Source organism: Lissotriton helveticus, chromosome 4_1 (genome assembly GCF_964261635.1).
Source record: "Lissotriton helveticus chromosome 4_1, aLisHel1.1, whole genome shotgun sequence".
NCBI classification, from domain to species: domain Eukaryota; kingdom Metazoa; phylum Chordata; class Amphibia; order Caudata; family Salamandridae; genus Lissotriton; species Lissotriton helveticus.
In genome coordinates, this window is record NC_136063.1 from 764,938,847 (window position 1) to 765,010,935 (window position 72,089).

Consider the following 72,089-nt stretch of genomic DNA (forward strand, 5'->3'; position numbering starts at 1 on the left):
AGGGACAAGATTATCATGATCAATGCTGTGGACATGACATGTTTTTGGTAACAACATTACAAATCAATTACCTCTCTCACACACCTCTCGCACTCCCCCCCACCCACCGCCACCCTCCCTGTGGACATGGGGGCCTGTCGGGAGTTGTAGTGCTGGTCTCTCACACACCCCACCCACCGCCATCCCTCCCTGTGGACATGGGGGCCTGTTGGGAGTTGTAGTGCTGGTCTCTCACACACCCCACATACCGCCATCCCTCCCTGTGGACATGGGGGCCTGTTGGGAGTTGTAGTGCTGGTCTCTCACACACCCCATCCACCGCCATCCCTCCCTGTGGACATGGGGGCCTGTTGGGAGTTGTAGTGCTGGTCTCTCACACACCCCACTCACCGCCATCGCTCCCTGTGGACATGGGGGCCTGTTGGGAGTTGTAGTGCTGGTCTCTCACACACCCCACACACCTCTCACACTCCCCCACCCACCCACTGCCACCCTCCCTGTGGACATGGGGGCCTGTTGGGAGTTGTAGTGCTGGTCTCTCACACACCCCACCCACTGCCATCCCTCCCTGTGGACATGGGGGCCTGTTGGGAGTTGTAGTGCTGGTCTCTCACACCCCCCACACACCGCCATCCCTCCCTGTGGACATGGGGGCCTGTTGGGAGTTGTAGTGCTGGTTTCTCACACACCCCACACACCTCTCGCACTCCCCCCCACCCACCACCTCCCTCCCTGTGGACATGGGGGCCTGTTGGGAGTTGTAGTGCTGGTCTCTCACACACCCCACCCACCGCCATCCCTCCCTGTGGACATGGGGGCCTGTTGGGAGTTGTGGTACTGGCTGCTTTGACAACATGCATGCCTGGGAACGTAGGAGGCAACATTTGTGTTTGGTTATGGTGGGTGCATTTGTGGCAAGGACTTCACATTTGGGTGACTGTGTGGTCCACATGCATGGATTGGGGCCAGGGAGATGTGAGTTGGCAGTTGTGCATGGCACACCATGGCAGTGTGATCGCAGTCATGGTCCGTTTTCGGAGGTATTGTTTCCGCAGCAGTGGAGGACGGCGGTGAGTTCCGTTGGAATGGCGGCATTATCCTAATCGCGCGGACGGACCCTCCGCAGGTTTGGCGGCGGTTGGGCCTGTTCCCGCGGTCATGTTCGTCCGCGGCGGTAGGTGTTCTTTTGGTTCCGTCCGCCGCAGGCGGTGTTTGATGTGTTCCGTCCACCGCGGATGGTGTTTGATGTGATCCGTCCGCCGCGGTCGGAGTTTTTTGACATAAATATCCTAATCGTAACCGCGGATTCTCCGCGGTGCGGGCGGGAGTGATTTTGCCGCGACCATGGCGGACGGTACCCGTTTCCGTCCGCCATCCTAATGAGCCCCTATATCAGGACCACCTGGACGCCACAACGAACTAAACCCACACAACATGAACTAGTACACCTGTTATATTACATGGGACCGGGAGGCCATCTGGTCCGTTGGTTATATACGGGGATAAGGACACATGCAGCGCTCCCGCTTATGACCCTTAGAACACGCTGGGCTGAGGACACAAACCCTGAAATTACGGATAGAGCATGGCAGACCATGCTGGAACACCCCAAAAGAGTATCATGCAATGCCAGATTTAAATTCATTCAAACGATGGTACTCCATAGAGCATATCTCACCCCAAGAGACTACATCTTATGCTTCCGGACTCCTCTCATAGCTGCCCTCGCTGCGGGGGGGGGACGAAGCATACTTTATCCATATGATATGGTTCAGCCCACGATTACGTGGATACTGGAATGAAGTCTGCTGAATCCTCAACACTCTGACACAACTGCCGATGCCTACCGAGGCCTTATCCTGTCTAACGGGACTATGGCACCAATCTGGAAAGCAAAAAGTCAAGTTATAATTCTTAGACCTGGCACTCGTTTTGGCCATTAGGGCCATAACGATGAAATGGAAGTCTCTCAGACCCCCACAGTGTCTGTGTGGCAGGCGGACTTGGTGCAGTGGGGTCGGGCGGAAGGGGCGGCCCTCCGGAGAGAGGAGGAGAGAGGGCTACGAAAACACCCTATAGCACTAGAGTGGGAAGCCATATTGATTGAATTTAAGACACTCGACCTCATCCCAACACTAACGGCTGGGTCCCAGTAAGGTACATTTGCCCCCATACAACTTGGAGTTTACGACCCTTTATGCTGATACTGATGATCTCTTTCTGTCCTATGTACCCTATAGTTTGTGTGAAGCACGAGGTACCCACGGGCAGTGTAAGGCCGGGAATGGGCTGACCAGGAATATAGTTGGATTGTACTGAGAATGCTCCTGAATTGATCAGCTGGGGTATGTCTACGATACACTGGTTATTTTGATAAGGGGTATACTGAATTGTACATGCAAAAATGATATGATTTTATGTACCCGATTGACCAGAGACATGACATAACATGAAAATGGCTGTTTGATTCTTTCATAACTATGTGTTTTAGCATGCCAACATTGCAGTCAACAATAAGAGAGCAGTTGGCCTAACGGCTAGGGCGCTTGACCTCGGACCTGAGGATCTGGGTTCGAGTCTCGGTAACGACACCAAAACCTCCTGTGATTCTGGGCAAATCACTTACTCTCCCCGTGCCTAAAATGAAAGTGTGTCCTCATGTAACGTAACTGGATAATATGTAAAGCGCTCTGATACCTGATTTGGTTTGGGTCTAGTTCGCGCTATACAAAACTCTGCAAAAAATAAATAAATAAAGTGTGTTGAAAAAAAAAATCAAGTCAAATAAACCTTTTCCATGTAAAGACAACGCCAACGTTTACGATAAACTACCTGTAAAAAGAATAATATTTGATAAAGGAGTATGTAGGTTAAAAATAACTGAGTCGTGTTTCCAAACATTTTTCCAAAAGGATGAGACTGCAGGACAAGAAAATAGTAAGTGCATCACATCAGCTATTGGGGAGAGACAGGACCAACAATCCTTATTGCTAGTATGTGTAAACGTAGCTATAGATGAGGGTATATAGTGTAATCTATGGTAGAGGAAGAACAGGGATTGAGTAGAGGAAGCAGATCTAGAGATCTTTAGAGACGTAGCCCATAGTTTGTTCCAAAAGTCTATGCTCCAGTCACAATTCAGGTCCGCCTCCCAGGCAATCTCTATCTTGGATTTAGCTTGTGTAACATCAGGAGTAAGAAGATGTTTATAGATCAAGGAGGCATTAGGAATCACAGTTAAGACTCTGAGGAGTGGAGCTACTGTGGGAATAGATTTAATAGAGGGAAGAGAGTAAAACACATCCAGGATGATTTCCATAAGAGTTGAACATTTGTGCCAGAACGAGCGTGGACAGTCAAAGGTGTTCCGAAATTGGCGAAAAGAACATGGGGACAAATCATCAAACATATTCCTAACCCAGATGATACCTTTAGGTCGCCAGGATTTCAAAAAAAGATGTCTATTACTAATAGTAATAAGACGATTGTACCAAAGGGGGATTGAAGAAAAGCTTCCCTAGAAGAAATTTCCAACTGACAATGAGGTTTTAACGAAGAACAAGTATGTTTAAGCAGAGGAAGAGATGTGGTATTGACCTTTGTTGTGAAGGCGAGGACTTCTTTAATGGAAAAAGGTGCAAGTAAGGAATGTTTAATTGTGACCCACAGAGGAGTAAAAGGGGAGACTTCACTAAGAAGCCATTTAGAAGCTAGCCAGAGAGAGAAGGCCTTTTGGTATAATTGAAAGTCAGGAAAATTTTTATCGCTTAGGAACCTTGCTATTATCAAGGTTTATCTCCTAAGCGATAAAAATCGGCCAAAATGCATGAATATCGCTGAAAAGTCAGCGATATTCATGCATTACCGAGCTATTGCTCTTAGCCATGTTATCCACCTACCATTGAATAACATGGCTAAGAACTGCTCAGGGGCAGGTGTTAGCTTTTGGAGATATTCACGCTTAGTGCGAATATCTCCAAAAGTTGGTAATAGGAGATAGCGATGTTAGCGACTGTTTCCAGTCGCTAACATCTTGGCACGCCCACTTTGCATGTCATTAGTGATAACTTTCACTGACATGCAAAGCGGGGCCCAAGATGGTCGCTATCTCCTACTAGCTGTTGCTAACTGGTGTTAGCGACAGCTAGGTAATAGGGAGATAATTTTATCTCCGCTTTCTTCGCTTTTAAAGCCAAAAAAGCGGAGATAAACCCCCTTGATAATATGCCCCCAAGTCTTTATAAGTAAATGTTTGGGATGTGATGGGAATAGGAATCATAGAGAGAATACATAGTAAAATAGGAGAAATCATCATTTTAATGGAATCAAGATTCCCCCACCAAGAAAGAAAAAGAGGATTCCAAGAGGAGATAAGTTTAGAGATACGATCAAACACTTTTTTTATATTGATTTGAACAGAATCCAATATAGAGTTATTGAACCAAAAGCCTAAGTATTCAATTTCAGAGTTGTTCCAACGGAACCCAGTAGCATCAAAATCTTGTTTAAAACAGAATTTGGTAATGGGGAGAATTTCTGTCTTGTCAGAGTTAATTTTATTTCCGGAAACAAGGGAGAAGTCTGAATTTTTTTGCATAAGAGGAGGGATAGATGTTTTGGGATGGGAAATAAAGAGGAAGATGTCATCTGCATAAACAGATAATTGCAACTGTTGATCACCAGAAACAAAACCATAAATAGAAGTATTCTGACGGATACTAGACAGAAATGGTTCAAGAGCTAAAATAAAAAGAAGGGGCGAAAGAGGGCAGCCTTGAAGCACACCACGCTGTAAATTAAAGAATTGAGAGACAAGACCATTAACTAAAACCGAAGCTTTAGGAGCTGTGTATAATAGAGAAACCAACAAAATGAAGTTAGGACCAAAATCATGCCATTAAGGAGCTTTAAATAAAAAGGGCCAGTTAACTCTATCAAAATGCCTTCTCTGCATCGATGGAAACTGCGGCTAGAGGATATGAAAGAGATGAGGCCTTATTCAACACATTAAATAATAAACAGGAGTTGTCTGATGGTAACCTGCCTTCACCAAAACCACACTGCTCTAAGCCAATTAGTTTCGGTAGAAGAGATTCGAGGCAGAGTGCAAGCAACTTGGCGAAAATGTTGTAGTCCACATTCACTAAGGAAATAGGACAATAGTTTTTACACTGTTTGGGGTCTCGACCATCTTTATGGATTAAGCAGATTGGGGCTTCTAAAAAAGTACCCTGTACCTTCCCGGAAGTGTGAAAGTATTGAAATAGCTGTAAGAGTTTTGGAAAAAGAAGATTTGAAAAATGTAAATACAATTCTACAGTAAAACCATCTGGGCCTGGAGTTTTATTTTTCTTAAGAAGACTTAAAGAATGAGAGATTTCCATGATAGATAGATCAGATTCTAAAGGAGCAAAGTTCAGGCTTACATGAGATGGAGGTGGAACATGGTTAAGATATGTATCGATAGAAGAGGGAAGAGAAGAGGTCTCTGGGGTATATAGATTTTTATAGAATTCCATGAATTCATTTAAGATCTCTTGGTCTTTAAGGAGGAGTTTCCCATCTGACGATTGAATAGAATCTATCAAAAAGCATATTTTCTGAGATGTAAGATAGTTGGCTAAGAGCTTGCTAGCCTTATTCCGCCCGCCATAATATTGCACGCTTGTGCGGAGGAGAATGGACAAAGCATTTTCAGTTCATATTTTGTCAAGTTTGGCTCAGACAAGTTCCTGTAAAGCCAATTCCGATGAGGATGTATAAAATTGATGCTCTAAACATTTGATATTAGCTATCAAAACTTTCTGCTGGTGAAGAAATTGTTTCTTTTTCCTGGAAACAAAGTCTGTAATGAAACCCTGTGCTGTAGCTTTAAAAGAGTCCCAGAGAAGCGAAGGAGAGGTATCAGGAGACGTATTTAAAGCAAAGAATGCCTCCGTAAAAGAAATAAAAGAGGAGGAAAAAAGTGGATCTTGCAAAAGAGAGTTATTGAATCGCCATCTAGAAGATCTAGGTTGTTAGTGGAGCAAATCAAAATCAGGAACGATTGGTGCATGGTCAGCGATGACAGTGGGTTCTATAGAGGAGGAAATAAGGTTTTGTGTTAAAGCAGGAGAAAGAAAGATGTAATCTAATCGAGATAGAGTACCATGCGGCGGGGAGAAAAAAGAGAATTATGTGTTATCAGGATTGCAAAGCCTCCAAGCATCCACAAGTTTTGTCTGGGAAATTGTACTTTGAAACTGTTTGTGAGATTTATCGGGGATGATATGGACCTGGGATTGTCAATCAACGAAAGGGTCAATCACTTGGTTGCAGTCACCTCCTAAAATATAAAATGAATCTTTATGTTGAATACATTTTTTGCGGTGGAAAAATTTAATAAAGATATTTAAAAAAGAATACATTTTTAGTGATAGGAGGCCAAAAAGAGTAATCTGGTTGAGTTGGACCATAGTTATTGAAAACTGTAAGAAATATTGTAAATGAGCAGCTTAACTAATATCCATCTACCATCCTAAATCAATTTCTTTAGAAATAACAGAACAATTCAAACATTTATGAACCAAAAACACTATCCCATTCTTCTTATTAGTCATAGGAGATACCAAGACTAAACCCACCCACTGCCTTTTAAGCTTCAAAGCCTCTGTCTATGATAAATGAGTCTCTTGCAGTAGAACTATGTCCGGGTTATATGAGGCTAGATGAGACAATATTCTCTACCTCTTTATAGGATTAACAAAACCTTTAACATTCCATGAGACAACCTTGAATGGAAGAAAATTAGTTAATTATAAGAAATATACAATCAACATCAAAATGGAGAAAGAAGAGGAGATGTGAAAAAAGAGAATTATAGAGTAACATATCAAATGTGGTTTCAAAGAGAAAGAAAGGAAAAAAAGGGAAGAAAAGAAGGAGAAGGAATAAGTAAGATAGAAAGAGCAGACAGTGCATGTTGTACAAAAAATGTCAACTGAAAAACATACCTAAAGGAAAACAAAGACTTACTGGGACCGGCGCAACCACAAAGATGGTGTACCTAAACAGGGGAGATGAACCACGATGGGATATCAACAAGGAAGGCGAGGTTATGGGATTGAATATGAAGGGGGTCCAAATGATCTGTAATAAGGATGAGAATAAAAGACACAATATGAACAATATAACAGATATAAATGCAAAAAACATAACTTGCTAAATAAGCGATTAATGAGGGTTAAAATTAGTTGTATTGTGTCATAAAATCAGCAACATTTCCAAATAAAAGTCACATTATGGAGGAAGGACCAGCTGTGTCCATGGTAGTTGAGGAATGCGAATGAAGAAATTTCTGTAGGTCTGCAGGGTGTTCGAAAGTGGAAGTGTTATTTTGAAAAGTTACTTTGAATAAGCATGGATGGAGCAAACCATAACGATCTTCAATGGAACGTAAAACTGGTCTAAGATCTAGAAATTACTTCCGTTGTTTAGCTGTTACTTTTGAGACATCTTGGGATATAAACACCTTAGCTCCAGACCATATTAATTGATTCTTAAGTTTTGCCGTATTTAGAACTAGTAAAAGGTCAGTGAATTGCAAAAAGAGAAGGATCATGCCACAAGGTCTTAAAGGAGCAGATGTGGAAGAAAGGCGAGGGCGCAACTTGTAAGCACACTGGATATTTAGAGAAGATGAAGCTGGAAGGTCCAGATGCTTCGGAAGAAAGGAGGTGAAAAAGGTCACCTGGTTATCTCCCTCGATACCCTCAGAAGACCATACAGGCGTAGGTTATTGCGCCTATTTCTGTTTTCAAGGACTTCAGCAGATTTCCTCAAGAGATCCACCTCCCTTTCTAAAGAAGACATTTTTGCAGAAGTATCTTGAAGATCACTCACATGCTGTTCAACCGTGGAAAGTCTGGAATCCAACGTAGACCATTTAGTGTCCAAAACCTGGAGGCATGACTTGGTTTACTCTATAAATGGGCGTAACGCACACATTTCCTCAAGATCAGTGTCTAACGACGCAGGGGAAATAGGTTTCGGCGGAGAGGTAGGGTCTTGTTTAAGTCTTTTGTTAGTAGAAGAGGGTGGGATCAGTTTTGAAGGCACAATGGATGACGAAGCTGCTCTAGAGGAATTAGCGTGAGCCACATTGGGAGGGTTACGCAATTCATCCATAGAGGGTGCCAGGGGAGCAGAGTGCTTCGCAGGGGAACCAGTATTAGACTTTTTGCTCGAATGTAATAGCTGTTTAGACCTGCCCATGAAATCCAGAAATATAGTAGAAGCAACGTTGAGGGGATAAATATATAATATATAGGGCCATATGTATCATCAACCTGATTTGCAATTCTCAAATAGCGATTTTTTTGAAATCGCTATTTGAGAATCGAAAATAGGGATGTACGTACAAAATCGCAATTTTTTAGCGATTTCTTAGTATTACTTAATTGCAATTAGCAAATTGTGAATCGCAATTAAGGAATGCTTCCCCATTCATTTCTATGGGCCAGGAGGCCCATAGGAATGAATGGGAAGTTATTCTCAATTTGCGATTCGCAATTTGAGAATCACAAATTGAGAATAAATTCAAGGGTGCAGGAGTGTCCAAAGGACACCCTGTTGCACGCCTGAAATCAGCATGGGTGCACATGTGGTGCACATACATGCCCTAAGGGCATGTATGTGCCTCACATTGTACTTTGAAAAATGCAAAAAAGTGCATTTTTCAAGGAATTCGCAAATTACCACCAACTTGAAGTTGGTGGTAATTTGTGATTCCTTAAGGCCAATTTGCATTTTTTTTATGCTTCATACATTGCATTTAAGGAATCACAAAATTTGCGATTCCTTAAATGCAATCGCAAGATAAGGAATCGCAAATTTTGCGATTCCTTATTTTGCACGCAGATTTCTTTGATACATACCATTTTGCACTAATGTGTTCGCAAACGCCGAAATTCTGCAAATTTCAGCGTTTGCGAACACATTAGTGCTTGATACATATGGCCCATACTCCTTTTGATTAAAGAAATAAAAAAGGGAAAATAAAATGACCCGTGGTGTAAAAAACATAATCTTTTGATAGTAGCTGAAACAAGATTTCAAAAATTAGGAAACATAGGACCAATACATCCATGCACAAACACAGTACCTTGTAGTTGAAGCAAAGCTAAGAGGAAAATCCTGTCAGAGGTGAAAACAAAATGGCGGCCGGAGGCAGGAGAAGGTATTACAGGTCTTTTTATATGGCCAAACGAAGGAACATGGGTCCAATAGACATCCACATGGTCTGTGGATGTTCTACAGCATGAGCCTCCCACTGAAAGACAGAAAGCGGTGCTGGAACCACTGGCAACCCCCGAAGGTCTCCCAACGTAGCGTGAAGCTCTGGGCTCAGGGGCCATCTTAGAAGGTGCAGCATGTGTGTCCCCAACCTTTCTGTTATCTAAATGACAGTACAATTGTTCATATATATGTACCTGAAACATTTAATTAATATTCTTGCATTTTTTCTAACATCACATTTTTATCCCCGATGCAGAGTGGTTACATTAGTTGAAAATAATTTGTATACCCCAGAGATGACATGCATACCTCCTAATAATGTTTTTATATTCCACGATCATCAGTAGCTTCCTGGTATGTTTCTATGTATTTTGTATTTAATCTCCTAAGAAGTACTGCTGCTCATGATCAGTGTTAAGAACCTGTTCAACTTATTTTAAATGCAGTGTCCATGTGGTTACTTTGTGCTGCATGGCAAGTTCTCTGATACTCCCTCTGAGATCTTGGCCTATCCCATAGAAGCAAAAGCTTTAGAGTGGCCCCTGTGCCTTACATCCTGCAGCATGTACTGCCATGTGATATATCTGTGGTCCACGTGTTTGAAACCTGAAGAGCGCTTTATTTCTCTTTCTACCGAGCGCTGTAGTTTTCCCTTGCAGCGCGGAGCTGCAAACTTTTTAGAGGGAATCCCCAGTGTAGGGATTGCCGCGTATTGTAGCCTGTTGCGGTGCCCACCCCGCTTCTTTCTTTATTTAAATTGCGGGTACCCTCCCGTATCTGGATTTTTATATGCCTTTATTAATTTGAATGTGGGTGCCCACCCGGTTATGTTAATAATTGATGCGGGTTATCACCCCGCGTTTCACCGCTGCGGCCCGATCCACTAGAGAATTTCTCCCCGGGTCGCTCTCGCGGAAGTCAGGCAAGCCTTGCCTGGGATGTGGGTGGGGCCTGTTGCATGCTGGAGAGGAGGAAGTCCAGTGACGGGGACCCCCGTGTGGAAGGGAGAGCCCCGCATGTAGGAGAAAACCAGGGGGAGCCCACCCTGCACTGGCCAACCGGAGGAGAAGTGCTGCAGCTGGCCGGTGGGGCTCCCAAGTCCTGAGGGAGAGCCCTGCATGGTGTGCTGAATGTTGCAGGCCTCCAGGAGCCTTGCGGGCTCCATCATGAGGTCCCGGTCCCAGAAGGGGGACCGGGCAAAGCGAAGGTTAGAGGAGTCCTGCCCCCGAGCCGGTGAGTGCGGCATCGAAGGGGGAGGCAAGATTGAGGCACAAGCACCAGTGCGCTCCATTGGGGGCATGATGTGTTGAAAGCTCCTGTGCGCTCCAAGAGTAACTATGTGGTTTAAGGGCCCCAGTGGGGGTCCCGAGGGTCAGACGGGCCCGTGCTTCAACATGCTGCCTATTTCTACAGTGGGCCGCTCCAAAGGGGGACATATTAGTTTAAAGTCTCCAGTGAGGGTCCCGAGGGCCAGTTTTGCCCGTGCTTTTGTCTAGTTGTGGCCATTGTTGTCTAAGAGCCCCAGAGAGGAGCTCACAGGGACACAGGGTTGTTAAGAGCCCGGAGGGATCCGTGCCCTCCAGATCTGGCTATTCTCACAGCTACCCCGCCTGGCAGAGGGTAGCTGCATCGGTTTGCATATTTCTTCAAAGGGCACTGTGAGAGCCCAGGTATGCAGTTTATCTTCACAGCTGCCCAGCAAGTAGTGGGCAGCTGCAACGTTTAGGCCAGTTATTGTTTGGGGGGCATGGTTGCTGAGTTAGGAGTGAAATATATTCCTCTGCCCCCGTACTTTCCCAGCTGCGCAGCACTTGGTGCCAGCTGCAACGTTAAGTCTGCACAATGGCGCACCCTTGATATGCTGCGTTTGGCAGTGCACCCTGACTTTGGACCATAGGGCATTAGAGCCCCTTTGAGATGGCCAGGGGGAATGGGAGGTTTGTAGGGCGCCAGGTCCTAATCCAATTTATGTCTACCATGGTCTTTTTAGGAGACTGTGCAAAATATGATTTATGGGGTGCTAGGAAATGTGATTCATGTAGGATGATTTACGCACCCTGTTTTGATACCTCTAAATGTAGGTTTATGTATGAGGTTGTTTTGCCAAGTATGGTTTATGCTAGTGAGATTATGTTCCACTGAGATTATTTCCTATTGTGAGTTATGCTTAGAAGGTTAGGGTCTAATGCGTTTAGACTTATGAGAAGATTGCATAATGTGTTTATGCTGGTGAGGTTGGCACAGAATATAATTTGCCCCTAATGTGATACTGTGCATAACGTAGTTTATGTTATAGACTGATGCTGAGTACAGTGATTACCAGTGATTACTGATTGTACGTTTATGATCTGTTTTACTTTTACTAAGTTCACTTTGTGATGGTTCTGACAGTGGTCCAGTGGGCCCTGTCAGATGTAAATATTCCCTTGTAGATATGACCCAGTGCCAGGTGGCATCATGTATATGGTGTGTTTACTATTCTAATGTGTTATGAGAACACACAGGCTGTTTTTTGATATAACCTTGTGTGAAGTTCCTTTTGTAGTGTGCCTGGAAGGTTGTTGCAGTGTGTGCGTGTGCAAATGCTTTACACATGGCCTCCGGGCTAAGCCTGACTGCTCGTGCTAATCTACGAAGGGGGTGAGCAGGGGTTATCTTTGGCGTGTAACTCCCTTGGCCTGACTAGAGTGGTGGTTTCTGCCTGCCTTTGGCGCAAGCCTTAGCCAACCAGAAATCCCATTTCTAATACATATGTACAATATATTTTATGGTGACAAAAACATGCTACATGTGGTCAGACACACCCATTCGGGCAATCCCACCAGCTCCAAGTGGGACATGAGCTCTACCTCCATCTAAATGGTGTGCTCCAGGTCATTGCCGGGCAGAGAATTCACAGGCATGGACGGACTCACAGCTACCCTCAAGGAACCTGAAGCCCCCCTCCACTCAAAGGGAACCAGAGCTAATGGATCATCACTCTCATGGTTGTCAGCTGCAACAACTTGGTGGAATGCATTAGGGACCACCTGGTCTGAGGTCACCAGATGACATCTGATGCAGTGGAGGCTGGTGAACTTAGAAAGTGGTGGGGCGTAAAATAAATACCTGCCTCATATCGGTCTAAGCAGAGCACAACCAGTGATCCAACTCCATTCCTGGTCGTTCGGCCCATGGTCAGCAATTGTTCTTCATCTTAGCACCCAGGAAACTTTGTAAAAGCAGGCCCCATTGGTTCATTTTACAGTAGACTTTTCATGTTAATTAACTACAAATATTGAAGTTATGAAGGCACAGTAGACAAAATGTTATTGTAGTTTTGAGTTATTCCAGGCAGGACGTACCCTCCATCTGAGAACTGTACCCTCTGTAAGTAATCTTTGAAAAGATCTTTATCAAAATGTCCATAAAAATATTCTTAAAAGTTATATGTGTTACAGGCAATTAAGAAATGTAATTATGTAACGTTGCACGGCCTATCAGTTTGCAAACTATATGTCATGTTTTACTCTGCTAATGTTATCTGTTCTGTATCACGCCGAAAATAAATACGCATTTTGAGCCAGATTAATGCATTTAGATTTCATGTAATAAGTTATGAGCAAGAAAGACGCACATAATCTAATAAACGGTTAAATGTGGCTTGTGTTGATAAAACACACATCTTAGAATTGACCCCTTCATATTTATTTTCTGCCTTCTAAACACACTGGAAGCTTGTGATTCACAACCATCTCTTCGCACTCACTTTGCCAGGGGTGTGTGTTGCAGTTTTGACACAGAGTCTTCACATCTAACATGGGCTTCGATTGGAATTCATAGAGCATATTATCAAGCACATTATCGCCGCTTTATCGGCAGTTTCCTGCCGATAAAAGCGGCGATAATGTAACGCCCGTTCTTGATAATATGCCCCTCAGTTTTCAGAGCATTGAGTTTGAGGTGATTATCGGCCAGCCACGATTGGGTGTTTCTGAGCGTTGAATTCAGAAGTTTGATGTCTTCAGGGGATTGTAATTTGAGATAGAGTTGGGTGTCGTCGGCGTACATGTGAAAGTGTACATTAGATGCTTGTAACAAGGTGGTGAGTGGCTCCATGTCTAGGTTAAACAATGTTGGGGATAGGGAAGATCCTTGTGGGACGCCTAATGTTACAGGCACAAGTGGGGACATCACGTTGTTGCTCTTGAACTTCTGAGACCGGTTATGCAGAAAGTAAGTGAACCACTTGAGAACAGTCCCAGATAGACCCATTCTGGTGTTTAACAGCTCAAGTAGGTTCTCGTTTTTGATGGTGTCGAATGCTGAGGAGAGATCAAGTAGGATGAGGAGGCAGGTATCGTTTTGAACTAGGATTTGGAGGGTGTCATCAATTATGTGTGTCATAGCAGTTTCCGTACTGTGTCCTGCTCGGAAGCCTGATTGATGAGGGTTGAGGAGGTTAAACTGATCAAAGTGTTTTGTCAATTGGAGTTGTACACATTTTTACAACAGTTTGGCCAGGGTGGGGATATTGGTAATAGGACGGTAATTGTTTAGGTCAGTAGGGTCAGCTGTTGGTTTCTTGAGTATAGGCATGACTTGTCCCACCTTGAGGGAGTCGGGGATGAGTCCTTGTTGAAGTGAACTGTTTATGATTTTGGTCCAAAGTGTGAGGAGCAGTGGGATGAAGTATTTTACAGCGTTGGCAGGAAGGGGGTCTGTGAGGTGTTTAGAGGGTTTCAAGGTGCCGAGCAGTTTGTCAATTGTTTCTTCTGAGTAGGTGTCAAAGGACGACCATGCAGCATTGTTTTTTGGTTCAGTGGGTGTTATGCTGTGGGGGCTGGAGTAAAGGCTTACGTCATTGAGGAGATCGCTTCTTATGTTATCAGTATTTAGATTAAAGAAAGCAGAGAAGTCTTCACAGGATGGTATATTGCCTATTATGCTATGTGATTGTTGGGGTTGTTCCTTGGATTGTGTTTTGATTAGTTCAAACAGTTTTCTTGGTTGGTTTTTTGCTTGGTCGAGCGGGAGGCTGAAGAAATCTCTCTTTGACCGCTTGATTTTCCTAAAGTAGGCGTTTCTCTTTTTCTTAAGAGTTTTAAGGTGCAGTGCCGAAGGGGCTGATCTCCAGGTGCGTTCTGCCATTCGCATGTCACGTCTTTCTTCGTTGAGTCTACCATCGTACCATGGGTTAGAGTTCTTAGAGGAGACTCTCTTCAGTTGCAGGGGGGCGGCCTCATTGATTATTGAGGTACTTCCATACTTCCACATGTCCCCTGTTATAAACTGCACTTTTTTTTCTGTGTCACAATTTTGCACTAATGGATCAAAAACACCGGCGGAACAACTGCAACTCATATTTTTTTTTAAGTCGTTGCTGTTTAGAGATGTTGAGTTCCCGTATAATGCGCCCACAGAAACCAGCCATGCTACTTTCTAGAAGCTGGGCACCCTGTCCGAACAGAAGTCTGTGGAGAGAGGAGTGACGCAGCAGAGGCACAAGGCTTTCCTTTAAGTGTGCATCTTTCATCTGTTGCTGTTGGTGACACAGAGAGGGGAAAGTAGAGTGTACCACATAGAAAATAAACCAAACGTAGACAGAGTTTACCTTTTATTTTACTCTGTGGCCCGCCGATTCTGTGGCTTGGAGCATGCTTGCTTGTAATTTCAGCCAGCCTGGGACATTTCGAGTGGCAAGGGGATGCAGAAGGTGATGGAAGGAGGGGTCCTGTCTTGCCTGCAGCAATCGTTGCCAACCACTGCACTGTGCTGCTGTTGTTGGCCAGCCCCAACCCCTCCCCTTAAAGTCAATGAGGCTCTGCTGCCCGCGCCCCCGGGCGACGTCAGACTCGCCCCATTTGAAACCCATTCACTGTTGCTTGGTGCAGCCACTCCCATCAGGATGCTGTCACTTGCCTCGCTTGTGCCTCGAGGGCAAGGAATTATCATCGCCCAGTTCAGCACATGCATACTAGCAGGGAACTCTGGTCCGAGGGTCCGACCTAAAAAAAAAACGACAATTACTTACATATTAAAATGTTTTGAATGGGTAGAAGTGGTCAAGTGGAGCACCAAGCAGCAGTGAGCATGCCGACCCCTACGCCTGTTAATACCAGCCGCCCCTGATCTGATGGCAGTTACTGGCTCCAATGTCTCTCAGAGCCTTTACCTTTTGCCTATTAATGGTGACCCACTGCCTGTATTTCCTTGTATTACTAGGCATGTGAGTTCTCGGCACAATCTCTCTGTCACCCAGGGACACTAAGATGACCTATACACTGTCCCCCCCTGACTGGGACAGTCTCCTCCCCAAGTGTAAAACAATTCAACACCAGTAACTGCCCTCCGGTGGGGTGCTGTGCCTACTTGTGACACTTGGCATCTCCCTTGAGGTGCCTTTCCTGTTAGCATTCAAAGCACTCTGGGTGTTTTCCATACCACGAGTGTATTTTGATCTAGGCTATTGCAAGGAGTTTGACTGCCTAATTATATTGACATTTTGCTGCCTCTTTCATGACAACAAGGCTTGTATGGATAATTTGTTGGCCCTGTTGTTGGCATCTAGGATTTGCCTTATAAGCAGTGGCCATCTTTGAATGGGGTTTCTTAAAATATGACTAAATACATTCAAAGACTGGTGACGCAGAAGTATGCATATCCACAGTAGCCATTTTTGAATGATTTTCTAATACTGTAGAAACTCCATACAACGAGGGCGTCAAGGACTTGCGAGCATTGGCAATTGTTAATGGATTTTCTTAAAGCATAAGAAACTCCTTTCAAATACGGGTGCCTGTAGTTTTTGCTTGCATTAGGGTAATTAATCTCCCTCTAAGCTTGCTATGCCACGTGAATGGCTGAAAAGAGACATTACATGCAAAGCCATTGTTTATTTTTATCTGACTGGATTATAAACAGGTTCAATGAGCAAGGTTATATGTTTTATTGCTTATTTACACTCTTCTTGTTGTCTGGCAGCATATCTATTCACCTGTAATGCATGTGTGACAACAGGGCGGCCCAATCACAGTCAACACTTCCTGAACGTTTTGATTCTCAAAATAAACCCAAAAGGGCAAACTCATAGTTTTTTTTATATTAGGCAGGTACAAACAGAAGCTGTTGGTATTGGGTATTAGAGAAATGCAGTAAGGCAAGAAATTCAACTAAATACTATTTTAAGATAGTTATCCTAAAAATAAAGATACTTGTAGAGTGCATTAACATGAACACCGTGGGGCTATTTACAATAATTTTACAATGCTTGAAACCTACAGTAGAGGGAACTCTGTTTGTTGCCAGTACATTTTTGTAGCATACCAGAGTCTGCCTTAATGCCGTTTCTGTAATAACAAATGCTGTGGCTCATTTACTGCACCAACGCACTTGTGGGCTCCGTAATTGCAAAATTGACCCCCTACATTTCCTATTACATTTAAATTAACCATGTGTTAAGAAGTTAATGTTTCTTCTCTCTGTCTCTGTTCTGCTTTTTGCTCTTATAAAGATTCCTCTGCACGCCTCGGAGCTCTTACTAAATATTTTACCAAGGAAGACGCACAGACATTATATATATTTTTTGTTTAGATGATTCTTGGCACTTGGACCTGTGGCCAGGTGTTTAGTACGTGAAGTCTGATATTTGACAAAGAGGAATAGAATTGAAAAACAAGATGCATCATCATAACTAGTATACCTATAAAACCGTACCAGGTCGACCTTTTTTTTAACCTTAAGTATCCATTCGCAGATGATTCATTCTGTGGAATGTGTGTTTTTTCACGTTTTTACTGCCTACTGATATATTCAGAAACCTAGCCAATGCTTTAAATGGGTAGGTACCTGCTCTTCTTCAGTTTAAAGGGTAGAGAGAGTTCCTGCACTTCTCAACCTGCTTCAATACATTTAAAGGGAAAGTAATGACACTTCTCGGGAGCGAACAGGTACTCTGGATAGTGAGCACCAGCACGTCTATATTTACATTAAAACACTGAATTGTATAGCTCTTCACAATTTTTCGAACTTCACTTATGAAAACATCCTTGAAAAACAATGCCAATCTTAATCACGGATAATTGCAGTGCATTTTACTATCAATTGAACGTGGGGATTTTTTGGATTGCAGGCAAAAGGACATCTTTGAATTTTTATCTAGCACTTCAATTAATTGCATATTTCATGTAATTCCTTTAGGAATGTTCACTGTAGAATTTTTTTAAACATACATGTTTCCAAATGAATGAATAGGCTAAGAAAATGGAAAAAGCGAACTTTAGCAGCTTTAAACTGACCTTGAAATAGAAAAGCTTAGAAATAGCGGTTCCATCTTTGCCACGATTATCTTAAGGCATGTGTGGAGAACGCTTTCGTTTGAAAATGTAAATAAACACACGTTAACGACCTTCATCAAAGGCAGTGTGCCCCCCTGAGGTTCCCTGGAGAGGATCACAGTGCAGGGATTTCTCTCATCATTCCTGGTGGGGAAGAAATGGCCTAATGTTCCCTGTCCCATTGCGTGAACCGGAACGTCTCACGAGGAAACCTACGATTCAATTATAGGAAACCTTGGGCGCCATGTCAGAACAGAACCCAGGTAGCGATGAGCCGGCATTAGGTGGACGGACGGCAATCACGTCGTTCTGGAATCCTCTTGCTTGATGATGCTTTTAAAGCCTGTAATCACAGAGATCCATTTGCAGTGGTTTATTGCATGAAATTGGCTCTTTGTTGTAAACAGGGTTCAGATTTAATTTAGCCTGACCCTTCAACCACACTTTTAAGTGTACTCCAGCATCTATACATAGCATCCCTTTTAATGGTTTACTGGCAAGTGAGGCGGCTTGCTTAGAATTCTTGAATACAAAGTGTACGCTTTAATTGATCTGGCTTGTCTTTATTACACTTGTTCAGATATTGCGTCTCACAAAACTTTCACCCAATGCAACTCCCTTTGCTTCTACCAGTAAGTACTCCCCATTGTGCGAAGGAGATTGGGCATTTGGTATGGCGAAGCTTGAGACAGAGCACAGAGGTCAGAACCTCGCTCCCACACCCCATAATAGCAAAGCATAACCTGTCGTCTGCAAACATCGCAAACTCACACAAGCCCTCGAACGGCACCCTTCTTCCACTTTCATCTCCAAGTAGCCCTACTATCTACACTATTCTGACCATCTCCTCTCATCCACCTAAACCCTCCTGAGCACCCTCGTATATGCACAACATCCCTATCACCCCTCATAGCCCAAGTGCCCCCGTTACCAAAACAGTCTCGACAGAGCTGCGCTGTCTGCTCCACAACTGCAGATCTGCAATAAAATACAAACTGGAAATCTCCGACACCATCATATTTCACAATATTGACATGCTCTTCCTCACGGCGACCTGGTTCAACGATACCTCTCACTCTATGTTTGATCTCCTAGTACCCACAGGCTATTCGATATTTCGAAATGACATGATTGACAAAGTTGGGGTAGGTGTTGCAGTCCTCTTTAGAAACTCCCTTCAACTCAAGGCTTTTCCAAACAGCTCCTTCCGCACGTTTGAATGCCTATCCCTTGAACTTCAATTGCACCACCGCTCACCCCTCAGATTCTATGCCATTTACCGCCCGCCTTGTAGCGGCTCCTTGTTTATGGAGGAACTCACTGACTTCATTAGCGACCAATACTCGCAAAGTGACAATCAGATCTTCGTGGGTAACTACAATCTTCACTGGGGCTCGTCGCAAGACTCTTCTGCGAATTTGCTGCCCACCTTCCTCTCTGCAAACGATCTTATCCAACACTGCACAGAAACAACACACTCTAAGGGCTCAATCTTGGACCTTGTTATTTCAAAAACAGGCATGCTTACTATTGCTACCCCTATTCATGTTGACTGGTCTGACCACTTCCTCATCACATTCTCTCTTCACCTATCACACTCTATAACTCTTGGCCAACCTAAGAGGGCTACCTCCTGGTTCCGTGACACTAAAAATATTGACCTCGGTACCTTCTGTGAATCAGCTTTGCTATCACTTCCAAGACTAGACCCGAACCTAGATGTTAACAAACTCACCTCCCAATGCTTCACAGTCCTTGCAGTCGAAATCAATAACGTTGCTCCTCTCCAAAGCAAAAAGAAAAGGCCCACTCCCTCAGCACCTTGGTTCAACAAATCCCTCTATGAAGAAAGGAAGGTCCTAAGATCCCTAGAGAAACAATGGAGACAAGCGCCCTCCACCGATAATTTGCCCATGCTTCGTATAGCAAGATCCGAGTACCACAAGCACATCTTCCTTGGAAAAGCGACGCACTTCAGAATCCTCCTCGACTCAGCCAAAAATAGACCCAAAAAACTATTCGATCTCATCAAGAATCCAAACTGCTCTCCCCCATCCTCCAAGGTGGAGGATTCTACAAAGAAAGCAGTGGAATTCGCTATATTCTTTGCCGAAAAAAATGAAATCACTTGTGGATCAGGTCAGTCATCCTTAGCCATTTGGCAGAACTTTGACCCCATCTCCGAAGATGCCCTCCTCAAATGCATCCTCGAAACAAAGCCCAACCATTCTCTTGACCCCATCCCTAGTGCCATTGCCATTGAATCTATACCCATTCTCTGTCCTATTGGACCACTTTGGTTAACCTCTCCCTCTGTCAAGGCTCCCTTCCTGTTTCCTTCAAAACTGGGCAGGTCACCCCTCTGCTTAAAAAACCCACTGCTGATGCGAACGACCTCAACAAATTCCGCCCCATCACTAACCTACCTTTTCTTGCGAAAATCACAGAAAGATGTGTAGCAAAACAACTCTCTTGTCATATCAAGGACAATGATCTTCTTGACAATTTCCAGTCCGGCTTCATTCAAAACTGCAGCACTGAAACAGCCTTGCTACAAGTGATTGATGACGCGCTGCGGATACTCGATTCTGGGGAGTCTTGTCTTCTTATTCTCCTTGACCTTTCTGCAGCCTTTGACACTGTTAATAACAACACTCTCCTAAACACTCTGCAACAGAGAATGGGCATGGAGGGCACTGTGCTAAAATGGTTTGCTTCCTTCCTCTCTGATAGATCCCAAATTATCAAAATAGTGAATAGTCTTTCATTTCCTTTGGCGGTCGGTCAAGGTGTTCCTCAATGCTCTATACTTGCACCCACATTGTTCAATCTCTATTTAGAACCATTGGGAAATCTCCAAAGTAAATCCGGGATCCACTATCATCTCCATGCGGACGACACTCAAATCTACCTCAAGGTTGCCTCCACTCACTATCTCTCCATCCTAAACTCTACTCTTGACTCCATTAAAAACTGGATGTTAACTCATTAACTGATTCTGAATCCCTTTAAAACTGAATTCCTCCTTCTCTCCTCCTCACTTTCTCCTCCCCCGGTTCAATCATGGATGGATCAGATGAATCTACTTAACAATAAACCCATCATTGTCGACAGCGCAAAATCCCTTGGTGTCATACTCAACACAAAACTCAATCTACTCTCCCACATAAATTCCATTGCAAAGTCCGCTCGATACCAACTGCGCCTTCTATGTAGGATTCGTCGCTTCTTCCCGGCGCATGACCTTAAAACCCTGGTCCAATAGCTGGTTCCCTCCAGAATGGACTACTACAACTCTCTTTTTACTGGCCTCCCCAAATCCCACCTGTCCCCCCTGAAATATGTTCTCCATTCAGCAGCTCGTTTCATATATGGGGCCAAAAGAAGCCACCACATCACACCCATTTTATCCACTCTCCGTTGGCTTCCCATCGAGGCAAGATCTATCTACAAGACTGACTGTATCACTCACAAAGCCTTGCACTCCTTCTCTCCTTGCTACCTGGCGAATAGACTGAAACTCTCTGGAGGCTCTAGACCATCATGTAATGCGGAAAACCTATTGCTTGAACCTCCCACTTTTAAGAAGGAAAGGTTGATGGCCCAATCATTTTCAGGCAACGCGGTAAGAATCTGGAACTCACTTTCGCCTCAGCTCCGGACCACCTCTTCTCCCAGGCCTTCAAAACTGACCTCAAAGCTCTCCTCCTTCAAAGACACTTCCATACTTAATTCACACCCTCTCTATTATTTGAAGGAAATCCCTCCTTTATAGGAAATTCTGTTCTACATGACTAGAAGTTCCTCCCCACTGTGTTCTTGTGGTTTGAGAGTCTGCCATTTAATGCAGTATTATACTTCTACTTGTATTGTGTACTCCTTTATAACATTCACATGTCACTTTCCCTCTTGGAATGTATCGTTTGCTACCTCTTGTATTTTGTTTGCTTTTGATACATGCACAATTGCCACCATTGCCTCATGTAACGTAAGGTATGTTCTTGTGTTTTGAGTATCTGCCATTTAGTGCAGTATTATACCTTTATGTGTACTTTGTTCACTTTTGTAACATACACACATGTCACTTTCTTTCCTTTTGTAACGTATCGTTTGCTACCTCTTGTATTTTGTTTGCTCTTGATACATGCACAATTGTCATTATTGCCTTATGTAACGTAACGTTTGCTCTTGTAACATGCTGACTTGTAATGTTTCCTCATGTTCCTCTACTGTTCCTATTGTGAAGTGCTCTGACACCTTCGGGTAAAGTCTGCGCTAAATAAAAATGCATTAAATAAATAAATAAATGAAAAAGAAATAAATGGCACTAACGATAGCAACTACGTAACATTCCGGAATTGTATCATGCAAGTGGCATAAGCCATCAGGTAAGATCTCCTTCTGTGTGTGGGCAGTGTCAATGACTAGGTACACACATTCTCCACAGCACTATTGGAGAATGATCCTCACTAGCATTTTTAAGATCGTGCTATGTGAAAACGTGCAGAATTGACGGCTTCAGCAAATCGCACATGACCACACATCCACAGATGCACAAAAAACGGGTTTGCTTGATCATGAACTTAATGGGTTGGATATGATTGTGATATGCCCAACTGAGCTGAATGCTTCACCTCCGCCTGTCTACATGCCCCTAAGCTCAAGCCTTACTCAGCCTCCTAAAATACCTAGTGTCATCATTTGGGCAAGTATCAGCAGTTCATCTAATTGCCTCCCCCACCACATCTAAACGTTAACACCTTAGGTATACTTTTCAAATGCTCCCTATGCTTCAAAGGCCAAGTCAACCAAGTTAATACGCAAATAAAGGCCCTGAATTTGAGTGTGGAAGATGGGTTGCTCCAACACGGACATGACGAATGTCCTATCTGCCTTATTACATGTGAATTATATAGTTTGGCACTTGTAATAAGGAGGATAGGATTGGTACATAAAGCATTGAACAACTGCACGTTTCAACCAGGCTGCTTTCACCCTTCAATTTGGCCAGTCACCTATGAGTACCCTCTAAAAACAATTTTTGTCTTCGCTCTTCATATATGAGTTTTAGCTAGAGACCTATTTGCCATTGTAAAAAATATCTCCCAGCCAGCAACACCACCATTGTCTCCTTGCAGTCACTCGGTGACAATTTAACCATTTTCTATTAAAATAAAATCTCAAGGGCAGCTGTAGAGGCATTTCTCTTTCTAATTACACAGACCCTCTGGAACATCTAGACAATATTTTACGTTCCTCCTCAGCACCTATTGAATCAAAATGAACACCCTGAGTATCTGAGGGAGTGTCAAAAGGGGTCTGTGAGTAGGTGTGAGAGTATCTAAGTGGGTTAGTGAGTGCCTTAATGAGTGTGTGAGTCAGTCTTTGAGTGGGTGCATGAGTCTTTGTTTGGCTCTATAAGCGAGTGCATGTGTGACTGTCTAAGTGGGTCAGTGAGTGGGTGCAAGCGTCTCTGAGTGGGTTTGTGAGTAGGTGTATGAGTGTCTCATTGTGTCTGTGAGTGGGTGCATAGTCTCTGAGTGGGTCTTTAAGTGGGTGTGTGAGTGTCTGAGTGCTCTCCGTTTGCCCTCCTCTGCTCTGTTTTGCCTTTTCTGCTTGTTTTTATGTCCTCTGTTTTGCCTTTCGGACTTGCTTTTCTGCCCTTTGTTTTACACTCTTCTGCTCTTTTTTGCCTCTGCTCCTTGTTTTTCAACCCCTGTTTTTCCTTTCCTGCTCTTTTTTCTGCCCTCCATTTAGCCTTTTCTGTTCTTTTTGGGCCCTCTGTTTTGCCTTTTCTGCTCGTTACTTTCTGACCTTTGTTTTCCCTTGTTTTTTTTCTTCCACTAAAATGGAGGAGCGGGGATGCTGCAATTTCAATGGGGGTGGGGGGCTTTCCGGCCCCCTCCCCGGGCTGATTTTGTCCCCAGGACCTGCATCCCCTGGGGCCCACCCAGGGCACCAGTTGGGGTACACACAGGAATATAGCATCTACCCACTATTTTCACAGGGTAGATGCCAGCTAACCGGCCAAGAAGTTGGTCCCCACAGGAATATGTTGAACTCATCCTGGTGTAATTTTCAGTTTCCTGGACATGTTCAGCAGCATCTGCACAGTGTCTGCTTCACAGGTACTTAAGAGAGCCATGCTTTTGACTTTGTTCAGTCCCTGTAAAATAAATGCATGCACTGTAAGAATGTCATATCTGTTAGTCTGCCCCAGTAATTACACAAATAACAATTTAAATGTATTTCTTTTATAGCGCTACTCATCCCAATGCAGGGTGTCAGAGCGCTTTCCATAACATACACATTAAACATTGACAATAAATCAAGTAAGTGTGTAAATGAATGTACAAGATGTGTTACATAAGTTTGCAAAGGTTACAAGGTGCAGGAGTAGCATGTCTTTCATAGCTCACTGTGCTATATCAGAAGGACTACAATTTATGTACTAGAAAGTAACAAAAGGATCTCTGTGTTCACAGCAGTAACCCACTTACCTATCAACATAAAATAAAAATCGCCCGGCCTATTTTGAACCAGGGACCCCATCCCCTGGCACCCAGGCATCTGTCTCTGGGTGCCCTACTCCCAGCTAGGCCACTCAGTGCGCACAAAGGGGACTGCTGGGAGCCTGAAGGCCCCGTGGTCCCAGCAAGCTCACCGTGGGAGCCGGCATTGCTGCTGCATGCAGGGAGCTGCTGCAAAGGCAGCTCTCTCTATGCAGGAGCAATAGTTTTATTTCTTTCCCTGCCCACATGTCTGTGTGAGGGAAAGAGATGAAACCTCTGCTTCCAACAAGAGGGAGTGGTTAGACAGTTCTCACCCACTGGAACCAGAGCGTATGCTTTTGCTAAGCAAAAGCAAACAGTTATGTCCCAGGGGTGGGCACCCAGAACATAGCAGGAGCCGACCCTGTGGGGTAGGAGTCCCCAGGGTCATACATGGCTCCAGGAGGGTGGTTACTTGGTCCCCTCCCACTTAACATTCTTTTGGGGGAGCCTGAGAGATGGTGGTCCTTCGGGCGTAGGGTCCCTGAAACCCCTGCACTATTATGACTTTAGCCCAGGGGAGGTGTTGGTCCCCAGTGCATGAGGTTGGTCTGGGCAGCCCCCCTATATTGTTTATTAATTTTAGTCCTGGGTGGTGGTCCCGAGGCACTGGGGTCCATCAAGACCCCTAGAACTATTATTGTATTAGCAATGATGGTCCCCGGGACTTCCAACAGTCACTTTATATTAAATAAAGCCCTGGGGAGATGGTTGCCCCTGGGACTTGTTCGAACCCATAGAGGGCCGTCCGTGTGGCCCCCCTCCTATACTAATAATAAGCCCCAGGGAGTTCGTAGTCCCCGGGCTTAAAGAGCCTCAGGAGGGGACCCCGTGTGCCCCCTTACTTTTTTTTAGAAAATGCCCCCAGGACGTGGCTCACTCTGGGGCAGTTTTCAAAACAAGCTCAGGAGCACATGCTTGCATTTTTTTTTACGGCAGAAAGAAAATGTTTTTATGCCCTGCCAGGGTCCCTCTGGGATCCAAAGTCCAAGGCTTGGGGTGTCAGGGCATTTCTACCATGCCCTTTTGTCTTTTTTTCTCGTTTTTTTGGGGGGGTCTTGGCTCAAGTCGAGTCCCAAGATGGCTGACAACACTTCCTGGTTTAAGTATTGGCAGCCAGTCAGAGCTCTGCAGTTCTCTGCACTTGCTTGTCTTTATTCGCAAAATTTGAATTTCCTTAAATTTCTCAACACCTACTGAACAGATTTACACCAAATCACTGAAAGCGTGATTTGCAAAGCATAATTTACCTTTCTGCCAAATTCGGTGTAATTCCGTTCAGCAGTTTGGGATACAGGCGTATCTAAAGACTCCATGGGAATTAGCATGGGAAACATACAGTGATGTCATGAGTGATGTCACTGACCATGTCATGAGTGATGTAAAATGTGAGGTAATAAGCAGTGCATTGTAGGGGCGTGAGTGACAGTTAGCTCAGCTAACTATAACTGCTGAATTTCTCTGGTTTTGTATGAGTGAAACCTGAGCCTAACTATAGAGTCTCTGTAATCTTTGTTTTTTGCAGTGAATTTCTAAGGTTTTTTAACTAGTAGTCATGTTAGCAAAGTGTTGGAGAAAGGGGGCTAGGCCACCAACCAGCTCTCAGTAATCCATCTGTGTAGGGCTTACAGGAGGTACCAGGAGGGATTCTTGACCCCCAAGGTCCCTCAGAATTAAAGTGGACTTCATCCCCCAACCAGTAGTGCATCATGAACCGCATTTGCAGAGTGGTGGAGAAAGGGGGCACGACCTCCTAAAACCTCTTATCAATCCCATTGTGTGGGAATTACTGGAGATAAAAGAAGTAGTTGGCCCCCAATTACATCTTTGGGAGCCAACAAACCCTCCTGTTACCTCCAGTAAGTTCCACACAGCAGGGTTGCTGAGACCTGGTAAGAGGTCATGGACCCTTTCTCCACCACTCTGCAAACACGCCTCCTGGCACACTACTGGTAGGGGGATGAAGTCCCCTTGGCTATTTAGGGTACTTGGGGGCCAACTACCCCTCCAGTTACCTCCAGCAAGACCCATACAGTGGTTTTGCTAAGAGTTTTTTGTTGGCCACTCCCCCTTTCTCCACCACTCTGCAATCGAGCCTCCTAGCATACTACTATTAGGGGAAGAAGTCCCCATAGCTCTTGAGGGTCCTTGGGGGCCAACTAGCACTACTGTTACCCCAGTAAGACCCACACAGGTAGATTGCTGAGAGGTCATCAGAGGCCATCTCCCTTTTCTCCACCACTCAGCAAATGCGCATCCAGGTTCACTAGTTGGGGGAAGAAGTCCACTTTAGGCCTGAAGCCCTCAGGAGGCAAGGGGACATCATCCCCCCACCACCAGTGCGGTGAGAGGTACGTTTGCAGAGTGGTGGAGAAAGAGTGCGTGGCCTCCAATCACCTCCTGAGCAATCCCACTGTGTGGGGCTTAATGGAGGTAATAGGAGGTCTTGTTGGCCCCTAAGGAACCTCATCAGCCAAGGGGACTTTTTTCTCCAACCAGGAGTGCAACAGGAGGCACGTTTGCAGAGTAGTGGAGAAAGGGGGCGAGGCCTCTGGCGAGTTGCCGGCTTTAAAAAAAAAGATTTTTATTATATTTTAGGAAGGAGGGGCCACATGGCCCCCTTTCCATGGATCATATGCGACCCAGGGACCCCATCCCCCTGGGCCCAGTAGTTATAGTTAGCTGAGCTACCTGTAACTCGAGCCCCGCAATGAACTGGTTATAACTTCACATATTACATCACTCATGGCATGGTCAGTGATGTCACTGATGACATCACTGATGGCATCTCAAATGCCATCACTCATGAAAAAATGGAGGTGGGCCGCGCTGACCCCTCCCGGGCCAATTTCAGCCCCGGGGACCTAATCCCAGGCCCCATCCTTGGGTCCTGACGTTTTCTTTTTTTTAAAACAAGGGAAAGGGGCCGAGTTGCACCCCTCCTGGGCCTATTTCGGCCCCGGTGACCCCTTCCCCCAGGGCCCTGCTTGTAGCGTGGGTGCCTGGTCCCAACCAGGGCACCCACTTTTGCAACTTTGGGGAACACAGGCGCGCAATCCCACAGGGCCCCACCTTTCATTTTTTACTTATTATTATTTTTTTTAAATAAAGGAAGTGGGCGCATGGGGCCCTCCTTCCTTGGGCCATTTTCGGCTCCGGGGACTCCATCCCATGGGGTCACCCCCTTTTTAATGATTTTTTTTAAAAAAAGGGAGTAGTTCCAAGTTGTCCATCTCCCGGGTCGATTTTGGCCTCAGGGACCTTTTCCCCCAGGTCCCGGCCTGTAGTGAGAGTGCCTTGGTTAGAAACAGGATTCCCGAGAGCTGGTCGGTGGCCAACTCCCCTTTTTCCACCACTCTGCAAACGCAAATACTAGTTAAAAAAGCCATATAAATTCACTGAAAGAAAACACAAGTTACAGTGACGTTATAATTAGGAATTAGCTTTTAAAAAATCCTTATAAATTAACTGAAAAAAACAAAGGTTACAGTGACATTATAGTTAGGAAATAGAATTAAAAAAACGTAGAAATTCACTGAATAAAACAAAGTTTACAAAGACGTTATGGTTAGACTCAGGTTTCTTTGAGTGGGTGCATGAGTCTTTGTTTGGCTCTATAAGCGAGTGCATGTGTGACTGTCTAAGTGGGTCAGTGAGTGGGTGCAAGCGTCTCTGAGTGGGTTTGTGAGTAGGTGTATGAGTGTCTCATTGTGTCTGTGAGTGGGTGCATAGTCTCTGAGTGGGTCTTTAAGTGGGTGTGTGAGTGTCTGAGTGCTCTCCGTTTGCCCTCCTCTGCTCTGTTTTGCCTTTTCTGCTTGTTTTTATGTCCTCTGTTTTGCCTTTCGGACTTGCTTTTCTGCCCTTTGTTTTACACTCTTCTGCTCTTTTTTGCCTCTGCTCCTTGTTTTTCAACCTCTGTTTTGCCTTTCCTGCTCTTTTTTCTGCCCTCCATTTAGCCTTTTCTGTTCTTTTTGGGCCCTCTGTTTTGCCTTTTCTGCTCGTTACTTTCTGACCTTTGTTTTCCCTTGGTTTTTTTCTTCCACTAAAATTGAGGAGCGGGGATGCTGCAATTTCAATGGGGGTGGGGGGCTTTCCGGCCCCCTCCCCGGGCTGATTTTGTCCCCAGGACCTGCATCCCCTGGGGCCCACCCAGGGCACAAGTTGGGGGCACACACAGGAATATAGCGTCTACCCACTATTTTCACAGGGTAGATGCCAGCTAACCGGCCAAGAAGTTGGTCCCCACAGGAATATGTTGAACTCGTCCTGGTGTAATTTTCAGTTTCCTGGACATGTTCAGCAGCATCTGCACAGTGTCTGCTTCACAGGTACTTAAGAGAGCCATGCTTTTGACTTTGTTCAGTCCCTGTAAAATAAATGCATGCACTGTAAGAATGTCATATCTGTTAGTCTGCCCCAGTAATTACACAAATAACAATTTAAATAGCACTAATGTATTTCTTTTATAGCGCTACTCACCCCAATGCAGGGTGTCAGAGCGCTTTCCATAACATACACATTAAACATTTAAGATACACTGGAAAGGGGTTTTTAGAAAATTCAGATCTCTAGGACGCACTGCCTCAGTTTTTACGTTACAGTGTGTTATGTCAAAGGTTTGTGTGTAGTGCGTGAAGAGCAGGCGGAAAAACACCCTTAACCGTCTAAAAAAGTCAAAGGACTAAACATATACATACAGCTATGCTCTCGCAACTACAATAAGGTATCACATAAACAGTACAATGACTGATGAGTATCAATGAAACAGAAGCAGATTCTTTAGTGTGTTCTTAGTCACAGCAAGAAGATGGTTTATTCTCTCCAGACTTGAGGAATGTCATACAAAGCCGACACGTGTTTCGTCGTGTACAGTTGAGTCAACACGACTCTTCAGGGCTTAGGGCTCAGCTCAATAATATTGATTGAGATTAAGTCTGGACTTATGTTCGTGTGCTGTTTAGATAGATAGGAGAGAGACACTGGTTACTCCGTTTGTGACTAATTAGGAAGAGTGTGTTTCAAAAGAGTCACGTAAGAAGCACTTTTGTCTGAGTATTCTGCCTTATTGGTTAGGATAAAATCTTCAAGTTTAGACACTCTGAATACTGGTGTGTATCAGGTGGTAGCCGGGAGGGGATCCATCTGTGGAAAGGCTCTCGGGTACGAACACTGTTCGTACCCGAGAGACGACGACCGGGAACCATATGAGGAGGGATACCTTATCACGGCGCACCGCCACATAGGAAACGCACCCGTTTCTTGCGAGCCTTTCCACAGATGGATCCCCTCCCGGCTACCACCTGATACACACCAGTATTCAGAGTGTCTAAACTTTTTTTTTTTTTTTTTTTAAAAACCTTTATTTGAGCAAGCAAGAAGGTACAAGGATGGGCCTACAACCACACGGGCCAGCCGCTAAAAAGGAGTAGACACAGATCATTTATGCCCGCAGAGGTAACAGTCAACCAACAATGCAATACTCCACATTATATACAGAGCAAAAAACAGGTTTTATGTTTATAAAAGAACAAACATACAAAAAGGCGAGAGTGTATCACTGAAGGCCAGCCCAAGGGACGTAAGGGGGGGACAGCAACGGAAGTGCAGTAGCAAAATTCTAAGCACTAAGGAGTTCGGAGGGGGGGGGGAGGGGCGTAGAGATCAGGAAGAAGGGGGGGGAGAGCCGGAAACACCAGCTCAGTCCCTATATGAAGATTCCGAGAACGCTAGCCTAAGGAGACAGGGTAATCTCAATAGTGTCCACAAGGGGAGGAGTACAAATGTCGCCACGGTATTCATTCCATTGACCCCACACCTTCACCCATGCCCTGGGTCTGCCCCTGGCCACATAGACGGTTTTCTCACGGAACATGGACCAATCCATGTTATCCTCCCATTGCGAGAGGGCAGGGGGCCTGGAGGCCCCCCAGAGTTGCGCAATATCTCGCTTCGCAATCATGTAGCCCAGGGTGGCCCATCTAGTCTGTGCCACCGAATAGTCAGTGGGCTCCCAAACGTTCAAAAGACAGCGACGAGGTTCCGGACGCAAGGACATCCCTGTCACCACAGTCATCAGATCAAGCACAGCCACCCAATAAGCAGCCACCATCGGGCACTCCCAAAGAATATGCAGGAAAGTAGCACGCAAACCACATCCACGCTTACACAATCCATCGGAGGAAAAGCCCATCACCATCAGTCGTGGCCCCGTCACGTACACCCGATGAAGGATCTTCAATTGGACCAGACGGAGTCGAGCCGGGATAGCCACCTCCTTCGGGGAGGAGAGGGCCGACTGCCAATCCTCATCATCAAGTTCCAACCCATCTCCCACCCACTGTTCCCGAAGTCGGGCCAATAAGTCAGTCCGATTGTTAATCAACTTTTTATAGATCAGGGAGATAGTGCTATCAGGAAGATGTTCGTCAAGGATACGGTCCTCAAGGGGGGAAGAGTCAGGCGGAATCTCGCCAGGAGCAAATACCGAAACCAAAGCATGCCTGACCTGTAAATAACGAAAGAATTCCCGACTACTCAGGCCGTAGTCAGCCTGAAGGGCCTGAAACGGGCGCACAGAACCTTTAGAGTACACATCCCCCACCTTAGAGATCCCAATCAATTCCCAACGGTCAAAACCCTTGGAAGACCAAAGACCGCCCAGACGTTCTGAAGCATAAAGCGGCGTCGCCAACGTCATGCGATCCTCCCAGCCCAGGCTCACATTCGCGGCACGCCATACCGACAAAGCAATCAAAGTAGGCCCCACAAGATGGCGCCCAGCGGAGCGAGAATAGAGCACTCTGTTAAAGTCACCTCCCGGAAGCTGAAGTTTATCCATCTCAAACGCCGGATTACGACCTGGCGAAAACATAGCGTGATTGATAGCGGACAGATGGGAGGCCCAGTAGTATCTCTTGACATCGGGGAGCGCCATGCCCCCATCATACCACGGGATGGAAAGTTTCGCGAGAGCAATGCGCGGTCGCCCATCCCAAATAAGTTGCCTCTGAAGGCTCTCAATCTCCCGAAAATAGGCCTTAGGGATAGGATCGTAATAATTCTGGAGAGCGTAGAGAAACCGCGGTAATGACATCATCTTAAACAGGGCCGCCCGACCCAGGGGAGACAAGGGAAGTTTGCGCCAACGGGCAACGTCCAAACGGAGCCTAAGCAACGGGGGAAGGAGATTACGATCAAAACGAAGGGACGGGTCCAAGGTAACAAAAACCCCCAAGTATTTGAAGCCATCCCGGATCACCTGAAGAGGAAGTCTACTCGGCAACGGAGGTAAGACACCAGATAAAACGTACACACAGGACTTAGACCAGTTGATGACGAGGCCTGAGTTAGCGCCAAAGGACACAAGAACATCAAATAAAACAGATAAAGACTTGCGAGGGGAAGTAAGATACAAGAGGATGTCGTCCGCATAAAGCGAGACGCGGTCTTCGAAGTCCGGGGCCCAACGAATCCCTTTAAGGGATGGTTCCCAACGGAGCCAGGCCGCCAACGGTTCAAGAGCGAGCGCAAACAACAGAGGGGACAAGGGGCAACCCTGACGGGTACCCCTGCCCAAGGAGAAGGGAGCCGACACTCTACCGTTCACTACAACTTGTGCCAGAGGCTCCGCATACAATAGTCTAACCCAGCTAATAAATTCGCACCCGAATCCGAATTTCTCAAGAGTCGCCCATAAATAGGGCCACTCCACAGTGTCAAAGGCCATGGAGGCATCCAGGGACGCCAAAATGGCCGGTTCAGTCAAACGCCCCGCCCTCGCCAGCACGCCGTGGAGGCGATGTAAATTCAGAGCAGTGTTGCGATGCGGGATAAAGCCAGACTGATCCGGATGGACCAAATCCCCGAGAACCGAAAGGAGACGGGTCGCCAAAAGTTTAGCCAACACCTTAGGTTCAACATTTAATAGGGATATGGGCCTATACGAGGAACAGAGGTCACGCGGTTTACCCTCTTTGGGGATGACGACGATTGTCGCCAGACGCTGATCATAAGGAAGTATGTTCCGCTCACGAGATTCTAGAAACATGGCTCGAAGATACGGCGCCACCCTATCGGGGCGCAACTTGTACAACTCAATAGGCAGACCGTTCGGGCCCAATGCTTTGCCCGAACGGAGCGAACGAACTGCAGTGGCTATCTCATCATTCGTAAAAGGGGAGTCTAAAGCAATACAGTCCAAGTCGGTGACACAGGGCAAAGTGATATCACGCAGAAGAAGGCGGGAGTCGGCAACATCCCTTACAGACACGGGAGCATATACCACACGGAAATATTCCGCAAAACGATCAACAATAGCAGTCGGATCAATCACATTCTCACCACTCGCAGACTGAATCACGGGCACCACACGATTAACTCTTTCTTTCTTGTCCAACCACGCTAGGAGTTTGCCTGCCTTGTCACCCACATCATACAATCTGCCCTGTTGCTCACGAAACATCACCTTCGCAGCGTCAGTGACCAAGGATTTATACGCAAACTGTTTTAGACCCAGGGCATGGAGTTTCTCAGGCGTGACACCAGACTCTAACTCGTCCTCCAAAGCAGAGATCTCACCCTCGAGGTCCACCACCTCCCTCCTTCCAGCCTTCTTAGCTTCAACAATCAAGGAAAGGGCCTGCCCACGAATCACAGTTTTAAAGGCTTCCCACAGGGACACAGCCGAAGAGACCGACCCCTCGTTTTCCAGGAAATATGCATCCATGGACTTGAGCAAGAGGGTACGAGTCTCAGGGGAGGAAAGATACCAAGGGTTAATGGGAGCCACTCGGCCCGCCGTCTCTACCCCAACCTCAAAACGAAGCCAGAGCGGCGAGTGATCAGAAATACCCCTTGGCAAATGCAAAATCTCACGAACCGCAGACGCTTGGGCCGCGGGCATCAGGAAATAATCCAGCCGAGACAGACTGCCGTGAGCCCCAGAATGGAAGGTGTATTGGAGCTGAGTAGGATGCAACAGTCGCCAGCAGTCCACAAGGCCAAAGGTATCTAGAAACCCACCCAACCACTGCTGAGCCTGCGGGGTATCTCTAGGGGGATTTTATTTTTTTATTTTATGGAGTTTGTAGAGCGCGCAGCTACCCCCTAGGGGGTGTCCCGGCGCTAAAATCCAGGGGTACCCAAGTGAAAAAGGGGAAGTGAAAAAGAAGGAGATGAAGGGGAAACTAGAGTCCGGAGAAAAGCCAGGTTTTAAGTTTGGCTCGGAAGATGGTTTCAGAGGGACAAAACCTCAGCTCAAGCGGAAGGGAATTCCAGAGTCTGGCAGCAATGACACCGAAACCTCTGCCACCAGTTCTGGACAGTCTGAACCGGGGCGAGATCAGGAGGCGGAGGTCATTGGATCTCAGGGATCTGGTGGAGCGAGATATCGAGACCCGATTTTGCAGGTAAGTAGGACCGAGGTTGTTGACGGCTCGATAGGTAAGAGTGAGGACCTTAAACTGGATGCGGCTAGCCACAGGGAGCCAGTGGAGTTTCCTCCGGTATGCAGAGACAGATTGACGGTACGGGATATTACCGATCAGTCTGGCTGCAGCATTCTGGACGATCTGCAGCCGACCAATCAGGTACTGGGGGGCCCCTGCATAGAGGCTATTGGCATAGTCCAGGTGGGACGTGATAAGGGCCTGGGTAACTGTGCGGCGGGAATCCATGGGGAGGTACGGAAGGATCTTTCTTATCATGCGTAGTTTCATGAAGCAGGCGGAAGTAACTTTGTTGATCTGAGTTTTACATGACAAGGAGTCATCAAATTGGAAGCCAAGGTTCCGTGCCGAGTGAACCGGGGATGGGGCAGGATCAAGAGCCGTAGGCCACCACCAAGAAGAGGGGATAGAGGTTTTCTGATTAAAAAACAGAACCTCTGTTTTGTCTGCGTTCAATCTAAGGTGGTTCGTAGTCATCCAGCCACTGATGTTAAGGAGGCATTGGCGGAAGTTGAGAAATGCGGAGTCCGAGTGGTCCCGAAAGGAAAACACCAGCTGTGTGTCGTCAGCGTAAGAGACCACCCTGACTCCGTAAGATTCCACCACGTCCGCCAAGGGGGCCAGATAGACGTTGAAGAACAGGGGGCTTAGGGCGGAGCCCTGCGGCACCCCGCAAGACAGAGGTTTTTTCTCTGACTTAAAAGGGCGTAGCAGTACCCTTTGACTTCTGGATGAGAGGAAGGACTCGATCCAGCCGAGAGCAGTGCCACCAATGCCTATCTGCTTGAGACGATCCAGGAGGATGGGGTGCGAAACCGTGTCGAATGCCGCGGACAGGTCGAGGAGAACCAACATGGCCTCCTCGCCCCTGTCCACGCACTCCCGGATGGTCTCAGACACCTCCAGCAGGGCCGTCTCGGTACTGAATCCTGCTCTGAAACCGGATTGGGATCCATGAAGCAGAGAGTGGTCTTCTAGATAGTCCGTAAGTTGGAGCTGTACGGCTTTCTCCAGGACCTTGGCGGGTTTAGGAAGAAGGGAAATGGGACGGTAGTTGGAAAAGACAGCGGGGTCTGCGTCTGCCTTTTTCAGAATGGGAATCACCAATGCCTCCTTCCAGGTGGTTGGGAAGAAGCCATAGTGAAGGGAAGCATTCCAAACGGAGAGGAAAGGGCAGGCCAGTGAGGGCGCCAATTCTCCCATGATTTTAGCGGGGATCGGATCGGAGGGGGCACCAGATTTACAGCCAATGAGTAGTCTGATAGCCTCGTCCTGGTTGAGTTTATTGAATGCAAGGAAGGATGGAGACTCAGGGGGACTGATAGGGGAAGATGGAGTGACAGACTCTGTGGGAAAGGAAACACAGAGTTTGTTAATTTTATCCAGAAAGAAATCTGAGAGTCCCTCGCAAAGAACCTGACAGGCGGTGTTCTGGGGGGCCCTAGCCGGAGGGTTAATAAAGTCTTTGACGATGTTAAAGAGCGTTTTAGATGAATTTTTGGCTTTATTAATTTGAGCGGCAAAGTGGTCTTTCATCGCGCATTTTTTAAGTTTAAGAAATTGTTTTAGGGCCGTTCTGTAGAGATGTTTGGCTTCAGGGTCGTAATTAAGTCTCCACTTGCGTTCTAGAGCCTTACATCTGCTTTTCTCCTCCCGAAGGGGGGTGGAGAACCAGGGAGCCGAGGGTCGCGACCTGGTGGAGGAAATGGTTATCTGGGGGGCAATAGAATCAATTGCTTTGATGAGAGTAGAGTTCAATCTGGAGACATTTTCATCAATGTCCGGGGAGAGGGGCTCCGACTGATAGTGGAATAGTGGATCCAGGGTAGCGCAAGTGACCTTATGCCACTTTCTTCCCAGTTCCTTCCTATGGGCCATTGGGGCAAATTTGCGTCCTAAAGTGAAAGAAAATGGGACGAAGTAGTGATCGGTCCAGGTCAGAGGGAGAGGCTGAAGGACAGTGATGAGCGGGAAGTTGGCGAATATGAGGTCCAGGGTGTGGCCAGCCACATGAGTGGGACCTACAACCAGTTGTTTAAGATTGAGGCTATCCATGGTGTCCACCAGGTTGGTAGCCTTGACGCAAAGCGGGTTGTCGATGTGGAGGTTAAAATCGCCCAGGACAATGACATTTTGATGTTTAATAGATAGATCGGCCAATAAATGGACAAGGGCAGTGAGGGAGGGGGCGGTGACGGGAGGGGGACAATAAACTAGAGTGCCAGCTAGGATAGCTGACGCGGAGTCGGAGATTGAGAAGTACATAGCTTCGATTGTACCTATTTCAGTAAGTTTAGTGAAAGTCAGCTGGAAAGAGGATTTGAATATGACAGCTAGACCACCACCAGACTTACCTCCGGCCCGATTCAGGCATTTGATGTCATAACCTGGGGGGGTAGCCAGATAAATATCCGGCGAGGAAGAGTCTGTGATCCAGGACTCAGTTAGGAAAAGAATATCCCATTCATCAGACGAGATGGACATCCAGATGTCATTGGCGTGACGGGGAAGAGATCGGCAATTGATCAGACCTGCTCGTAAGGTATACTGATTAGAGGAGGATGGCTGTGAAGGTGGGCAAGGGGAGAGACGAGGTTGGCAGGACGGGAGTGTAAAGTTGCATAGTGGGCAAAGATAATGAGCGGTTTCCAGGTGATTGGGGATGCAGCGAGGGCAGGTCGGGCATGAGCGCGTATTAAGTAGGTATAGTTGGGCAGTAGTCCAGCAGATGCGGGTGGGCTTGGAGGAAGAGGCAGGGGGACTGGCCCTGGGCCCGGGCCCGGTCCAGGCCCGGACGGGGATGGCGATCGTGAAGGCCGGAAAGCACCGAGTTAAAATCACCGGCCAGAAAGAGAGTACTATCAGGGAGATCTAACAAAACACGGCCCAAATCAGTAAAAGTAGAGGCCTGCAAACCCGGGGGAACATAAACATTGAAGAGAGATAGTGTGCGGCCCTCATATCTACCCACCAAAACAATATATCTCCCACGATCATCGTGAATCACCTCATCGATCGCCAGGGGGAGGGAGGTTCGAACAAGAATGCCCACACCCCTAGATCCGGAGGTAAACCCCGAGTGCGCCACAAGGCGGTAGCCCCATCTATTCATTGCATAACAAACATTACCAATCAAATGGGTTTCTTGCAGGAAAACAATGTCCGGTGACAAACGTCGTATACATTTTAAGACAACACTGCGCTTAATACGATCTCCCAGGCCATTAACGTTCCAGGAAAGAAATTTCAACCCTCTACCCCCCATCCCAGCCGCCCGAGCCAAGACCCCTCGTCCATGAGCTAGACATCAGAAACAGCAGCAAACACAGGAGCAACTCGCCTTGAAAACAACACACAATAAAGAAAAAACTTCCCAACCCCCCTCCCCCAAACTGAAGAGAAACACCCCCCACCCTGCACCCCTGCAAAAAGCTAAAGAGCCACCCCAACCTGCAGTGTGCCTGTCGCCCAAGAACCCCTATTCTACACAAAGACCCCGGAGGAGGAAAGGTCTCCGTTCCACCCACCCCCCGACCTCAGCAAGAACAAAAAAAATAACAAACGTAAGACAGAATAATCACAATGTAGAGGGACGCCGGCCAACACTCCTGATAGTGTATACAAAATAGGACAGAAGAGCCGAACAGTTAGACCTCCACACCACCTTCGGCACCACCCGGGTGAGCGGCGGAGTCAGTCTCAGGAGGACGATCAGGCAATGAGTCCAGCCAGTCATTAACAGCATCTGGTCGATCAAAGAAAAGGGTACGCTCATTGTATTCGACCCGAAGTCTGGTGGGAAAGAGCATGGCGTAACGTAGGCCCCGATCCCGAAGACGTTTCTTGGCACCACGAAACTCCATACGTTGTCTCTGAACCTGTTGAGAAAAGTCCGGGTAGAAGTTCACTGTAGCATTCTCAAAGGCCACCGGGCCCTTCACCCGCGAGGCCTGCAGGATAGCGTCCCGGTCTCTATAATGAAAAAGCTTCGCTACAATGGGTCTCGGCGGGGCTCCCGGCTTGACTTTGCCCCCTGGAACACGATGTGCGCGTTCCACCGTGAAAAATTTTGTAAGACCAGAAGGGGCCAGATGGTTCAAAACCAGATCCTCAACCAGGAGATCCACCGAGTGGGGTTCAGGGTTCTCCGGTACACCAACCAGGCGAACATTGCAGCGACGCGCCCTATTTTCAAAATCCTCCAGGCGACGGGTCATGAAGTCGTTCCCCCGACGGAGATTTCCGATCTCTGTCTGGAGCTCTGAGACGTCCTTCGTAAGGCTAGACGATTTAATATCCAATGATTGTACCCTCTCATTCGTCTTGCCAAGATCAGCACGAATCAGATTCACCTCAATAGCCACGGTGTCAAGTTTATGGGCCAAGGCCTCGTACTGTAGGCCGATGGATTCCCTCACACCCGAGATGGCGCCCATGATATCCTGTAGGGAGGGCTCCGCCGATTCTTCCAAAACTCGTTCGGACGCTATACTAGAACCAGGCAGGGCAGCTCCGGGGGACCCCTTAGAATGGGTATAACGGTCCATGACATTTGATTGAACTGGAGCTCCGCGCAGAGGTGTTTTCGTCTTGCGCGTCTCTCTGTCCCCTCTGCCCGCCATTTTGAAGATGCGTCACAGGACAAGCCACCAGGTTCGACGGGCCCGACACCCAAAGTACAGGATCAAAAGTACACTAAAAAGGGGGCACAACTCGGGTAGAGGTCGCAAAGCCAGCAAACAGGTCACATGAAAGCCCAACAGCCGATCTGCCTCCAAGTCGCAGCCGCAACACGATATCCACACCCGTGGCCCAAGTCGGAACAGAATCGAAACCGAAACTTAGGAAGGGGGGACCCACAAGGCCAGATCTCCTGCCGTTGTTGTTCAATTGCAGGACGGCTACAGAACCGCACCCCGTCCCGGGCGTACCTCAAGGGCGGAGCCCAAAAGTTCAGAGCACCATATCTCAGGATTATGATATCCAAATCAAATTCCGAAAAGTGCCAGGGTAATCAGCCAAACGTCCCCCACACGAATTCTTGCAAAAAATCAGGATTCAGCCAGGATAAGATGCCGGGAGCGGCGAGGGTCCGGAGAGCGCTGTGCTCACGCGGCCATCTCGGATGCCCGCCAAGCTCCTCCTCCCAGAGTGTCTAAACTTGAAGATTTTATCCTAACCAATAAGGCAGAATACTCAGACAAAAGTGCTTCTTACGTGACTCTTTTGAAACACACTCTTCCTAATTAGTCACAAACGGAGTAACCAGTGTCTCTCTCCTATCTATCTAAACAGCACACGAACATAAGTCCAGACTTAATCTCAATCAATATTATTGAGCTGAGCCCTAAGCCCTGAAGAGTCGTGTTGACTCAACTGTACACGACGAAACACGTGTCGGCTTTGTATGACATTCCTCAAGTCTGGAGAGAATAAACCATCTTCTTGCTGTGACTAAGAACACACTAAAGAATCTGCTTCTGTTTCATTGATACTCATCAGTCATTGTACTGTTTATGTGATACCTTATTGTAGTTGCGAGAGCATAGCTGTATGTACACATTAAACATTGACAATAAATCAAGTAAGTGTGTAAATGAATGTACAAGATGTGTTACATAAGTTTGCAAAGGTTACAAGGTGCAGGAGTAGCATGTCTTTCATAGCTCACTGTGCTATATCAGAAGGACTACAATTTATGTACTAGAAAGTAACAAAAGGATCTCTGTGTTCACAGCAGTAACCCACTTACCTATCAACATAAAATAAAAATCGCCCGGCCAATTTTGAACCAGGGACCCCATCCCCTGGCACCCAGGCATCTGTCTCTGGGTGCCCTACTCCCAGCTAGGCCACTCAGTGCGCACAAAGGGGACTGCGGGGAGCCTGAAGGCCCCGCGGTCCCAGCAAGCTCACCGTGGGAGCCGGCATTGCTGCTGCATGCAGGGAGCTGCTGCAAAGGCAGCTCTCTCTATGCAGGAGCAATAGTTTCATGTCTTTCCCTGCCCACATGTCTGTGTGAGGGAAAGAGATGAAACCTCTGCTTCCAACAAGAGGGAGTGGTTAGACAGTTCTCACCTACTGGAACCAGAGCGTATGCTTTTGCTAAGCAAAAGCAAACAGGTATGTCCCAGGGGTGGGCACCCAGAACATAGCAGGAGCCGACCCTGTGGGGTAGGAGTCCCCAGGGTCATACATGGCTCCAGGAGGGTGGTTACTTGGTCCCCTCCCACTTAACATTCTTTTGGGGGAGCCAGGGAGATGGTGGTCCTTTGGGCGTAGGGTCCCTGAAACCCCTGCACTATTATGACTTTAGCCCAGGGGAGGTGTTGGTCCCCAGTGCATGAGGTTGGTCTGGGCAGCCCCCCTATATTGTTTATTAATTTTAGTCCTGGGTAGGTGGTGGTCCCGAGGCACTGGGGTCCATCAAGACCCCTAGAACTATTATTGTATTAGCAATGATGGTCCCCGGGACTTCCAACAGTCACTTTATATTAAATAAAGCCCTGGGGAGATGGTTGCCCCTGGGACTTGTTCGAACCCATAGAGGGCCGTCCGTGTGGCCCCCCTCCTATACTAATAATAAGCCCCAGGGAGTTCGTAGTCCCCGGGCTTAAAGAGCCTCAGGAGGGGACCCCGTGTGCCCCCTTACTTTTTTTTAGAAAATGCCCCCAGGATGTGGCTCACTCTGGGGCAGTTTTCAAAACAAGCTCAGGAGCACATGCTTGCATTTTTTTTTACGGCAGAAAGAAAATGTTTTTATGCCCTGCCAGGGTCCCTCTGGGATCCAAAGTCCAAGGCTTGGGGTGTCAGGGCATTTCTACCATGCCCTTTTGTCTTTTTTTCTTGTTTTTTTGGGGGGGTCTTGGCTCAAGTCGAGTCCCAAGATGGCTGACAACACTTCCTGGTTTAAGTATTGTCAGCCAGTCAGAGCTCTGCAGTTCTCTGCACTTGCTTGTCTTTATTCGCAAAATTTGAATTTCCTTAAATTTCTCAACACCTACTGAACAGATTTACACCAAATCACTGAAAGCGTGATTTGCAAAGCATAATTTACCTTTCTGCCAAATTCGGTGTAATTCCGTTCAGCAGTTTGGGATACAGGCGTATCTAAAGACTCCATGGGAATTAGCATGGGAAACATACAGTGATGTCATGAGTGATGTAAAATGTGAGGTTATAAGCAGTGCATTGTAGGGGTGTGAGTGACAGTTAGCTCAGCTAACTATAACTGCTGAATTTCTCTGGTTTTGTATGAGTGAAACCTGAGCCTAACTATAGAGTCTCTGTAATCTTTGTTTTTTGCAGTGAATTTCTAAGGTTTTTTAACTAGTAGTCATGTTAGCAAAGTGTTGGAGAAAGGGGGCTAGGCCACCAACCAGCTCTCAGTAATCCATCTGTGTAGGGCTTACAGGAGGTACCAGGTGGGATTCTTGACCCCCAAGGTCCCTCAGAATTAAAGTGGACTTCATCCCCCAACCAGTAGTGCATCATGAACCGCATTTGCAGAGTGGTGGAGAAAGGGGGCACGACCTCCTAAAACCTCTTATCAATCCCATTGTGTGGGAATTACTGGAGATAAAAGAAGTAGTTGGCCCCCAATTACATCATTGGGAGCCAACAAACCCTCCTGTTACCTCCAGTAAGTTCCACACAGCAGGGTTGCTGAGACCACTCTGCAAACACGCCTCCTGGCACACTACTGGTAGGGGGATGAAGTCCCCTTGGCTATTTAGGGTACTTGGGGGCCAACTACCCCTCCAGTTACCTCCAGCAAGACCCATACAGTGGTTTTGCTAGGAGTTTTTTGTTGGCCACTCCCCCTTTCTCCACCACTCTGCAATCGAGCCTCCTAGCATACTACTATTAGTTCCAAGTTGTCCATCTCCCGGGTCGATTTTGGCCTCAGTGACCTTTTCCCCCAGGTCCCGGCCTGTAGTGTGAGTGCCTTGGTTAGAAACAGGATTCCCGAGAGCTGGTCGGTGGCCAACTCCCCTTTCTCCACCACTCTGCAAACGCAAATACTAGTTAAAAAAGCCGTATAAATTCACTGAAAGAAAACACAAGTTACAGTGACGTTATAATTAGGAATTAGCTTTCAAAAAATCCTTATAAATTAACTGAAAAAACAAAGGTTACAGTGACATTATAGTTAGGAAATAGAATTAAAAAAACGTAGAAATTCACTGAATAAAACAAAGTTTACAAAGACGTTATAGTTAGACTCAGGTTTCACTAGTACAAAATCAGAAAAACTGAGCTAACTATAACTCACACCCCTACAATTCACTGCTTATGACCTCACATATTACATCACTCATGGCATGGTCAGTGATATCACTAATGACATCACTGATGGCATCTCAAATGACATCACTCATGACCTCCATACCCCAGGGCTCCTCACTCAGCGCCACACTGTTCAACGTCTACATGACTCCACTGGCACCCATCACTCGTAGCTACGGTCTCAACATCATCTCCTACACCAATGACACCCAGCTCAAACTCTCCCTTACCGAAGGCACGGACGCCATCAGAGTGAACTTCTAGAATGCCATGACCGATGTCGCCAACTGGATGAGACCTCAAACTCAAAACCTACAAAATAAAGTTCTCCTCTTTGGAAAACCCCCCTCGAGTGGGACAACTCCTGGTGGTTCTCCACCCTCAAACCAGCACCCACCCACACCCTCAATCTCAGAATCATCCTCAACAGCAAACTCTCCATGAGACGACAGGTCAACTCATTTGCCTCCACCTGCTTCAACACCCTCAAAATGCTCCGTAAAGGCTTCTGATGGATAGCAATCAACACCAGAATAACTAACACTCAAGCCCTAATCCCAGTCAACTTGACTACATGAACACCCACTATGCCGGAACCACCAACCTCCTCCTCAAGTGCCTCCAAATAAACCAGAACAAAGTAGCAAGACTTATCCTGGACCTGCCTGGATGATCCCACATCACCCCCACCTCTGTAGCCTGCACTGGCCACTTCAAGCTGCGCATACACGCCTACAAAGCCCTCTACAATACAAGACCAGAATACCTGAACAACCACCTGACCTTTCACCAGCCCACCAGACACCTATGATTTGCCTCCCTGGGCCTCACCACACATACTTTTGTACCCGAGCCGGAGGCCGCTTATTGACTCTCACCTCGCAGTCAAGCCTCCACCTCAAATAGTACCTGAATGCCCCTCGGAGTGATTAGAGCGAATCACGAGTATTGATTGATTGTTTGGTTGACACTATAAATAACTAGAAAAATTAATAAAAAATATACATTAAAATTACAAGCTATACTTTAAAAGCATTTAATAATATTTAAATAAACAATAGTGATACCCCTTTTCTGTCACCAAAAGTCCTGGAAAAAGGAGACAGCGACCAACGGTCCACATATTTAGAAGAGAATAACCTATTAGGTTCCTCAATCTGGTTTTAGACCTTACCACAGTACAGAGTCTGCCTTAATGGCCATGAAAGATGACATCAGAATGATTCTGGATAAAGATGGCACAGCCGCTCTTGTCTTCGTAGTTCTCTATGATGCCTTCAATATGGCATCGCATATAGTACTTATTTCTTGAGTAGTGGACTTTGGCATCTGTAAGTAAGCTCTTCAATGGCTCTGCACTTTACTTTTAGTCAGGAGCCAGACCTGTCACTGCGTTCCCTTTGAATCCTTTTCTATTGAATGTAGTGTACCTCAGGGCTTTTCTCTGAGTACTACCCTGTTTAACATACACATGTCTCCTTTGGCATCTGTAGTAAGTTTTTTTGGTTTTTACCACAACCTTGAATGTGGATAACGTTCAGCTAACGGTCACCAAAAATTCTAATGCCATCAAAGAAAATGTTTAACAATGTATGTCTGCAGTCACCCTCTGGATGAGTGCCAATTGCCTTAAACTTAACTGAGAAAAAATTACCATCATTGAACATATTAGAAATAATTGATGAATAAAAAAAGACAGCAATAGGAAAGTGAAAGACTAAATTGAATTACTATTACTACTTAATTATAGAACCTTTTTCACGGAAAGAGTGGAGATTGGGGATGTTTTTTCACGGTTGGAGGAAAATGCTTTCGATATTGAATGATTGAACGTCTCATGCCCAGGAGACCAAACCTGTCAGCACCAAAATATGGAATACTCTAATTTTCACCCTTTATCGCGTATAAAGGTGAGTGAGTGTCTTAGAATACCTGTATTAGTTTTACACAGTAACTGAGCACCTAGATAACGCACCTGTGAATAACCAAGTCATATGAAGAAATTTCTAATTTAACAGAGAACAGAGCAGATAAATGTTGCTTTACATCCAATGAAACTCAACACATCTATTTTCTAATAGAATATCACAAAGTACAAAGGATACCTAGGGGCTTACGAATTTCACTCAAGTCAACATTGTGCAAAAAATGAAATTTAGTTAAACTTTGGCCTCGTCTTTATAGTTGGCCTTTCACCGATTCCACTTTTTCATGTACCCCATAGATTATCATGAGAAGATTGGATAATGTAAATCAAGGATCACTGACATAATATCGAGGGACAGAATATCGAGTAGCAAAAATATGGATGACAAAATATCTACAGACAGAATATCGAGTTTGTATCTACAAACAGGTAAGTACAAAAATATAGAGTTAAAAATATTGTTTACAAAAATATAGTTTATAAAAATATTGACTTTATTAAAAACAGTGTTAAATTAAATTAATATTAAAATGTAATTACTAAAATATACTTAAAAATACTTAAATTAACTTATAATGATTAAATAATTAATGACAGTTATAAAAAAATGTTTACAATCATATTTGTTAAAACATATAAGTATATAGTAACATAATATAATTAAATAATATCCAATATTATTACCGTACAATAGCAGAAGTGTAAAAAATTCTATTCCCACTCCAGAGAGTGCAACAGTAGGGAAAGCGTTGGATAGCGTAGAGGTAAAAATTACTATTCCCACTCCAGTGGGTGCAACAGTGGGGAAAGCGTTGGATAGCGTAGGGGTAAAAATTACTATTCTCACTGCAGTGAGTGCAACAGTAGGGAACAAGTTGGATAGCGTAGGGGTAAAAATTACTATTCCCACTCCAGTGGGTTCAACAGTAGGGAAAGCGTTGGATAGCGTAGGGGTTAAAATTACTATTCCCACTCCAGAGAGTGCAACAGTAGGGAAAGCATTGGATAGCGTAGGGGTAAAAATTACTATTCCCACACCAGTGAGTGCAACAGTAGAGAAAGCGTTGGATAGCGTAGGGGTAAAAATTACTATTCCCACTCCAGTGGGTCCAACAGTGGGGAAAGCGTTGGATAGCGTAGGGGTAAAAATTACTATTCTCACTCCAGTGAGTGCAACAGTAGGGAAAGCGCTGGATAGCGTAGAGGTAAAAATTACTATTCTCACTCCAGTGAGTGCAACAGTAGGGAAAGCGTTGGATAGCGTAGGGGTAAAAATTACTATTCCCACTCCAAAGAGTGCAACAGTAGGGAAAGCGTTGGATAGCGTAGGGGTTAAAATGACTATTCCCACTCCAAAGAGTGCAACAGTAGGGAAAGCGTTGGATAGCGTAGAGGTAAAAATTACTATTCCCACTCCAAAGAGTGCAACAGTAGGGAAAGCGTTGGATAGCGTAGGGGTTAAAATTACTATTCCCACTCCAGAGAGTGCAATAGTAGGGAAAACATTGGATAGCGTAGGGGTAAAAATTACTATTCCCACTCCAGTGAGTGCAACAGTAGGGAAAGTGTTGGATAGCGCAGGGGTAAAAATTACTATTCCCACTCCAGTGGGTGCAACAGTGGGGAAAGCGTTGGATAGCGTAGGGGTAAAAATTACTATTCTCACTCCAGTGAGTGCAACAGTAGGGAAAGCGTTGGATAGCGTAGAGGTAAAAATTACTATTCCCACTCCAAAGAGTGCAACAGTAGGGAAAGCGTTGGATAGCGTAAGGGTTAAAATTACTATTCGCAACCAGTGAGTGCAACAGCAGGGAAAGCGTAGGGGTAAAAATTACTATTCCCACTCCAGTGGGTGCAACAGTAGGGAAAGCGTTGGATAGCGTAGGGGTAAAAATTACTATTCCCACTCCAGAGAGTGCAACAGTAGGGAAATTAAATACTTCATATATTATTTCAATAAATATAAATTAATATCTATAAACAATTAATTAAAAGTAATTACCAATGTAATATATAATAATAATCAATCAATTAAAATTACAAATTAAATTTAATTAATACAATTATTTGCCTATTAATACAAATTAATTACAAATGACCATTTAATAATGTAACATTTAAAAATTGATTAACAATTAATTAAAATTAAATACAATTAAAAACATTGATTTATTTAATTAATTATAAATAAATTACTTCCCACCCTATTCCCCTATAAACACACAACCAACTACAGAAAATAAATTAGTAAAATTAACATAATTAGCAATTAATCAATTAAATAAAATTAATTGGCAATTCAAATTTAATTAATTACCCATAAAAAAATATTTAACAATTAATTTGAAATAAATACCAATAAATAATTTTACGTATTTAATTACTTATAAATACATTACTACCCACCCAATTCCCCTATAAACCCACAAACCGCTACAGAAAATAAATTATTAAAATAACATAATGAGCAATTAATCAATTAATCAAAATTAATTGCCAATTAAAATGTAATTAATTACCAAATATAAATTAATTAACAATTAATTAAAAATGAATACCAATAAAATACATTTACATATTTAATTAATTATAATTAAATTACTTCCCACCCTATTCCCCTATACACCCACAACCTGCTACAGAAAATAAATTAGTAAAATTAACATAATTAACAATTAATCAATTAATTAAAATTAATTGCCAATTAAAATTTAATTAATTACCAAATATAAATTAATTAACAGTTAATTAGAAATGAATATCATTAAATGAATTTACATATTTAATTAATTATAATTAAATTACTTCCCACCCTATTCCCCTATAAACCCACAACCCGCTCCAGAATTAAATTACGCAAAAATTAAAAAACAAAATAATTAATTAAAATAAATTATAACATAAATACACACTTTTCACACATATAATAACATAAAAAACACTAAAAAAATTCGATATTATTAAAAATTGGATAATTTTAATAACCTATATCAGTGGTTCCCAAACATTTGACTCCTGAGGACCCCCATTGAGTCACCACTGGAAGCCGGGGACCCCCAAGCAATCTGTGTGAGTTAAATTTCAAATATTAAAACAGTAATTTAAAAAAAACACACGTGTGCACACAAATCAAATACTCAAAGTACTAAGGATTTTGGGGCCAGATGTACGACCATTTTATTTAGTGCCTCGCAATTGGCGACCCATTGCGAGTGGCAAATTGCGAGTCACTAAATGAAATGTACAACAGTGTGTTTAACACTGTTTGGGATTCCCAACGGGGTCGCAAATTGCAAGGCTCATTAATATTAATGAGCCTCTCGCAATTTGCGAGCCCATTGGGAATGCCAGACCTCCCAGGGATGGTGCCCTGCTGGGCTCAGCAGACCACCATGTATGGGACTGCTTTTAAATAAAGCAGTTTTCCATGCATTTAAAAAAAAAATTAAAAATGAAACGTTTTAGTTTCATATTTTATGGGCAGGCAGTGGTCCCTGGGACCACTGCCTGCCCTTAAAATATAATTTTGCATGCATTTGCAAAGGGGAAGGGGTCCCCTTTCCATTTGCGGACGCATTACTATCTACTTGAAGTGGGTGATAAATGCGAGCGTTTTGCGACCGCAATTGCAGTCGCAAAACATTTGTACATGGTTTTGAGACTCGCTATTTGGAAGGGAATGCCCCTTCCAAATAGCAAGTTGCAAAACCTATTCAGCAAGTCGCAAAAAAATTGCGACTCGCGAAATAGGCTATGTACATGGCCCAATAAGTTTTTGCATGCGCAAATGGGTTCGCGAACACGTTTGCGCATATAAAAACGGGTCGCACATCTGGCCCTTAGTATTTTATATTGAAGGAATACCCCCTCCTTCACATGTATTTCCATTGTTTTATAGCATCTCTCATACCATTGTAGCATGTCAGAGCACTTTACATCACACACATATAGAGACAATGAATCATACATGTAAATCAGTGTATAGAAAATGTTACATAAGGTAAAGGGGACTACAAGGTGTAGTGTTCACATGTCATTCATACTAGTAGGCATTTTTAAAGAGTGCTTAGTCTGGAAAAGCACAAACTCAGAGCATAACACAGTGGCTAGCACTGACTTTAACATTAAAAATGTATTTCTTCCCAAATAATTTTTTTTAGCAGCATCAGGATAATGAATGACTGGGAAAAAACATAAGTTACTGACTGGTACCATGCAGTTTGCAAGCAGCTCTTTGATGACAGCTTATAGGTCCCTCTGCTAGATTACGATTGTCACTTATAAGTGCACAGTAACAAAAGAATCTGTGTGACAAAAGCAGTAACCACGGACCTATTGCACATAAAATCTGCTTTTTAGAATGCATGTTACACGTTCTTTGCAGTAGGCACATTAACCCCATATGCTACATTAGTTGAGCCAAAGCTGCCACTGAACAAAACTCTCCTCTCTCTCCAGCAGGTACATTAATCCCTGGCATTATCTTGACACTTTTATTGTTGCTCGAACTCTGCTAATAATACAAGAAACCTTGCTCTGCTTTTCAAACTGCAGCCTACGGACCCCCTGGGAATGTGTCAAGGACCCCTGGGGGTCCGCGGACCCCAGTTTGGGAAACACTGACCTATATTATATACTTCGATATTTTAACTGTCTATATTTTTAACATTCGATATTACATTACTTACCTTAAAAACGATATTTTTGATGTCTATATTCTGTCCATTCGATATTTTGTCCATTCTATATTTTAAACTCGATATTATGTCCATTCGATATTTTGTAGTCGATATTTTGACTGTTTACCGTAAATCACACATCCTTCATGCCGATGGAATGTTTTTCACTTTTAACACTAAAGCATGTTACTGTTTTCCATGATTATACTATTTCATTAAATCATGATGTGGTATTCAGGTCTAAGATTAGTAAATTGTATTATGTCTGTTGGAAAAATCCCCTGATGAAGGACTCAGCTCGAAATGCATTGGGCATACTTTAAAGAATTCAAAGGATAAATTGTAAGGTGATTGTAACATTACCGTCATTGAAAATATAAGAAATAATTGATGATTTAAAAGACAACAATAAGAAAATGAAATAGTATATTGAATTACTATTGCTACTGAAACAATAGAACCTTTTTCAAGGAATGAGTGCAGATTGGAGATGTTTTTCGCGGTTGGAGGATAACGCTTTGGATATAAAATAGATGTGCTTAAGTTTGGAAAGCAATTAACAATTTGGTCTGCATACTAGTGGCTGGAAGAGCTTGCACTCCCTTCCCCGTAACAGTAAATGTGACCATAATTCTGGGATATATATTTGATACAAGCTCACATTTACCACTCACGTCAAATAGGTTGCTTCCAAATGCTTCCCCATTCTTCAAATACTCCAAAAATGCTTTCCTTCAATTCCTGTGACACCCCAAAAATAGTTGTTCAAGCTTCAATTACCTTACAGTTGTACTGAAGCAACTCACTGTGCCTAGGAGCCCCACTTTTTCATGACAACCTTTACAGGTATTACAAAATGGGACCGGACCTATCATCCTAGATATCCTTCATTAGATTTTTGTTTTTTCCCAGCTAGATGCCTTACATTGACTTCTTATGCGCAGTAGATCTATGTTTAAGGCGCTTTGCTTTATACTCCAAGAGCTACACAAGAATGCACCAGTCTATTTAGGAAAATGTTTTTGAGGTATTCTACACGTCAGTTGCAATCTGTTACCCTTTGCAACATATGCATGCCTGAGTTTAGACTAATCAGACAAGGTGGCACATCACACTTTTTTCTAGCAGCTAAGCTGTGGAATTCCTTTCCTCTGAACATTAAATAAAAATGCTGTCAACCAGCATTTCTTTAGAAAAAAAATCTTGTCTGTTCCAGATAAATTAATTCTTAATCTTTGATCTGTTGACTTCTCTTGGCAGTGGCGGCTGGTGGCATTTGACAGTAGTGTGGCGTGATAGTTCTGGATCAGCACTCCATGAGGAGCCGTTATAGGGAGCGAGCCTGACCGCCATAAGTGAGGTTGGGGGGTTCTCCCCCCTGGAAAATGTTTCAAAAAAGAGAGGACAAATGGTGCATTTTCAAGCAAATTTGAGATAGCCATATGGTTAGTAAAGCAATTGTGAAAGTGTAGACACATAAAAAATGCTCCATATCTTACTGAATTAGCTTTGTACAACAGTTAGTGCTGTGTTTGTATAGTGCAACAAGCAGGGTTTGTACAAATCTTACCTGTGCATTCATGGATTGGCATTGTTCATGTTGTAGGAGACTCAGCACATGCTAACAGCATATTTCAACTATACAGCAGTCCCAATAACAACACCAATTCTATTCCACAGGGAGTCAACATGACCTATAGACTTAAAGCAGTTCTTGCTGTAAGAAATGAACACAGTAATTGATATGTTGATGTTAGGGTGTTTGTGAACTATAGCTCACATACACATCAATACAGCAGGAAATTTAACTTGCCCCAGTGGTTTCATAATTTAGCTATTGTACTTGTATAGGACGATACGACGAGGTTTATATGAATATCGATCATGTACAGCATGCGGGCTGCCAGTGGCTTAACATCACGAGCAGCAGAGATTTGGCTTAGGTTTGACCAGGACCGGCCAGGACTGGAGTTGTAAGCAATGACTGGCACTGCACAAAGGTCAACACATTCACAATCTTCATGTGGCTCCACCAGCATTCATTTATACTACTAGTTTACTAACTTTCAGTTAACTTGCCATGCAGAACAAAAAATAATGGTCAGCATAGGACGATATGACCAGGTTGAGGTTTATATGAATATTGATCATGTACAGTGCCCAGGGCTTGGTGTGGCCTAAGATTGAGCAGCAGAGATTTGGCTTTGGTGACTGTTGGACCAGAACTGGAGTAGTAAGGACATAATAATTCAATGGAGTGACTTGTGACTCTGAGTGAGTAATCCGTCATCGCTGTGTTCAGTTTGAGATTACTTTTAAGCAGGAACACGCCGGTTACTGTACAGACAATCCTAGTCTATCAAAATAATACAACAATTCTTAGAAAATGTGTAATGGAATTTGGTGATCATTTAAAGCACTCTAATGCCCTTGCATGAAGTTCGCACTGTATAAAGCTGCACAAAATACCATGGTGAGGTACAACTTGGTGACTTATTTCTGGAAGGGAAATATTATTGCATTTTCTTCTGAAGGCAAATAGCAAAGAAAAACTGCACAAAGAGACACTCCTTTAACTTACACAGGAGGTATTTAGACTACTTCAGCACACCAAGCAACTTTCTGAGTCCTCCTCTGACAGATCAACAGTTCTGCTAACTTTCACATAGTAAAGGTGTCCTTATCTATAGTTCTGAAGAATTTACAGCTTCCCTATCCCCACCCTCACGCGGCCTAGACACTTAGATTCTTTTCTAGACTTTTTCCAAAATAATCAGTTGTTGTCACTCTAACACTGCTTGCAGTGCCAAGCGACACTGTGATTGGGAACTTACTCTGAGGCAAACTGAATCAAACTATTGACACAACACAAAATTCTGCAACCAATGCCAGTGAGTGACTTGACCACTGCAACAACCATAGTAAAAAACACTTATCTCAAAGGCTGAACTTAATTACATTTTTGTTTTATTTTCCCTTTTATTTTATTTTTTTACACTGCTGCAGGCTTCAGCGTCTCCGAGTCTGACTCTAGGAAGTGCTGCCTTGTGGTGAGAGGCCAGGCCCAGGCCTGAATGTACAACTTGCAGAGGTGATGAGGTGGAATAATATACCTCTCTCTGCCTCTCTCATCTCCAACTGCACTGCTTTGCTTCCTCGTCGTGTCTGCACTCGGCAACAATAACCCAATGCTGCACTGCTGGTGGACTGGAGGCAAATGTGCACAAAGAAACGACCCGAGCATGGCAACAACAGAAAGGGCCAGTCACTGCATGGCTTCAAAATAAAGCCATACATGAATTCCTCATGAGCCCTATTGACCTTAATAGAACCTCCCAGTCCCTTGCTGCTTCATGTGCACCAGAGATGCCTACTAACTATGTCTCTTTAGCCAATCCAGGCACTCCTGTCTTGTTTGTATGCTACCAACACAGCATGAAAGCTGTTCCAGGATTGGCTTGAGCAGGCGAAGTTAGAGCTCATTAGGAGACCAGGGGTCAGCAGCTGTGATTCCCCCGGTTCACTAAATGAGCAGGAGATAGAGGCCTTAAGTGCGCATGTCAGGGGGGAACGCTGCCTCTCTATGCCCAGCCCGACATGCGCACTTGAATGAGTGACTTTATCTTATCATGTTTTGCAGTGTGGGACTGCGCATGTATTTATGTGTCAATCACTTTGAAGCACCACCCACCTCCCTCACTCAGGAACTTAAAGAAACTGGCCCGTGACTGAAAAAGATGACTGCCGCAGCCAGAATAATTTTTTTTCATTGTTTAAATTTAATACTAGGGATGGGGGGCCACAAATAGGGGCCAGATTCCACAAATATGGGTGTCAATGCCCTAAAAGAGGAACTGCCCCTGTCTCTTGAGTCTTTGAGTCTACTAGTGCCAAGACACAATCAGGTAGAGGCACATCATATAAATACAATTTCAGTCACTAATTAATTAAATAATTCAACCCTCTTTTAATTAATGAATATATATGAGGACTGAAAAGCTTATTGGTCCTTTCCTGCCACTGCCAAAATAAAGCCTGAAGGCTTGATTCACAAAGGCAAACGTACACTTTTGTGTAAGTTTACGATGTTTTGCAATTCACAAAGGAATTTGATGAGTAGTTTCTTTATGACGGTAGAGTCTATACTCCTGGGCGGAGATTCCACACATAAAAAGATAGCCATCTACAAAGATACTACTCTTAAAATCACTTTGTAAATTGCAAAAAATCATAAAGTTTCACAAAAATGTTAGTTTAACTTTGGGAATCAAATTTAGGAGCCATTGAAACAAAAACAAAGAATATTGTCTGCCCCCTTTCTTTTCCATAATAGGACTTCAAACAGATATCCTGAACTGTCCTCTTGTTGACACCTACAATAAAAGTTCACTCTCCCTTCCTTATTTGATAAGCACTCGGAGGATACCTCACAGCAATATCTTCATAATACAAATACAAATGCATGGCTAAAAGTAAATGCATCAATGAGATGTGTTGCATCCTTTATTCCCAAAATAATGCATAACAAATTATTATCCACAATAAAAATACCTTACTTCAATTACTTAAGTACAAAGATGTCACTCCCCAACCTTATGTGGCTGTAACTTCCAAATAGGAGTGGCACTTGAGTTTTTTAACATGAGTACATGTAATTACAATTTGCTTTTGCACCACTAAAAGGAGACTGTAATCATTTGAACTTGCCCCTTAAGATCAATGGTAATTTTAAGATCTTCCAAGTAAGTAGGTGTCGAACCCTAAAATAGTGCAGAAAGGGGTAGGAACTTGTGAGAACTACATACAACATAGCTTGCTCGAGGGAGCTTACACACCTCTTCTAGAGTGCAGGCTGTGTACCTTTTAGGGTTTGTTGATGCTTGGGTCTGTCAATGTGCCACTCTAACTATGGAACTCAGTATAACTATGTTGTAAACAAATTTAAGGGACATGAGTGGCTCTTGCTCATGCCATCAACCACACAAAAGTCACATTAGCAACCTGTAGGCCCATCGTTATGGTTAATTATAGTTAACAAAAACATTGGGAGTTTGTTTCTGAAAAACTAAAATCTAATAACACCCACACTACTTCCATGGTGTAGTGATTATTGCTGTTTCTTTCCTGTCCCACAATGCCATGTTTTTCCTGGATATTACAGACAGGAAAAAAGACATTACACTCTTCACACAAAGTAGTTTGGCCATTGAAATACCCTTCATCTGATGGCCCCTACTCCATCTGGCCATTGAGGATCTTTTTCTTTGACAGAGCCATTGGGGGCTCTGTCAAAAGAATACTTGAGGTCTGCCCATCTCTAAATGAGGCAGCAGATGGCAGGTTTGACACGCTGTGTATTCCATATTTGCCAAAGTCTAAATCGGATACAAAGTTCCTAGATATCTATTGAGCCAAGATAGAAAAGTATAATGCAGTCGGTTACTCCTATTGCTTCACTGTCACTTCACCACAGATCCTTTTTGAGCTGATATTTATTTCAAGACCACAATTGATGCTCATTTTTATTATAATCAGCACAAAAGCATTTATCTCACTGAAACTACTGTTCAGCTAATTAGACTCTTAAAATAGATGTGACTGTGAGATATTTGGTGACATAATGAGATTATATTTTCTCAGAGATCCTAAAAGAAAACTCCTCAATTATCTTCTGGAAGAATCTAAGGTGTGAATGTATCTTTTTTAAATCATAAATGATTTTTGAGGTATATTCTAGAAATGTGTTGGGTTGCATACATCTGTTAAACTAATAGATAAAGTTGACATAAAATTAAACCGCACGCCTTTCTTTTTTAGTTTAATACGCTTTTTATCATAATATGCATAAGAAACATGCTGTTGATAAATAAACAGGAATAAGTATACACGCATTGATATCACAATATTGTATAACCAGAAATGTATTTGTTATTAAATTATATAACGTTGAAACCAAATACAATGACATAGAAAAAGGTAATCTCGTTTATGTGAGTAGAGAAAGAGAAAATATAGAAATATGGAAAAAGAAAAAGAAAAACGAAAAGAACAAAAATGAAGGCATCGAAAAGGAATATGTTAATGTAACATATTTAAAATATATACATATATATATGCACATCAAACACATATACTTATTACCAAGATTTGCCTGGGTGCTTGTCCGACTCTCATCCACCTCTCTTTTTCTGGGCATTATTGGTCACCGCTTTTAACACTTGGTCTGAAATTACCATGGGATTCAATTATCTGCTTAAGGATTCAAGGATTTCAGTCTTTAGAAGCCACATGCAGGGTGAGACTAGGTGCTTCACTTTCCCCCTTGGTAATGAAAGAAAGCCTGTGTTTGGGCTCTGCTGTTCATCTGTGTTCCCCTGCTTGGGTTCTGCTCCTCAAATGTGTTCCTTTGCTTGGATTCTGCACTTCATGTCTCTTTCTGGCTGTCCACTAGGACAATCTTAAAGCCAGTTGCAAGCTTTAGGCTTATCTTGTAACTTCTTCTGCAGTGTCACTTTAAACAATTTGCTTGCATCCTTAGAACTCTACATCCTCTTCCAGTGCTGTCTTCAGAGGCCTCATGGTCGCAATTAGCCAAGGAGAGTTAGATATATTTACTTTTGCTACGTTGAGTGTTTACTATAATTACCCTGTTGCTAGAGTGAATTATTGGGTATTATTTCATTTTCTGTTGAATGTTATCATTCATGTGAGATCTATGTAAAAGAAAGAAATGCATGCAACTGAAATTGATGTTACAGCTGAAAGTAACAGTAGGCTTGTGTTCTCTTTAGAATAAAAGAAATGCCAGTCATAAGAGCCTGCGGAACACACAAGAGAGACTCCATTGTATGATCTGAGTGACTATAGCCCAAAAAGAATTCATGTGTGCCTTCTCTCATATCCCTATCCCCTGTCCCCCTCTTCGCCGCCAGCATTAAACACAGTCTTGGACGTGTTCAGCAATACCAATGAGTAAGGAGGCTTTTCGGTTCCTGGTCATTCTCACATGAACATTCAGATCTAGAGGTTAGTGATAACTTCATTATTGCACATATGGTATACGCAATCTAATATTTAATTACATAGAACTTTTAAAAAACTGTATTAAAACTAATATAAATTCCATTATTGTAAGTATTGTATACATTCCTATTAAATGGAGACCACGTAAGTTCTAATTTTTCAAAATAATCCAATTTATTACTATTTAATGGGCAAAATCAAATACCATTCCACCAGAAAGCATTGGAGATTTTCATATCATCTTCGCAATAAGTAAGTAAACAATTTTTACTCTACCTGGAAGACATTTTAATTCTTTTTTTATACAACTCGACAAAACTTCAAAGGAAAATGTAACTTCTGATCCAGCAATCAATTCATTTTGCCTTATCGCCAAACAATTATTTAACACTTCTTGACATTCACAAAATAAAACAGAAAATGTACCAATGTTACTTTTAGAGGACCAACACAGATCATTGGTGTAAAGTTATATTTTATGCAAAGGAGAAAGTGTAATAAATCTTCTGATTATAAAGAAATGTAAAGTTTATTTGGTACTGGCACCTCATGAGGCACAGTGATGATTTTTTTTCCAAATAAAGCTCCAAATGTAAATGACCAATTAACATTCAAATCAGTACCTCAATCTTGCTTACACTTAGATTCAGCACTTATATAATTTAAGGAGGTGAAAACTGTATAAGAACTGGAAGGTCTATGGAGTGCAGATTGCTGCATTAATTTAATATGAATAATATCATGAGAAGAAGGCTCCTCGGAGCTAAGAAATTATAAGTCATTTAATAAACCATCCAGTTTCTCATATTGTTTCTTGCAAAAATAGGGCAATGTACAGGTATTTTACAGTTCTGAAAAGTGAACTAGGGTTTCATTATTAAGGATTAGAGATTCTAAAGGCACCCCTAGAATGAAAGACTTCCAATATATAACAGTTCCATTAATTTTAATATTTGTCTTGCACCATAAAGATGTAGCAAAACATTGGTTCCTTTGTGACATGTCTGAAATAATAACACACTGTAACATTCTATGTGGATTTTAGGATGGGGTGGACATTAAATGAGGAGTTTGTATCATTGTAATCACCCCATTAAAAGTGAAACGAGAAATAACAGATTTTTCAATAAAAACCCAAAATACAATTTTTATTGTGTCAGAAGATAACATTTTCAAACTTTTTCAAATGAAAAGGTAAGTGATCTAAATAATCTATTTTTAACACCCTCTGTACTTGAGTTTTCATTTTTGACATGGCTTATTTTTGAGCCAAACTTTATGCTAAATAACTTTTTTGCCAGTTCCTCCCTTTTATCATTGAACAACATCAGTCTTTTGGTACCATGTTTCAGTGTGTCACTTTACAATGGTCGCAGTTATCTCGTATGCTGTATCCTCAAACTAATACACATAAGATGTCAGTGTGTTGTATTGTTTGATTCAGGTAAGACGAAACAAGGTCTGCACTTTCTGTGAGTTAATATGTATTAATAAAGAAGAAATATAATGGAGCTCACTGATTGACTTTCTTCTCTCCAAGCCTGGATCAGTAACTGTAGATTTTTCAATGGTCCAGAACTAGAATACAGAGATGCATCAGGGTAGAGAATGCACAATTCACATGCACTGCATAAACAAACAAAAGAGAGTACACCATCTACCTTTTTTACCCCAAAAATGTAACTTTGAAAATAGGAAACCCACCAACTTAACACTAAAAAGAGATTAATACAATAATACACTCTATGAATGATCAAGTCAAATAGCTTTATTCAGCCAAGAATGGCCATAATAGACAAATACATATATCAGGATAAAACTATCAAACAATAAATATGTATTTCAGAAGCCAAAGAACACATTAAGTTAAAGAAAAAGAAGAAACAAGTTAAGACATCATAAAATGTTAGTAATAACATTCATCAGGAAGACCAGGCCGGAGAGTTTCTCTGGGTGCCCTACAACCAATGTATATTTGTCAGTGAAAGTAGCTACTATTGGACATACATTAACTAAAAGCTATGATGTGAATAAGCACTTCTTGCTGTATAGTCTAAAGATGAATCACTTTAGAGTTAAGGATCAAAGATATTGCCTAGTACCTGAGAGTGGTATACAAGATGGCCAATGTGCAGGATGAATTGTGAGGAAGTACAACTTATCGGCATGCAACTAGACTTGATGCATGGCTGACTAATTCTAGAAGAGCAACCATGAAGTGCAAGGTACTTAGAGTCCCTTGAGGCAGTTTTTATTCTAATTAGCCTTTGTTATGAATTCATTGTGTTCAAAAGTAAAAGACAGGCAGAAATACCTCTACATTTCCCACCACAAAAACCTCTAACATAGGTCCACCATGTTGATGTGCAATAAGAGATTAGGGGCCTCATTTATGAAAAGTGACGCATCGCTGCGTGAAAACAGCGATGCGTCACTTTTCACTGCGCTCTCCCTGCGACATGATTGATGCGTCATATTTATAATATGACGCATCATGTCGCAAGGAGTTACAGATACGTCAGTATTTCTGATGTATCTGTAGGCGCAAAAGTGACGCATTGCTGGAGTGTGTCACAAAAGTGACACAACTCCAGCAATACTTCCTTTCACATGGGGAAAGCCCCATGTGAAAGGGCTTGCGTCAGTCTTAGGCCTGCTGTGAGGCAGGCGCAAGATTTTGACGCAACAGCATCCTAAAAGTGACGCAGTGAAATCTCATAGATTTCAATGCGTCACTATTACGAGGCTTTTTGCGGGTGAACGCCCCCTCTGCAAACATTATACCTGACGCAGCTATAATGTAGCGCAGGGGTTTACAAAGTGACGCATCTGCTTAGATGCGTCACTTTGTAAATAGTGCGCATCAGGAGGCATGTTTTACGCCGCCGATGCGTCACAAAAAGTGACGCATCGGAAGCGCAAAACTCACGCAAGGCCTCATAAATGAGGCCCTAGATTTTTACGAAAAGTGAAAAATAAGGCTAATTGAATACATAAATCTCACACGACAGAAGAATTTTGTTACATAAGATTCATGTGTTTCCTAATGCACATGTCTCTCCATATAATGGAGGTTACTCAGAAACATGTGTTTGGGTCCACCAAGGATCCGAACCTAAAAGCAAAATGGCTTCCTCTGCTTCTTTATGTTATTTTGCTATAAATAGAGGTTTAAAATAAAATTTCCTAATATTGGTATAAAAACTGCAAAATAAAATAAAGTCCAAAGTGGATTGAGACACTCTCCTGTCACACAGACATTTTACTGTCTCCTCAGGCCATTGCTTCATTTTAGGCAAAGCCATCGGTACATGAAATGCGCCTAGGCGTAATCACGTTAGGACAAAGCAGTGTTGGATATTAGATTTGATTATCAAGTAATGTTGTAGGCCCTTGTTTGGCGTCTCTGAGAAGCCAGGACTTTTTACAGTGTCCTCCCACTTTCTGCTCCCATTTTGACTACTAGATGCTGGATTTCTGACTGATTTTGCCATGGGCTCTGCTAACCAGGCCCAGGGCATGTGCTCTCTCTGATTAAAAGTACATGGTAATTAGGTGTAATATTACAATTTGTACTGACAACCTATCTGTAAGTCCATAGCATGTAGGTTTAGAGGCCCAGTGGATTTAATGCCCTTAAGTGTGCACTGCTGTGTTACCTGATGTCATTCGAAGACAGCCCTGCTTTGCAGGCTGCTTTTAAAAGCAAATTATATTCAAATTCAGTTTTGGAATTAAAGGTACTTTCAAAGTCCTAAACTACCCTATTTTTGCATATAAGTCACCCCTAAGATCTCTCCTAGCTGCCAAGGGCAGTACGCCTTGTAACTAAAAGCAGGGACATTATGACATATGGTTTAAATGCCCTGGTGAGGGAAAATTGTCAATTTTGTTTTCCCCATTGTAGCACATTGGCTCCATAGGCTAACATGGGAATACTTTAATGAAGCATAACTATTGATAGGAGTGAGCTAAAAATATCATCACATACTTGAACTGATAGTTAGAATAAATCCAACACTTGCCAAGGTTGGATGTATTATACCTATCACAGAAAAGAAGTTATAGAACTTGCTTTCCAGAACCCAGATCTTTAGCTGCAGAGCAAAAGGGAGGATGGGTGCAGAGTAGCCAAACTGGTTTTCGAAGAGGCAATGACAATTAGGATAGGACACAAACTCATCCCACATACTGCACCCCGAGCCAGACAGAAATGCTAGTAATTGAATTAGCAGAGGGGATAGAAGGGGAGAATAATGGAAACCGAGTCACTTCAGAGGGTTTGCATAGCCAGATCTTAATCTCCAGGAGGGAGTTTCTTCATTTTGGATTATAAAGGAAAAGTGCTTTCTGGGATAGGAATATGCCACACTTTTGAAGAAAGTTGTTATACCTGAGGGTGGCACCCTGCACCCCATTGGTCAGGGGTGCTACCCTGCTTGTCACCCAAGAACACTGGATTAATATGGGAGACCTGCCCAGCATCTAAAATCACTGCTTGAAACTACGAGAAAAAGAAGAACTGCCCTGCCCTGCTGAACCCTTGAACTGCACAAGAGAGACTGCACCTGCTGCACATTTTGGTCTTCAGCCCAAAAAGTGAAAGTTGAAGCAGTGGACTCCCTGAAAGCAACAAGATATAAGAACTCCACCTGCTTCATCGCCACCAACAAGAACCCAGCTGGACAGTATTTCCAAGGAGAGACTCAGAGATTCTGGAACATTGGATTGATGCTCTGGACCCTCAAAGACCCAAAAGAAATATCTGGAAAAGAGGGACAGTCCTGCTGGCTCCTTGGACTTCACACAAGAGCACTGCACTAAACGAACTGCATCTTATGCACTCACAAGGCTTCACAACAAAAGGACTTTGCCTGTCTTACAGTATAAGGAGTGGACTTCCTGATCAGCATCAGGTAGAAAAGTGCTTGAAGGTCTACCTACAACATGAACAACGAGGACAACTCCAGCTGACAAACTTCATCTGGATTTTACTTAGATTGACCAGGTGCATTGTGGGAGTTGGAGTCCCATACTACCAGAGTCAAACCAGAGCTTCTGAACCCTTGGCTGGTGCTGTGGACCACTTTCCTGCATCAAGAAACACTTCTGGAAATTAGTGAAAAAGTGTTAGATTGTGGGCAGCCTGAACTTTTGACTTTGTCATAGTCCAATGTGACCTTTTATTAACCCTTTGAGTGCTATTTGCTTCTAAGCGCAAGTTTTACTTTTTACATAGCTCTGGCTCCCTACATTGGATTTGTAATGTCATTTTAATCATAAAATATTTTCTATTTTTATAAATTGATTTTGGATTTTTATTGTCTATTGTGTCTCACTTATTTACTGTATTGGTGTCATTAGATGCGTTACACACCTGTCTCCTAAATTAAGCCTGCCTGCTCGCAGCCAGCAACCAAGGTTAGAGCAAGGGAATCATTTCTTGAGACTTTAACTGGACCTGATATTGTGCTTGTGGCCTTCTTACTAGTGATAGGTACATGCCTACTTCTACTAATAAACCAAATTCAACAGTGCCACTGAGAGAAATGCAGCCACAGACGGCCCAAAGGAGGCATTGGCATGTTGGACAACAGACTTTGTTAAGTGGCACAAGCTTCAGTTCCACTTTACTGAAAGGCAATATACTATCTGGACTATCTAGAGACAGAGAGTTATTGAGCTTGGCCAACTCCCTGCAAAAGAGCCACTGAATTCTTACTGCCTTTTCCAGCCTTAGAAAATCTAATTTGATTGTTTTTGTGAACCCAGTCTCCTCTTTGCACTACATAGAGTGCCACAACTGTACAGGTTTTGCTGAGAATAGGTCTTCCAGGTGTGGCAGCCCCAACTCCCTATGTTCTGATGTGGATTGGGGAACAGCGAGTAGTAAAATAAAATAATAAAATACAAACAAACAAGTGAGGGGGGTCCTAGGGGAAAAGTTTAAAGACCTATTAGTATCTTGTCCCCCAACTCAATTATCAAAAAAACACGGAAGATACAGTAGGTCTAATTAGCTATCATAATAGGTAATCCTTATTATGAAGGATCAGAGTAATTGATACTTAGTGGTTATCTGAAAAAACACAGGAGAGCAATCAGAACAGTCTCAATTCGTGAGTGAAGGAACCCATCAGCACACCGATAGGTGGAGCCTCATCATCTGGGTTTTGTAGCTGCGAATGATGCCCGTGAGGCAACTCCTCAATTAATTCAATGAGGGTTGTAAAGTGCGGATCATCAAACGCGCAAGAAACAAACCATCACACAAAAGACGGGTGTTATAAAGAGCTGATAGGAAAATTTGCAGTGCCCAAAAGAAAACAATAGTGGTGAAAAAGTTAAAAATACCTGTCGTGATGACTAAAGAGTAATTTTATTGGGGGTGACCATCAGGACGGTATGTTTTAAAAGCAGAGTGGGTATAGTATTTTGAAAAATATTACTAACCATCAAAGATATAAAGTGGTCAACATGTTTCAGCCCTTTCGGGCTTTCGTCAGGACCTATGAAGTTCACTACTGCAATTGTGAAAAAGGACCTACCGATGGTATGGTCTCTTCAGTCCAAGAGCTCTCCTGTGAAGTCAGGACACAAAAAAGAGGAAACAAGAAAAGAAACAGTCTATATACAGTAGTCTCTCAGAAGTTTAGTAGATCTAAGTATGTACAGACTGATTTCCAAACACTGTAAATATCATATTACAGTCATATATTATCTACTCACCCATCATTGAAGGGAGGATAGGCCTCACCTCTCCTGGCACTCGCTCAGGAAGAAAGAGGCCACGCTCTAAATGAAAGAAGAGAGGATGAAATTGCAATCTTAAGCATAGAATATATAACTTTTTGAGGAGCTAACAACTAAACAAGCGCACAAAGCAAGGCAGGACTGCGGGGCATAGGGAAAATGAGAGGTGACTCCTCAGTATGCCCCCTATGGAAATGATAAACTTATTACCATAAACCTATGCTCTCATCAATATTGATAATAAAGGACTATTTCCAGATAACAGAATATTTCAGAAAAGGAGTTGGTTGCTGGGCGCAGTTACTCTGAAAAATCCTGAGACCCAATTGGCTAAGTCAAAACAACTCGCAAATATCATGGAAAGACTCAGTATTACTCCATGTATCTGCCCATAGAGACCCGAACGTCTATTTTACAAAGATATTAATGCCTGTAAAGATAACGCAGCGCTCACCCACCTGTCCGTCGTTGCCTCGGTCGTTTGACTGAGCCGAGGGGAAGGTGGTGAGGCTGCGTGTGTGAGCGTGTCAAAAGGGACTGTGGCGGACCTGAATGGCAGCTAGCTTGAAGAACGACTGCATTCTGATTGGTCATCAGTTCTAGACCCCAACCAATAGTGAGCTGGGAACGCGGGGACCGTGTGCCTCGCTGTTTTCCCCATGTTGCAATGATGTCAGTGCTAACCTGATTGGGCACAGAAACCGGATGCGGAAATAAATAGTCCCGGTTCGTGTTTGTTATTGCATTAGTACTCGCTCATTGGTTGAATGGACTGCCAATGACCGAGCAAGGCGACCGAGGAAAATAAACACTCGTGTTTCATACGGGAACAGAGTATTCATAATGTAAAGAACATTCACTCAATAGATCGAGCGCATTGCGTTAGTTAGCCAGATTCGGGAAACTATCTCCGTTGTTTAACCTCGTCGGCTTCTTTTCATTATTCGATGATGCAGACTGCCCTGATTGCTAAGAAATCCCTAATGTGAATAGAGAGCAATCAAGTTTCCGCGCCAAAAGGGCACAAAGACTAACGAAGAGCAGCGTCATGGGTGGTTGAATGTAACGCATTCCTTCAAAGAGGTGGAATGGAGAGAAACAATCTACCATTGATCATATGTTGCTTTGGCCTTTCTGACTAGTTATGTTATTTTGTTGAGTGATGGTACGCATTCTTATAGCACTTAGTATCGATGCTGGTATCCACAGCATTCTGTGATGACTCACGTTTTATTTAAAAAACGTGTGTTGAAGCTATGGGCAAGGGTGACTGTATTTACAGAATAGAAAAGATATATGTTTACCTTTGTTTTCAAGACATGATCTCATCAACCTTAAACCCTTGGGGTTGGTTTAGAGCTGTAACCAAGGAATATCATCGTTCAACCCCCGTGTGTCGCATTTAAGTTTAAAAACCCATTTTTGTTCTTTTCTGAGTAGGAAATGTGAGATGTCACTAACATGTGGAGGTATGTATGGTTGTTCCAAAACCACCCATTCCAAATCATCAGCCGAATGTTTCATGCTGAGGAAATGGGAAGTCAGGCATGTGGCTTGTCTGTTGCATCGAATCGTGCTCTTGTGTTCTTGTATCCTTAGTTTTCTCTATGGGCAGATACATGGAGTAATACTGAGTCTTTCCATGATATTTGCGAGTTGTTTTGACTTAGCCAATTGGGTCTCAGGATTTTTCAGAGTAACTGCGCCCAGCAACCAACTCCTTTTCTGAAATATTCTGTTATCTGGAAATAGTCCTTTATTATCAATATTGATGAGAGCATAGGTTTATGGTAATAAGTTTATCATTTCCATAGGGGGCATACTGAGGAGTCACCTCTCATTTTCCCTATGCCCCGCAGTCCTGCCTTGCTTTGTTCGCTTGTTTAGTTGTTAGCTCCTCAAAAAGTTATATATTCTATGCTTAAGATTGCAATTTCATCCTCTCTTCTTTCATAAAGAGCGTGGCCTCTTTCTTCCTGAGCGAGTGCCAGGAGAGGTGAGGCCTATCCTCCCTTCAATGATGGGTGAGTAGATAATATATGACTGTAATATGATATTTACAGTGTTTGGAAATCAGTCTGTACATACTTAGATCTACTAAACTTCTGAGAGACTACTGTATATAGACTGTTTCTTTTCTTGTTTCCTCTTTTTTGTGTCCTGACTTCACAGGATAGCTCTTGGACTGAAGAGACCATACCATCGGTAGGTCCTTTTTCACAATTGCAGTAGTGAACTTCATAGGTCCTGACGAAAGCCCGAAAGGGCTGAAACATGTTGACCACTTTATATCTTTGATGGTTAGTAATATTTTTCAAAATACTATACCCACTCTGCTTTTAAAACATACCGTCCTGATGGTCACCCCCAATAAAATTACTCTTTAGTCATCACGACAGGTATTTTTAACTTTTTCACCACTATTGTTTTCTTTTGGGCACTGCAAATTTTCCTTCTCAGCTCTTTATAACACCCGTCTTCTGTGTGATGGTTTGTTTCTTGCGCGTTTGATGATCCGCACTTGACAACCCTCATTGAATTAATTGAGGAGTTGCCTCACGGGCATCATTCGCAGCTACAAAACCCAGATGATGAGGCTCCACCAATCGGTGTGCTGATGGGTTCCTTCACTCACGAATTGAGACTGTTCTGATTGCTCTCCTGTGTTTTTTCAGATAACCACTAGGTATCAATTACTCTGATCCTTCATAATAAGGATTACCTATTATGATAGCTAATTAGACCTACTGTATCTTCCGGGTTTTTTTGAACAGCGAGTAGTCTCAGTAGAACAATGTTCTCTTGAGTTTGGAGAGTAGTGTGTTTGTTGGAGCCCCAGAGCCTACTACTGTAAGAAGCTACTGATATACATTTGGCTCTATAAATTGAAACAATTTCCCTGATAGGTTTACAACCCATCTTGGAAGCAAACATAAAAATGACCTCACAGGCCTGCACCATCTTTAGCCTCTTAATTTCGATGTGCTTAATCCAGGAACTACTAGTAGTGAAGAAAATGGCCAGATTGGAGGACTATGTGACCCCTGTGATCTGTGTGCCATTGACGTAGTGACTTCATGATTTACATGTGCCCTCTCCACATATTTTTGTATATGTTTTCTTCAGGTTTATTTTAAGTTCTCTTGCCTCCATAAATTCAGAAAAGCTGTCTATTAGCGATCCTAGACAGTGCATCATCATTATCCACATTAAGGAGAACCGGGACTGACCTTCCATCAACTCAAGGCAAGTCAGTGGATACGCCCTGGAGCAGTCCGTCTTCTCCATTTATATACAGATAGAACAGAAAAGGTGGCAACATACACCCATGACTTATTCCTCTCTGAATAATAAATGGTGGGGACCATTGTCCATTAGGTCTGTAGAACACCCTTGTTAATAGGTTACTATACAGCTAAGATAATAGGAACACCATTTCTGATGTCTGCCACATCACTGTGTGATTTGCCAAATAAAAAGCACTTGACAAGTCAACAAAACATAAGTGTAAATTTGCAGAGCTTGGCTGTCGTATATTTCCCTATGAGGAGGTCCAGGTTGACACATTGTTCAACCATCCCCAAACAGCTCCCCCCGCCCCGAACCTATATTGAGACTTTGTAAGCACTCTGTTGGCCTCAGCCCAATCTTCTGGCCTCTTCAATATTATTCTACCCAGAATCTTGGTAGAGGAGTCTAGGAGGGAAATGGGACAGTAGCATTTGAGGTCCCTTTGGGAGCACTTTTTAGGAAGAGCCTAGTGAAAGCGTGCACTGTCACTTCAAGATATGTTGTATAAACGTTGTGGGCTTATAGCCCGCCTATTGCTTTTTGTTTGTTTCTTTCAGTGTCCTTTAAAAATCCTTGATTCCAAGTGGTTAATCTTTCCTAATTGTCCCTCCTTTTCGCTGGTTGTTCACTCCCATGGAGCAGCACCCCATTACTTGTAGCCTTTCTCTTGTTTTAATTTAGTTTCTGCCTCAGAAACTTTTTTTTTTAATCAGAAAGAGCACTTCACACAAGTGTTCGTGCTTTGAGTACCTACAAGCTTTTCTGTTAACGGGGCTATTCATCTTGGTCTTATCTCATCACATTTGCTGTTCATTTAAAGACCAAGATCAAATGTCAGAAGTTGTCCTCACAAGTGCGCCTGTTTCCTTTTGGCTATCAGTGGTTTTCATCCCACCAAACCTTTTCGACATAATGTAAATTGTTAAACAAAGTTTTGCATCATCTCTCATATGGTGCTCTGAATTAGCATTGGCAATTGTTTCCTTGTTCCGGTTCCTTGTTTTAATGTTCAAGATGTTACATGCTTTGAAAGTATACAAACTGGTCATGTGAGCGCTTTCCTAAATGCACACCTGTGAGTACTGTTAGCAGGTATAGGTTGCATGCGCCACTTCTTAAAATGATTTTAACATCCTAGCAGTGTCTTGCTGCTTTGCTTGTTAATTTTTGATTGTTCCAGTTCTAGTTTTTTAATGTTAAAGATGTTACATATTTTGAAAGTGTACAAACTGGTCACATGTGTGCTTGCCTAAATGCACGCCTGAGAGTACTGTTAACAGGTTGAATTTTGTATCGGTGGCTTTGGAAAATTATTTTAACATCCTAGTTGTGTCATTCTGCTTTGCATGTTTTTTTAATGTTAAAGATGTTACATGTTTTGAAATTGTACCAACTGGTCACATGTCCACTTGCATAAATGCACATCTTCGTGTACTTTTAGCATGGTATAGGTTGCATAAGTCACTTCTGAAAATGATTTTAACATCTAAGCACTGGAATGAAAATATATTATTTTGGAGATGATCCATTAAGGCTATGTGCACCTATCATTAGCTAATCCGCCCTCCCATTCACCAACCCAACATGCTCTACAGTTCACCACCCCCATACCATTATTTAATCCGCCCTCCCATTCACCGACCCACTATGCCCTACAGTTCACCATCTCCACCCTATTGCCAAACACAATAGCTCACCCATAGGCGAGACCTGTTGGCTTTGTCAGTGCTTGTTAAAAATTGTGATTACAAATGACTCTGCCCAGGTTATAGGAATATGTCCATTCAGTACTTGTGTCAGGATTGTTGCTCATAAGTCTGACAAATGTTTATACACCATCCATTGCTGCTGCTTTCTCGCTAGCACTCTTCTCAATGGCCCTTGGGACTTCATCTAAAGCGAATGTAATAGGCTTGCACTTGGTATTAATTGAGCCCGATTGAAATAAAGCCTTATCTGTGGGATCTAGCTTGGGTAGAGACCCAAACATGCTTGAAAAAGGATCAACCCATGTCCGCATTGATACATGTGAGGCAAGGTCAAAGGCTGTATAATTTCTCAGAAAAAGAGAGTTGATTGTTTTCCAAAACAAGATGCAATTATTGGTAGCTGAGGCTTTTTCCAGCTTAAAGCCTCCTTCTGTAGCATCGTTTACCTTGCAGATAGCATCTCCTTATATTGTTTCCTGTAAACCACTGCCAGAAGATGATCTATAGGAGATGCATTAAGGGCTAGAAGTAGCTTTTTGATGCTCTTGAGCAGGCTTGGCCAAACCAGCCCAGCTAAGCCTACTTGCAAGGCCTTGCTCCTTGAGAAAGTAATGCATTAACAGAGGTAGGAATGTTTCAAAAAGCTGTATGGATGGCCCCCTAATTATCTGTCTGGGATGAGCAGGACTGAAAGTCCTGTTTACCTTTGTCAATTAATCTCTTAATGAACTGGCAGGATATAATGCCTGCCTATTTCACATGTAGCCCATTTGATCCTGATATGTCTATGTTCCTTATAGTGTTGGGGCAGTGTGTCTACTACTTTGTAGTAAGGTTAGGACCAATGGGTTATGGTCCCTACCTGAGTCACAAGATTGACCAGATTAGGGATACAGTTTGATGATAACATGAGCTGATCAATACTAGTTTTGGTTCCGCTACCTAGGAACCTATATTGTTGACCAGAGTTAGAACTGCCCTCATCCTCCAATAGGGTTAGACGATGGGCCTGATTTAGATCTTACCAGATTGGGTCCTGCCATAGCTTTTTTGATGGTCTTCCCATCCGCCGACTTGGCTGTCTGCCCGCCTGCCGACTTGGCGATCCACCTACCTGATTTAGATGTCGCTATTGCATAGGCGAAAGACCGCCACATTCCTGCCGTCACTGCCAGGAAATATTGTCCGCGTTGATGGCGGGATAGACAAAAGCGCTGATGGAGGGAAGACTGTCAGTTTCACCACCAGGCCAAACATGATGTGCCATCCTGCCGATGCAACTGTGGTGGGGAAACCTCCACACCTGAGTTGGTGGAATGGAATCCATATAAGGCAGAAACTTGCCTTTACTCATCTTCCCTGTCCTGTACCACCATGGACATGACCCTGTCCCAGCTGCTCCTGGCTGGTCACGATGCAAATCAACAAGAAATTGCATACCAATGTGCAATGTATTTGTCTCTAATACTGATGTTTAGGAAATTTAAAGTACCATACCTGTATAACCACATTGTGTACATAAATGTGGTGCCAGCTGGTTTCCAACAAAAGGACACTTGCACAAATAAGGATATCAAATAAAACACTTACCATACAGGTGTGTGGAAATAAAAGTACGAAAAATGTCACAATAAAAAATATGCATCACGAACCATTGGGATAAGTACAATGTAACCTCTTGTAGAAATTGCACTAGACATGCTGTAACCCTCACCTCATAAGTTACTTGGAAAATCAATGGCAGTTACGAGTTTGAATCACTCTACTTATTCATCCATGTAACATTTTCCCTTGTCTGGTGCAATGGCTGTATTGTATACAATTTCAATTTGCACATAATATTACAATGTGCAATGCATATGTGTACATACTTACCAGTAATTAAGGTGAAACAAACACACCTGTTTTTGAAAGTTGAGGGGTGAAAGGTCCTGATCCCTTACTCGCTGCAAACAGTTCTTGTTTAGTGCCAGCCCCTGACCCCCTAATGCGTACAGAGTTCAGCAGGATTGTCCAGGCAAGGATGGTTTTTATGATTCTTTAAAGGAAAAAATTCCAATTACGCGCAGATATTTTTGTTGTGAATTATTTATGTGTAAAATTTCTCTCATAAATAATTCACACCAAAAATATCTGTGCGTAATTGGAATTTTTCCCTGTAAAGAATCATAACAACAATCCTTGCCAGGACAATCCTGTAGTAAAACATCCTTAAATTATGTTTTAACATCTATTTGTTGGTGCACTACTATGTTGAATGGCTGTACCTAAATTCAAATGACCATTACATACAATGTGAACCAGTGTATGCACTTAACATAGTAGACATTTAAAAAGTATGTAGTAGTTCCTGACATCATGCTAAAGAATTGGTGAAAAGAATAATTGTGATTTATTCACTAGATCCCTCTTTTAACTTGTTTTTAACAAGGCAAATGCCAATCCAAATGGTGTCCACAAATTCCTCAACACAGGTGTGCTGTGGCACTCAGCTTACCTCCAATTGCATTGCCTGGGGAACCTCCCTAGTGGACCGATCATGCACCTCAATGATGTTACTTGGTTGGGGGTGTTTGGGTTTGGGAGGGGTGTACTTGGGTTTGGGAGAGGGTGTGGTTTATTGAGGGGTGATCCTAGATTTGGGAGGGGGGTATGGTTTTGAGAGGGGTGGTCTTGAGTTTGGGAGGGAGGTAGATTTGGGAGGGGTGGTCTTGTTTTGGGATGGGTCCTTTGCCTTTTTTAGGCGTAAAGTGGGATGTGATAGGGGCGGGTCTTGTCTTTTGAGGAGTGGGTTGGGATGTTGAAGGGATGGTTTAGGAATAGAAGGGTAGGTGTGGGTTTGTAATAAGTGAGTGTAGATGTGGCAGGGCTCAAGGCAAGGGCCAACATAAGACTCTCATGGGAAAAATGGGTCGGATGGTTGGGAGGGAGTTAGAGTTGAGAGGTAGAGGGAGTGGGAGTGGAAGTATCTATTGTGCATGTGCCTTTTGATGGTGCAGGTGTCTGTGGGTCTGGTGTAAGTTGTGAACATTTTGGCGTTTCTTTGTTGGTGTGTGTTGTATGGCTGAGTGCGTGTGTTTCTGTTTTGTGGGTGTGTGTGCTGTGGAAGTGCTGGTTGTGGTCATGGTGAATGTGGCTGTGGTGGTGAGTGCAGCATCTGGAGGTGTGATTGTGGTAGTGAATGTGACTGTGGTGGTGGGTGAAGTGTCTGGGACTGTGCTTGTGGTAGTGAATGTAGCTGTGGTGGTGGGTGCAGTGTCTGAGGCTGTGATGGTGGTGGTAGATGTGTATGTGGTGTTGGGTACAGTGTCTGGGGAGTGCTGGTGATGATGGATGTATCTTTGGTGGTAGCTGCAGTGTCTGTGGTTGTGCCGGGGTGGTGGATGTATCTGTGGTGGTGGGTGTTGTCACTGGGTGTGTGCTGGCGGATGTCTCTGTGGTGGTGGGTGCTGTGTTTATGGTTGTGCTGGAATGGGGGTGGTGTCTGTTTGGATGCATGCCTGTGTTTTTTGCGCTGTGTGTGTTTTTGTGAGGGTGTGCAGCTTCTCTCTGTGTGAGTGGGTGCGTGCAAAGGTGTGAGTGTGCTTGGGTCAGGTCTGGGAATAGGGAATTTGGAAAGAGGCAAGGTGGGACGTGGGCACAAGGTAGGTTGGGATTTTTGGGAGAATGCAGTCAGTAAGGAGGCTAGTCTTTGAAATGAGCTCTGTAGGCCAAACATAAATGTAAATGTAAATGTATGTGTCTTGTAAAGCGCATTGCTGCCCTGAGGCGTCGTGGCGCTGTAGACCGCTGGGGAACCCGTCCTGGCTATCCCTGTGAGATGGTCCCTACTGGGTATCTCCAAGGTGAAGCCAGGCATCCCCGGCGAATGTGGGGGCCGTTGTAGAGATGAAGCAAGCTAATGCCCAGAGTTGCCAAGTGGGATCCCTGGTTAAAGTAGGTACCGTAGCGAGAATTATCGAGAATTAACGAGAATGATCGAGTCCGCTGACCCTGGTCCGCGACCCTGCCGCGTCGGGAATTGAACCCTGGTCCCGGGCCGTTCTCTGCTTCCGGGTCTGCCGCCTCTAACCAGTGAGCCACACCACTCCACTCACATAGCACTGGGAATGTCTTCCAGGTAGGCTACCATTTATTGCAGTTGGCAGCAAAGCCCCATGATGGCATTCAGTAGTGTAGTCTGGCCTACAGAGATATTTCAAAGGATGTTACCGGCCTCTTCACTCAGCACAGCCGGGAGCACAGGGGCAGGGGTTGAGGTGGCTGGAGCAAAGGAGACCCAACCCTTTTTCCCTTTTAGAGGGTGGGTTTGGCCAACTTGAGGGGTAGCAAGAGGAAGGATGATGTAGGCCTGGGTGGTAAACTCCATTCCGATTAAAGAGTTTGCAGAGTTTTTTGCACTTCATGGAGATCACGGAGTTCCGAAAACCGGTAAGTTGGCGAACGTGAGTAAGGAAAATCCAAAGCTGGACGCATCCCAACTAGATTCGTCAACACGGGCAGCTGTGGATGGTTGCTACTGCTCACGTTGTGAAACCTTCCATTTGCGTTGAAGAAGCTATTGCTCAAGTAGAACTTCTATTCAAGATACGGAAAGAAGCAGTGCCCTCTTGCACTGCGCATGATGCCGTTGGCACTGCAAAACACCCAACGCTAAAAAGTGGCTCTGATCTGGTTGTAGTAATCCGTGACGGCATCCCTGTAGGTGGTGTGGTTTTCGGTTGCCTTGGTGGTTCTCCAGTTCTTCTCCAGGCGTCCGCAGGTGCGTCTGGCTTCTTGGAGAGCGTTGGTGAACCAGGCGGCTTTCCTGGGGCATTGTCTGTCGGCGTT